This window comes from Triticum aestivum, chromosome 4D, assembly GCF_018294505.1.
Source record: "Triticum aestivum cultivar Chinese Spring chromosome 4D, IWGSC CS RefSeq v2.1, whole genome shotgun sequence".
Lineage (NCBI taxonomy): Eukaryota > Viridiplantae > Streptophyta > Magnoliopsida > Poales > Poaceae > Triticum > Triticum aestivum.
Genome location: NC_057805.1, coordinates 346,497,208 through 346,568,046, shown reverse-complemented (window position 1 = coordinate 346,568,046; position 70,839 = coordinate 346,497,208). Strand labels below are relative to the sequence as shown.

The 70,839-nt window shown below is 45.0% G+C and overlaps 4 protein-coding genes across 8 annotated transcripts; 2 read left to right on the top strand and 2 right to left on the bottom strand.

The window, feature by feature from the left end:
* Positions 1-19,821: 19,821 nt before the first annotated feature.
* Positions 19,822-33,945, top strand: LOC123097828 (rab GTPase-activating protein 1). 4 transcript variants are annotated; one of them, XM_044519661.1, is made up of 18 exons: positions 19,822-20,126; positions 20,821-20,890; positions 20,978-22,000; positions 22,087-22,266; positions 22,362-22,475; positions 23,060-23,118; positions 23,231-23,297; positions 23,380-23,431; positions 23,641-23,733; positions 23,991-24,074; positions 24,189-24,598; positions 26,121-26,182; positions 26,793-26,862; positions 32,206-32,286; positions 32,389-32,490; positions 32,611-32,741; positions 33,051-33,159; positions 33,385-33,945. In XM_044519661.1, exons 1-18 carry the CDS (start codon positions 20,086-20,088, stop codon positions 33,418-33,420), a joined length of 2,784 nt encoding a protein of 927 aa, XP_044375596.1. In that variant the 5' UTR covers positions 19,822-20,085; the 3' UTR covers positions 33,421-33,945. The 4 variants fall into 4 exon arrangements, 3 of the variants coding, with proteins under 3 accessions (XP_044375596.1, XP_044375597.1, XP_044375595.1); XM_044519662.1 differs by lacking the exon at positions 19,822-20,126 and adding an exon at positions 20,318-20,651; XM_044519660.1 differs by lacking the exon at positions 19,822-20,126 and having other exon boundaries at positions 20,744-20,890.
* Positions 33,946-34,216: 271 nt separating this feature from the next.
* Positions 34,217-38,624, bottom strand: LOC123097826 (serine/threonine-protein kinase PBL27). 2 transcript variants are annotated; one of them, XM_044519657.1, is made up of 6 exons: positions 38,257-38,624; positions 36,271-36,461; positions 35,789-35,975; positions 35,311-35,702; positions 35,198-35,272; positions 34,217-34,867 (listed from the first exon to the last, which is right to left on the bottom strand). In XM_044519657.1, exons 1-6 carry the CDS (start codon positions 38,381-38,383, stop codon positions 34,616-34,618), a joined length of 1,224 nt encoding a protein of 407 aa, XP_044375592.1. In that variant the 5' UTR covers positions 38,384-38,624; the 3' UTR covers positions 34,217-34,615. The 2 variants fall into 2 exon arrangements, with proteins under 2 accessions (XP_044375592.1, XP_044375591.1); XM_044519656.1 differs by lacking the exon at positions 35,198-35,272 and having other exon boundaries at positions 38,257-38,575.
* A 95-nt stretch (positions 38,625-38,719) lies between these two features.
* Positions 38,720-40,948, top strand: LOC123097827 (elongator complex protein 6). The gene is made up of 5 exons (XM_044519658.1): positions 38,720-39,020; positions 39,726-39,792; positions 39,883-40,091; positions 40,176-40,322; positions 40,498-40,948. The coding sequence occupies exons 1-5, from the start codon at positions 38,805-38,807 to the stop codon at positions 40,621-40,623; spliced, it is 765 nt and encodes a 254-aa protein (XP_044375593.1). The 5' UTR covers positions 38,720-38,804; the 3' UTR covers positions 40,624-40,948.
* Positions 40,949-41,161: 213 nt separating this feature from the next.
* Positions 41,162-46,858, bottom strand: LOC123097824 (two-component response regulator-like PRR73). The gene is made up of 9 exons (XM_044519655.1): positions 46,625-46,858; positions 45,716-46,133; positions 44,524-44,685; positions 44,271-44,404; positions 43,934-44,134; positions 43,369-43,549; positions 42,874-43,282; positions 42,012-42,792; positions 41,162-41,619 (listed from the first exon to the last, which is right to left on the bottom strand). The coding sequence occupies exons 2-9, from the start codon at positions 46,029-46,031 to the stop codon at positions 41,512-41,514; spliced, it is 2,292 nt and encodes a 763-aa protein (XP_044375590.1). The 5' UTR covers positions 46,032-46,133; positions 46,625-46,858; the 3' UTR covers positions 41,162-41,511.
* Between the last annotated feature and the right edge of the window lie 23,981 nt (positions 46,859-70,839).

Sequence of the window (70,839 nt, the reverse complement as noted above, 5' to 3'; positions counted from 1 at the left end):
TGGCATAATACCCTGATCCACAACAGAACATAATTCCAGCAGTGCAACCAAAGATGACACATGAAAAGACTAGCAGGAAAGTACAGCCACAGGCATACAAGGTTCAGAAAGCACCAAGACCCAAGTCTTACAGTTGGCAAAAGCAGCAACAAACTAAGAGGTGTGGGAGTACAGACACAATCCCACCACACAACACTCCAAGAGGGGTCCCTAAACATTAAGAAGAGGTGATAGCATGTCCTTCTCCTTTGGCCAAGGGCACCTTGTCCAAAACCTCCTCATCCATTCTCTTGGGCTTCTTGGCCAGCATGTCCTCCAGTTCCCCCTCAGAAACCTTACAGAAAGAGGCAGTGAGATTTTTAACAACTGATTTTTTGATGATGGGAGGGGCAGCATTGCAAGGTAAGCAATTATTATTAGGGCAAGAATTTCTCTTGTAACCAGCATTGTCTTTCTTAATTCTGTCACTTCTTCTTACCTCTGTTTCCACAAGTGGAGTTTTTCCACTTCTCCTCTTCCTTAAGTTTTCCTGGCCAAAAGGTTGCAGCAAGGCCTGTGACTCCACATCATGCAGATTTGCAGCTACCCCAATATTCTCTTTACCCTTGTCCTGTACACCTTCCTCCATGGCCTGACAGATTGGTGCATGAGAGGTAGGACATTTGTCAGGTATATGGAACAGAAAAGCTTGGTCCATATTTTCCACAGCAGTGAACAGATCCCACATTCCAGATTTTAACATATTGACAGTCCAGGAAAACTTATCAGGGGACAGGAGGAAGTGGACAATAAAATTAAACCAACTTACAGGAATGTTGTTAGAGAAAGAGCTCCTGTTGTCCAATGCTTGCTCTTTAAAGTGCTGCTTCCACAGTAACAGGCCTTCTTCGGAAACAGATAGTTCAGTGTTAGCAGTGGCAGCCATCTAAATACTTTTCAGACCAAGGAGGGAAGGTGCCATGTTAAAGTGATCATTGATTTGATTAACCCAGTTACCTTGGAGACCTGACTGGAGGTCCTCTAAATTCTCCACAGGCTGTAGACTTCCTCTAGCAGTAATAACCTGTTCAGCATTGTCTTTCAAGACTTGAGCTGAAGATCCAGCAGTTTTCATAGGAAGATCAGAAAACATGACAGGCTCCAAGGCTGCTTCCAGAAGTGCAGGTTGGTCAGAAGCGACCTCCAAAGGAGGAGAAACATCAGGAGCAGCCTGTGCTGCAAGAGGGGCAACATGTTGCAGTGGAGTTGCAGGAGGCTGATCATGCAAAGCATCCATTTCCTGGTTTTGCTCCTGCAATACAGGAGGCTCCTCATCATCTGACTGGTAAGCTTGAATTATGTTCTGCAGTCCAGTAGCCATCACAACAGCATCAGGTTGGGCAATTGCAGGAATATCAGCCCTAGCATGAATGGCTTCCACAGTAGCTGAAGGTAAAAACATATGAGAATTGTCTCCTTCAGAAAAAGACATGCCTGAAGAGAAACTGCTATTACTGGGAGCTGGAAGCAGCTCCTCACCATCTGCCCAGGCCATTTCCTCCTGCTGTACAACATCCAGTAGATCTTCCAACTCAGCATTAGGAACATGCTGATGGTTATCGTCCCAATTATCCCAGTTTGCAGCAACCTAAACATCCATCTCATTATTTATGGCGGCAACAACATGCAAACCCTTAGCAGGCACAGCATTCTCAGGTAAAGGGTGCGGGTCCTCATTAGCAGGAGGTAAAGGATCCTCATCGGCAGGTCCTCCACCAAGGAGCTCACTGGCCAGCACTTCGATGGAGGAAGACCAGCCGTCTCCCTCAAATTCATCCCCTTCAGACCAACGCAAACTTTTTGGGATGGTATCCAAGTTCAGCACTCTTGCCTTGACCACAATGCGACCCATGTGGTCGTCCTCCTTGTCCCAAGAAATCATGCGGCCAAACTTACTAACAGCACAAGCAAGATCTTCAGTGGTGCGGAAATCAAAAGGGACTCCCGTCAGAAGCAACCACACCACTCTGTTAAGATGAACCCTCCTGTGATTCCTTCCCTCATCATGCCTCGCAAAGCTAATGAACACATCTCCAAACTCGTGGGGGCTATCAAGGACCAACTTGTCCCTATCCCTAACCCGCGCGAGACGAACATATGCTTCACCGAACGGACACCACTGGATATCTCGCGGTCCCAGCTGTCTATGCTCTACAATAAAATCCTCAAGAACATCTCTTACATTGGGGAACGGAGCATCTGCAGGGAGAGGGTGGATGGTCGCAATCGCCCAGTCCTCATGACGACGAGGGCACTGCGGAAGCACCACCCGAGCCACACCATTGCACCCAGGAACCTGTTGAATGTTGAAGCCTTGTGGCACAAAGGGGCGTGGGTCGATCGGGATGTTGGCCATCGGCGTCGCCGAAGAATGCAAGATCACCGGCGAAGGGAGGCGCAAAGCACTAGAAGCAGAGCTTGTGCACAGAGGTGAGACAGAGGAACAGAGCGGAGAAGTTGAGGAGGCAAGGGGGCGACGAGGCTGGAAATTAGGAAAAGATCCCAAACAAAGCTCACTAAAAGAGGAAACGAGCGGAGGCTCGCGGGCTGGGCCAACTGATTGGAACCAGTCATGGACTGCATCTAGGTCCCAGGCCTCAGGCGATGGGCTGGGGAAAGTGTCAAACCTGAGGTAAGGAAAAAGCCCAGGTAGGCAAAAGGCATTGCACTCCTTAGCAAAATGGCCCAACTTGCCACATGCGTAGCACTGAAAAGAGGAATTTGAGCGAGCCAGATTCCCGCCCGACGAACCCGCAGCGGGATCCTCGCCCGAAGAGTGAGTAATGGGCAATGAGTGCACATTATTGCCCGAGGCCACATTACTGCTGACGGTCGGAAACTTCGCTAACCGAGCAAAAACCGACTGCCGTGGTTGATCGCCGGAAAAACTACCGGCGGCGGAGCGTGGGCGTGATCCAGACCTGACCAAAGTCCAAGAAGCTTCTTCCTCGCGATAAAAAAGTTGTTCTTCACGTAACCAGTTCGGACCTCCAAAACCCCAAAGATTGAACACTAACTCAAAATCCTTCTCAACCACCCGCCCTTGATTATAAATTTCAAAACCCACCGCTTTGGAGGCAACCGAAAACTTGAAGGATCTGTCCTTGAGATGTAGCACACGAAACCCCTGTGGATAACCACCAAAGCAAGATTGCAACGTGACACTGACTGTGTGACAATCCAACCGAAATTGAGCACGGCAAAAGGAAACCACCAAAGTGAATTCACGTTGACGAAAACCAGGTGAAAACACCACCGGATGACCAAACTTTTGTCTCATAGAGAACTGAAAATCTTTAGCTCGAGCAAAGTTGAGAGAGGGAGGGTCCATGGCCACGCAGGGCCAAAAAACTACCCACAAAGGGCCCAGAGACAGCCAGGTGGACGGATGGATGGTGGCCGCCGACGCCGGAGTGGCAGCCGGCGGGAGGAGGGGTGGCCGCCGGGGCCGGAGTGGCCACCGGCGGGGAGCGCCTAGGGAGCGCCTAGAGAGAGCCTAGGGGGACCTTACTTCGACCTTTAGGCATAGTGTTGGCTGACCAACCTTGTAATCCTCTTTTGATTCTCCCTCCCCGTCGATTTCCCTCTGTTCCCCCTTCGTATATGTCCTTTAGTTGCCCCTGCCGCCGCTCCCGTGGTCGCCCGTGGTCGCCATGGCCGGAGCTCCGCTCGCGGCACCCCCTAGCCATGCCCATGAGCACCTGGCCGCGCCCAGCACCTCCTGGTCGCGTCCCGCCGCGCCATGGCTGCGCCCACACCCCGCGCCCCACCCCAATAATCTTTTTATCCTTAATGGAACGATACAAGTATGTGTCATGTCCCTTTCTGTCACTGGGATTGAGCAACGTAAGATCGAACCCATCACAAAAGCACCTCTCTCATTGCAAGATAAATCAATCTAGTTGGCCAAACCAAATGGATAGATCAAAGAGAAATACAAACTTATAACAATCATGCATAAAAGAGTTCAGAGATGACTCAAATAATATTCCTGAATAATCTGATCCTAAACCCACAATTCATCGGATCCCAACAAACACACCGCAAAAAAGGATTACATCGAATAGATCTATAAGAACATCGAGGAGAACATTGTATTGAAGATCAAAGAGAGATAAAAGGCCATCTAGCTACTAGCTATGGACCCGTAGGTCTGTGGTAAACTACTCACACATCATCGGAAGGGCAACAAGGTTGATGTAGAGGCCCTCCATGATCGATTCCCCCTCTGACAGAGTACCGGAAAAGGTCTCCAGATGGGATCTCTGAAGAACAGAAACTTGCGGCGGCGAAAAATGTATTTTGGGTGGCTCTCTAATGTATTGGTAATATTTGAGAATTTATAGAAGTGGAATTAGGTCAAGAGGTGCCACGAGGGGCCCACAAGCCTGGGGGCGCCGCCCTAGGGCGCGCCTGGCAGGCTTGTTGCTCCCTCGTGACTCTTCAGGTCTTCTCTCAAAGTTTCTAGGGTCCCTTCTGGTCCAGAAAAAATTGTCAAAAAGTTTCATAGCATTTGGACCCCATTTGGTACTGATTTTCTGAAAAGCCAAAAAAAGGAAAAAAAACAACTGGCACTGGGCACTAGGTTAATAGGTTAGTCCCCAAAAATGATGTATAATTGCATAATAAACATCCAAGATTGATACTATAATAGCATGGAACAATCAAAAATTATAGGTATGTTGGAGACGTGCTACTTCTTGAGCTTGCATTGATTTTTCCCTCGAAGAGGAAAGGGTGATGCAGCAAAGCAGAGATAAGTATTTCCTAAGAGCCAAGGTATCAATCCAGTAGGAGGCACAAGCAAGTCCCCAATATATGCACCTGCACAAACTAACAAACACTTGCACACAACACGAAAAAGGGGTTGTCAATCCCTTCACGGTCATGAACAAGAGTGAGATCTGATAGAGATAGGTATAAAAGATAAATAGAAGAGCAAACTAAAGTAAATATAAATACATTGCAGCAATGTATTTTTGGGTTTTTTGTTTATAGATCTGAAAATATATAATGGAAAATAGACCCGGGGGCCATAGGTTTCACTAGAGGCTTCTCTCTTGAAAGGAAACATATGGTGGGTAAACAAATTATTGTCGAGCAATTGATAGAAAAGCGCATAGTTATGACGATATCTAAGGCAATGATCATGAATATAGGCATCACGTCCGTGACAAGTAGACCGAAACAATTCTGCATCTACTACTATTACTCCATACATCGACCGCTATCCAGCATGCATCTAGAGTATTAAGTTCATAAGAATAGAGTAACGCTTTAAGTAAGATGACATGATGTAGAAGGATAAACTCAAGCAATATGATATAAACCCCATCTTTTTATCCTTGATGGCAACAATACAATACGTGCCTCACTACCCCTTCTATCACTGGGTGATGACATTGCAAGATTGAACCCAAAACTAAGCACCTCTCCCATTGCAAGAAAAACCAATCTAGTTGGCCAAACCAAACTGATAGTTCAAGGAGAAATACAAAGATATCTTAATCATGCATAAAAGAGTTCAGAGAAGACTCAAATAATATCCATAGATAAACTGATCATAAATCCACAATTCATCGGATCTAGACAAACACACCATAAAAAGGTATTACATCGGATAGATCTCCAAGAACATTGTATTGAAGATCAAAGAGAGAGAAGAAGCCATCTAGCTACAAGTTGTGATAAACTACTCACGCTCCATTGGAAGGGCAGCAAGGTTGATGTAGAGGCCCTCCATGATCGAATCCCCCTCCGGCAGAGTGTCGGAAAAGGCCCCAAGATGGGATCTCACGGGAACAGAGGCTTGCGGTGGCGGAAAAGTATTTTTGTGGATGCCTCTGGCATAGGGGGAATATTTGAGAATTTATAGTGGAAAGATTAGGGTTGGGGGACTCCCGAGGGGCCCACAAGCCTAGGGGGCGCCCCCCTCGGGCGCGCCTCTAGGGCTTGTGGCAACCTCGTGTGTCTTCTAGCCTCCTCCCGAAGCTTTCTAGGTTTCTTCTGGTCCAAGAAAAATCATCGCGGAAGTTTTATTCCGTTTGGACTCCGTTTGATATTCCTTTTCTGTAAAACTCAAAAACAAGGAAAAAACAGAAACTGGCACTGGGCTCTGGGTTAATAAGTTAGTCCCAAAAATAATATAAAATAGCATATTAATGCATATAAAACATCCAAAACAGATAATATAATAGCATGGAACAATAAAAAATTATAGATACGTTGGATACGTATCAAGACGTATCGCACCTCTCCAGTCAATAAACAATATCGGGATCTAGATACCCATATTGATTCCTTCATATTCCACAAAGATCTTTCTCGGTTGAACCACAATGTCGGGGATTCAGTTAATCCCCTATAGAATTCCCTTTGTCCGGCGATATGTTACTTGCCCGTGATTTGATCGTCGGTATCTCCATACATAGTTCAATCTCATTATCGGCAAGTCTCTTTACCGGTATCTCCATACCTAGTTCAATCTCATTACCGGCAAGCATGTGACTAATGACTAAACTCATTAGTCACATGCTTGCAAGCTTCGTGTGATGTTGTATTACCGAGAGGGCCCAGAGATATCTCTCCATCACATGGAGTGACTGTTGGAAATATGCCCTAGAGGCAATAATAAAATGGTTATTATTATATTTCCTTGTTCATGATAATTGTCTATTGTTCATGCTATAATTGTGTTATCCGGAAATCGTAATACATGTGTGAATACATAGACCACAACATGTCCCTAGTGAGCCTCTAGTTGACTAGCTCGTTGATCAATAGATGGTTACGGTTTCCTGACCATGGACATTGGATGTCGTTGATAACGGGATCACATCATTAGGAGAATGATGTGATGGACAAGACCCAATCCTGAGCATAGCACAAGATCGTGTAGTTTGTCTGCTAAAGCTTTTCTAATGTCAAGTATCATTTCCTTAGACCATGAGATTGTGCAACTCCCGGATACCGTAGGAATGCTTTGGGTGTGCCAAACGTCACAACGTAACTGGCTGGCTATAAAGGTGCACTACAGGTATCTCCAAAAGTGTCTGTTGGGTTGGCACGAATCGAGACTGGGATTTGTCACTCCGTATGACGGAGAGGTATCTCTGGGCCCACTCCGTAATGCATCATCATAATGAGCTCAATGTGACTAAGTAGTTAGTCGCGGGATCATGCATTACAAAACGAGTAAGTGACTTGCCGGTAACGAGATTGAACGAGGTATTGGGATACCGACGATCGAATCTTGGGCAAGTAACGTACCGATTGACAAAGGGAATTGTATACAGGATTGATTGAATCCCCGACATCGTGGTTCATCCGATGAGATCATCGTGGAACATGTGGGAGCCAGCATGGGTATCCAGATCCCGCTATTGGTTATTGGCCAGAGAGCTGTCTCGGTCATGTCTGCATGATTCCCGAACCCGTAGGGTCTACACACTTAAGGTTCGGTGACGCTAGAGTTGTTATGGGAATTAGTGTGCAGTTACCGAATGTTGTTCGGAGTCCCGGATGAGATCCCGAACATCATGAGGAGTTCTGGAATGGTCCGGAGGTAAAGATTTATATCTGGGAAGTCCTATTTTGGCCACCGGAAAATGTTTGGGATTTTTCGGTATTGTACCAGGAAGGTTCTAGAAGGTTCCGGAGTGGGGCCCACCTGCACGGGGGACCCACATGAACGTGGGTAGTGAGGGCAAGGCCCCACACCCCTGGTAATGGCGCACCAAGATCCCCCCTTAGAAGGAATAAGATCATATCCCGAAGGGATAAGATCAAGATCCCTAAAAAAGGGGATAACAATCGGTGGGGAAGGGAAATGATGGGATTTCTTTCCCCCACCTTTGCCAACGCCCCAATGGACTTGGAGGGCAAGAAACCAGCCCCTCCACCCCTATATATAGTGGGGAGGCGCATGGGAGCCGCAGCCCTTCCGCTGGCGCAGCCCTCTCCCTCCCCAACACCTCCGTAGTAGTAGTAGTGCTTGGCGAAGCCCTGCCGGAGAACTGCAAGCTCCACCACCACGCCGTCATGCTGCCAGAGCTCTCCCTCAACTTCTCCTCTCCCCTTGTTGGATCAAGAAGGAGGAGACGTCCCCGGGCTATACGTGTGTTGAACGCGGAGGCGCCGTTGTTTGGCGCTTAGATCGGAATCAACCGTGATCTGAATCGCTGCGAGTACGACTCCTTCATCCGCGTTCTTGTAATGCTTCCGCATCGCGATCTTCAAGGGTATGAAGATGATCTCCCCTCTCTCTCGTTGCTAGTCTCTCCATAGATTGATCTTGGTGATGCGTAGATTTTTTTTAATTTCTGCAACGATCCCCAACAGTGGCATCATGAGCTAGGTCTATGCGTAGTTTCTATGCACGAGTAGAACACAAGTTGTTGTGGGCATCGATTTTGTCAATTTACTTGCCGTTACTAGTCTTATCTTGATTCGGCGGCATCGTGGGATGAAACGGCCTGGACCGACCTTACACGTACGCTTACGTGAGACAGGTTCCACCGACTAACATGCACTGGTTGCATAAGGTGGCTAGCGGGTGTCTGTCTCTCCCACTTTTGTCGGATCGGATTCGATGAAAAGGGTCCTTATGAAGGGTAAATATAAATTGGCATATCACATTGTGGCTTTTGCGTAGGTAAGAAACGTTCTTGCTAGCAGCCACGTAAAACATGCAACAACAATTAGAGGACATCTAACTTGTTTTTGCAGGGTATGCTATGTGATGTGATATGGCCAAAAGGATGTGATGAATTATATATATGTGATGCATGAGATTGATCATGTTCTTGTAATAGGAATCACGACTTGCATGTCGATGAGTATGACAACCGGCAGGAGCCATATGAGTTGTCTTAATTTGTTATATGACCTGCGTGTCAATGAAAACGCCATGTAATTACTTTACTTTATTGCTAACTGTTAGCCATAGTAGTAGAAGTAACACTTGGCGAGACAACTTCATGAAGACACGATGATGGAGATCATGGTGTCATGCCGGTGACGATGATGATCATGGCACCCCGAAGATGGAGATCAAAAGGAGCAAAATGATATTGGCCATATCATGTCACTATTTGATTGCATGTGATGTTTATCATGTTTTTACATCTTATTTGCTTAGAACGACGGTTGCATAAATAAGATGATCCCTCATAAAATTTCAAGAAAGTGTTCCCCCTAACTGTGCACCGTTGCGAAAGTTCGTTGTTTCGAAGCACCACGTGATGATCGGGTGTGATAGATTCTAACGTTCGCATACAACGGGTGTAAGCCAAATTTACACATGCAAAACACTTAGGTTGACTTGACGAGCCTAGCATGTACAGACATGGCCTTGGAACACAAGAGACCAAAAGGTCGAACATGAGTCGTATAGTGGATACGATCAACATGAAGATGGTCACCGATGATGACTAGTCCGTCTCACGTGATGATCGGACACGACCTAGTTGACTCGGATCATGTATCACTTAGATGACTCGAGGGATGTCTATCTGAGTGGGAGTTCAATAAATAATTTTATTAGATGAACTTAATTATCATGAACATAGTCAAAAGGTCTTTGCAAATTATGTCGTACCTCACGCTTTGGTTCTACTATTTTAGATATGTTCCTAGAGAAAATTTAGTTGAGAGTTGACAGTAGAAATTATGCGGACTAGGTCCGTAAACTGAGGATTGTCCTCATTGCTGCGCAGAAGGATTATGTCCTTAATGCACCGCCCAGTGTGCTGAACCTCGAGCGTCGGTTGTGGATGCTGCGAACATCTGACATACACGTTTTGATGACTACATGATAGTTCAGTGTGTAATGCTAAATGGTTTAGAATTGAGGCATCAAAGACGTTTTTGAAACATCGCAGAACATATGAGATGTTCCAAGGACTGAAATTGGGATTTCAGGCTAGTGCCCACGTCAAGAGGTATGAGACCTCTGAGAAGTTTCTCAAACTTGCAAACTAAGGAGAAAAACTCAATCGTTGAGCATGTGCTCAGATTGTATGAGTACTACAATCGCTTGAATCGAGTGGGAGTTAATCTTCCAGATGAGATAGTGATGGTTCTCCAAAGTCATTGCCACCAAGCTACTAGAGCTTCGTGATGAACTATAACATATCAGGGATAGATATGATGATCCTTGAGCTATTCGCGACACCGCGAAAGTAGAAATCAAATAGGAGCATCAATTGTTGATGGTTAGTAAAACCACTAGTTTCAAGAAGGGCAAGGGCAAGAAAGGGATACTTCATGAAATGACAAATCAGTTGCTACTCTAGTGAAGAAACCCAAGGTTGAACCCAAACCCGAGACTAAGTGCTTCTGAAATAAGGGGAACGGTCACTGAAGCAGAACTACCCTAGATACTTGGTAGATGAGAAGGCTGGCAAGGCCGACAGAAGTATATTGGATATACATTATAATGTGTACTTTACTAGTACTCCTAGTAGCACCAGGGTATTAAAATACCGGTTCAGTTGCTAAGTGTTAGTAACTCAAAATAAAAAGCTACGGAATAAACAGGAGACTAGCTGAAGGTGAGATGACGATATGTGTTGGAAGTGTTTCCAAGGTTGATGTGATCAAGCATCGCATGCTCCCTCTACCATCGAGATTGGTGTTAAACCTAAATAATTGTTATTTGATGTTTGCGTTGAGCATAGACATGATTGGATTATGTTTATCGCAATACAGTTATTCATTTAAGGAGAATAATGGTTACTCTGTTTATTTGAATAATACCTTCAATGGTCTTGCACCTAAAATGAATGGTTTATTGAATCTCGATTGTAGTGATACACATGTTCATGCCAAAAGATATAAGATAGTAATGATAGTACCACATACTTGTGGCACTGCCATTTGAGTCATATTGGTATAAAACGCATGAAGAAGCTCCATGTTGATGGATCTTTGGACTCACTCGTTTCTTTGAAAAATTTGAGACATGCGAACCATGTCTATTGGTTTATACGCATGAAGAAACTCCATGCAGATGGATCGTTTGGACTCACTTGATTTTGAATCACTTGAGACATGCAAATCAAACCACATGGGCAAGATGACTGAAAGGCCTCGTTTTCAGTGAGATGAAACAAGAGAGCAACTTGTTGGAAGTAATACATTTGATGTGTGCAATCCAATAAGTGATGAGGCACGCAGTGAATATCGTTATGCTCTTACTTCACAGATGATTTGAGTAGATTCTAAGTATATTTACTCGATGAAACACAAGTCTGAATTATTGAAAGGTTCAAGTAATTTCAGAGTGAAGTTGAAGATCGTCGTGACAAGAGGATGAAATATCTATGATATGATCATAGAGATGAATATCTGAGTTACGTGTTTGGTACACAATTAAGACATTGTGGAAATTGTTTCACAACTAATGCCGCCTGGAACACCATAGTGTGATGGTGTGTCCGAACATCATAGCTGCACCCTATTGGATGTGGTGCATACCATGATGTCTCTTATTGAATTACCACTATCGTTTATGGGTTAGGCATTAGAGACAACCGCATTCACTTTAAATAGGGCACCACGTAATTCCGTTGAGATGACACCTATGAACTATGGTTTAGAGAAACCTAAGCTGTCATTTCTTAAAAATTTGGGGCTGCGACGCTTATGTGAAAAGGTTTAGCCTGATAAGCTCGAACCCAAAGCGGATAAATGCATCTTCATAGGACACCAAAACAGTTGGGTATACCTCCTATTTCGGATCAGGAACCAAAAGTGATTATTTCTAGAAACGGGTCCTTTCTCGAGGAAAAGTTTCTCTCGAAAGAATTGGTGGGAGGATGGTAGAGACTTGATGAGGTTATTGAACCGTCACTGTAGCAGGGCACAGGAAGTTGTTCCTGTAGCGCCTACACCAGTTGAAGTGGAAGCTGATGATAGTGATCATGAAACTTCGGATCAAGTCACTACCAAACCTCGTAGGTCGACAAGGATGTGTACTATTTCAGAGTGGTACGTAATCCTGTCTTGGAGGTCATGTTGCTAGACGACAATGAACCTACGAGCTATGGAGAAGCGATGGTGGGCCCGGATTCTGACAAATGGCTCGAGGCCATAAAATCCGATAGGATCCATATGTAAAAACAAAGTATAGACTTTGGAAGAACTACTTGATGGTCGTAAGGCTATTGGGTACAGATGGACTTTAAAAGGAAGACGGACAATGATGGTAAGTATCACCATTAAGAAAGCTTGACTTGTCGTTAAGATGTTTTCCGACAAGTTCAAGGAGTTGACTACGGTGAGACTTTCTCACTCGTAGCGATGCGAAGAGTCTGTTGGAATTGTATTAGCAGTTACTGCATTATTTATGAAATCTTGCAGATAGGATGTCAAAACATTGTTTCCTCGACAATTTTCTTGAGGAAAAGTTGTATGTGATACAACCAGAAGGTTTTTGTCAGTCCTAAAAGATGCTAACAAGTATGCAAAGCTCCAGCAATCCTTCTAAGGACTGGAGTAAGCATCTCGGAGTTGGAATATACGCTACGATGAGATGATCAAAGATTTTGGGTTTATACAAAGTTTATGAGAAACTTGTATTTCCAAAGAAGTGAGTGGGAGCACTATATAATTTCTGATGAGTATATGTTGTTGACATATTGTTGATCAAAAATGATGTAGAATTTCTGGAAAGCATATAGGGTTATTTGAAAAGTGTTTTTCAATGGAAAACCTGGATTAAGCTACTTGAACATTGAGCATCAAGATCTATAAGGATAGATCAAAAACGCTTAATAGTACTTTCAAATGAATACATACCGTGACAAGATTTTGAAGGAGTTCAAATAGATCAGCAAAGAAGGAGTTCTTGGTTGTGTTATAAGGTGTGAGCATTGAGTAAGACTCAAGATCTGACAACGGCAGAAGAGAGAGAAAGGACGAAGGTTGTCCCCTATGCTTTAGACGTAGGCTCTACAGTATGCTATGCTGTGTACCGCACCCGAAGTGTGCCTTGCCATGAGTCAATCAAGGGGTACAAGAGTGATCCAGAATGGATCACATGACAGCGGTCAAACTTATCCTTAGTAACTAGTGGACTAAGGAATTTTCTCGATTATGGAGGTGGTAAAAGAGTTCGTCGTAAAGGGTTACGTCGATGCAAACTTTGACACTAATCCGGATGACTCTGAGTAGTAAACTGGATTCGTATAGTAGAGCAGTTATTTGGAATAGCTCCAAGTAGCGCATGGTAGCTGCATCTACAAGATGACATAGAGATTTGTAAAGCACACACGGATCTGAAAGGTTCAGACCCGTTGACTAATAACCTCTCTCACAAGCGAGATATGATCAAACCCCATGGGTGTTGGATTCATTACAATCACATAGTGATGTGAACTAGATTATTGACTCTAGTACAAGTGGGAGACTGTTGGAAATATGCCCTAGAGGCAATAATAAAATGGTTATTATTATATTTCCTTATTCATGATAATTGTGTATTGTTCATGCTATAATTGTGTTATCCAGAAATCGTAATACATGTGTGAATACATAGACCACAACATGTCCCTAGTGAGCCTCTAGTTGACTAGCTCGTTGATCAATAGATGGTTACGGTTTCCTGACCATGGACATTGGATGTCGTTGATAACGGGATCACATCATTAGGAGAATAATGTGATGGAAAAGACCCAATCCTGAGCATAGCACAAGATCGTGTAGTTCGTCTGCTAAAGCTTTTCTAATGTCAAGTATCATTTCCTTAGACCATGAGATTGTGCAACTCCCGGATACCGTAGGAATGCTTTGGGTGTGCCAAACGTCATAACGTAACTGGGTGGCTATAAAGGTGCACTACAGATATCTCCGAAAGTGTCTGTTGAGTTGGCACGAATCGAGACTGGGATTTGTCACTCCGTATGACGGAGAGGTATCTCTGGGCCCACTCGGTAATGCATCATCATAATGAGCTCAATGTGACTAAGTAGTTAGTCGCGGAATCATGCATTACGAAACGATTAAAGTGAATTGCCGGTAACGAGATTGAACGAGGTATTGGGATACCGACGATCGAATCTCGGGCAAGTAACATACCGATTGACAAAGGGAATTGTATACAGGATTGATTGAATCCTCGATATCGTGGTTCATCCGATGAGATCATCGTGGAACATGTGGGAGCCAACATGGGTATCCAGATCCCGCTATTGGTTATTGGCCAGAGAGCTGTCTCGGTCATGTCTGCATGATTCCCGAACCCGTAGGGTCTACACACTTAAGGTTCGGTGACGCTAGAGTTGTTATGGGAATTAGTGTGCAGTTACAGAATGTTGTTCGGAGTCCTGGATGAGATCCCGGACGTCACGAGGAGTTCCGGAATGGTCCGGAGGTAAAGATTTATATATGGCAAGTCCTATTTTGGCCACCGGAAAATGTTCGGGATTTTTCGGTATTGTACCAGGAAGGTTCTAGAAGGTTTCGGAGTGGGGCCCACCTGCATGGGGGGACCCACATGAACGTGGGTAGTGGGGGCAAGGCCCCACACCCCTGGTCAAGGCGCACCAAGATCCCCCCTTAGAAGGAATAAGATCATATCCCGAAGGGATAAGATCAAGATCCCTAAAAAAAGGGGATAACAATCGGTGGGGAAGGGAAATGATGGGATTTCCTTCCCCCACCTTTGCCAATGCCCCAATGGACTTGGAGGGCAAGAAACCAGCCCCCTCCACCCCTATATATAGTGGGGAGGTGCATGGGAGCCGCAGCCCTTCCGCTGGCGCAGCCCTCTCCCTCCCCAACACCTCCTCCGTAGTAGTAGTGCTTGGCGAAGCCCTGCCGGAGAACTGCAAGCTCCACCACCACGCCGTCGTGCTGCCGGAGCTCTCCCTCAACTTCTCCTCTCCCCTTGCTGGATCAAGAAGGAGGAGACGTCCCCGGGCTGTACGTGTGTTGAACGCAGAGGCGTCGTTGTTCGGCCCTTAGATCGGAATCAACTGCGATCTGAATCGCTACGAGTACGACTCCTTCATCCGCGTTCTTGTAATGCTTCCGCGTCGCGATCTTCAAGGGTATGAAGATGCTCTCCCCTCTCTCTCGTTGCTAGTCTCTCCATAGATTGATCTTGGTGATGCGTAGAATTTTTTTTAATTTCTGCAACGATCCCCAACAGTGACAAATTTCTGTCTCGATCCATGCAACACAACAAATACTTTCGTAGATACATGTAGAGTATCTTTATGATCACCCATTTACAAAGTGACATTTGATAGCACACATAGTATTCCTCCAATATCCGAGAGTGGCATGATCTCATGGTCTAAGGAACAGACACTTGCCGTGAAAAAAGTTGTAGCAAATAAACTAAGTGATACGATCTGATACTAAGCTTACGGTTGGGTCTGTCCATTACATCATTCTCCTAATGATGTGATCCCATTATCAAATGACAACTCATATCTATGGTTAGGAAACCTTAACCATCTTTGATCAACGAGCTAGTCTACTAGAGGCTCACTAGGGACACGGTGTTGTTTATATATCCACACATGTATTTAAGTTTCCTGTCAATAGAGTTCTAGCATCAATAATAAACATTTATCATGAATAAGGAAATATGATAATAAACAATTTATTATTGCCTCTAGGTCATATTTTCAACAAAGACATGAGTCGTATGACATACCTTCATGATTATAAATGTACACACTTCTCTTCCTTAAGATTGCATTCCTTGTTGTCTGACGTAGATCAGTTCCTCTGAACTATAAACAAGAATGCAAACGAAATCCAAAGGCAAAAGAAAAGAGCAAAGCAAAACTTATTCTATTTTTTTGGGTTTTTGAAAGCTAACTTTGTAAACAAAAATCACAAACAGTGAAAAATAAAAATGAAAAACGAAAGCAAACAAAAGCGAAGTGTTGTAACAAACCAACACGAGTGTTTGAAGCTTGGTGAGCTGGAGTACAACCTCATTACAGCTTATTAAAAATAATACTGCCACATCTTGATGTAGACGTGGTAGTGACCTCCCCAAGCTTAGGCTTTTGCAAGATATCATTTTGGCGGCGGCTGGTGAGGAGTCCATCCTTGGCTCTAGTTGGAGAAGTTGGTGTTCATGTACTTGGACGTGCTTCGAAGGGACTCGGCGAGGTTGACTATAAATGTCCATGTAGGAGGTGTAGGCTTCTTCTTGTGGCTACTCATCTTGGGGCTGCTCCTCTTCTTCGTCGATGGCGAGTTATGCTTCATCAACTTGTTCCAGTTCAGGGGCCTCTTACTCAAAAGCTACATCTCCTTCCTGTGACACGTAATGCAAAATTTCATCTTGTATGGAGAAACAGTTAGGCATAGGAGTAGGTAACAAGTACCTAACTCCAGGAATTCGAATACAATGACAACCATGGCGAACCAATACCACTACAGCACCAGAAAGAACTCTAATATTAACAAGGTTGTTACCGACAATGGGGCGGAGATGGTCAACATTCTTTCTGTACACATTTAACATTTTTCAAATATAAGTTTAACATGAGTGTGGTATGCATCGATGACATCAGGAAGACGGTGGACCGTGTGCTGGGTTCATGGTTCATGGATGAGAGGTATGGTTACGTCCTCCGACGTCTTAGTCGTGCGCGGGTGCCAGATCTGGAGCTCGATGGCGTGTTCGTGGTGTTGCCTCGGTCTGATTCGTTCATTGGTAATGATTTCACTTTTGGTGAACCACCTTGGAGGTCTGCAAAGCTGCATATCAATGATGGAGCCGCGTCAGGCTCGGGTGAGGAAGTGATCCGTCATTTTTTTTCTTTGGTGGTTGCTGTGGTGGCACCAGAGGCAAGTGACACGAGTTGGTGTCAAGTTCGGAGGATCCGTCGGTCTTGATTGTATTTTTTCCTCTTGGCTGATGTTCCTTTGTACAAAGGCTAGTGTTATGTTGTCTTTTCAGTTTTATCAGGTTGATGTGTACGTGACTTGTACTATGATCCTTATGATATAAATGAGACACGTATTACCATGCAAAAAAATACAAGTTCAATATTTTTTTTAATATATGGTCAACTTTTTTTATGCACATCCATCATTTTTCAAATACAAGTTTAACATTTTTTATACACATTTAACATTTTTCAAAAACAAGTTTAACATTTTTTTAATAAATGGTCAATATTTTCCTATGCACATTTAACATTTTTAAAATACAAGTTTAACATTCTTTGAATACAATGTCAACATTATTTATATACACATTTTAACATTTTTCAAATACAAGTTTAACATTTTTCAAACACTTGTTCAACATTTTTTAAATGCATGGATTAAGATATTTTAAATACATGGTCAATATTTTTATATGCACATTTCACGGTGTATATTCTTTTGTACATTTTTTGTATGCATGATAAACATTTTCTCTATATACATTTAACATTTTTCAAATGCTTGTCCAACATATTTAAAATGTTTATTGTAGAGTGTTATTTAATACTCCCTTTGCTCCTAAATATAAGTCCTTTTAGAGATTGTAATATGGACTAGATACAAAGCAAAATGAGTAAATCTATACTCTAAACTACGTCTATATACATCCATATGTAGTCCATATTAAAATCTCTAAAAATACTTATATTTAGGAACAGAGAGAGTATATAGAATATTTTATACAACAAAAGTTAATAAATAAATAAATAAATAAGAACACAGAAAACGTAAAAAAAAATGAGGCTGTGGCTTCTCGCGCACCTGGGCCGGCCAATGCGCCCTCCCCTTCAGCGAGGATTCCCTCGCTCTCACAGTGAAGTGATGAAGAGAAGAAGAAGGAGAAATTAAATGGGCCGAACCCATGGTCGGGTGGATTGGCAAAAACAACTAAAACTAGCGCCGAAAGCGTCAAATAGGGGCCGCGGGCTGTGCACTCGCTGGGCCGATTCGTAGAGTTAGAAGAAGAATTCAGCCGCTGCAGGCCGGCAACAGGATGGATCCCCCGCGTTCTACACGCCCCCTGTGTCCAGCTTAACGAACAGATCGACCAACCGGATCCTCCATGTGGCGCGCTCGGAGCTGCCGCTGCTGCTGCTACGTCCTCCTCGCCCAACCTTAAAGCTACGCATCATAATCTATCAGTTGCTGTTGCAGAGAGGTTTGTGTTAGCTGGTGCATCACGGGCTGGCAATCTTATCCTATTTCTACCTGCTAGGTTGCCGTGAATTCGAATTCGAGTACCTACTCATGGTGCCTAATTGCAACGTTCCTCTAATTTGAACCGGATGCCCATATCCGTTCTAAACATCCGGACGGTCTGCCCCAACTGGCCTCCTTAAACAAGCGCAGATCAAATGTTTGGGTTGTCCGGTGGCCACATACCCAACTCATATGAAGCGCATATGGGAGGTCTAGACGCGTCCGGACACCATCGCCAAGTCAGACCGACCCATTATTGCCCACGCTGCCCTCCCCCCCTTTGTGTCCCCACATATACCCCAGCTAGACGACCGAACCCTAGTCAAAGCTCACTCTCTCGACCTATCCGCTCCATTGTCGTCTCCTTCCCCTCCTCTTCCCGCCCTATCACATCCCCTACGCCATGGTCGGGAACGGATTCGACATCGATTCTGATGAGATCGACTAGGGGCGCTCGCCGTGGACAACTTGGCTTGTCCTGGCCGGACAACGAAGAGCTAGCATTCCACATTGCCCTACGCCGCTTGCGGGCGGACAAAGATGGGAGTTCCTCCTCGATGGTGTCGTCGGCAGCCCGGATGGGCAGGTGTAGCTCCACGCCACGGCCGCACGACACCTTTCGTGCCTTCCCCGGTCAGGCGACCAATGGCACCCGAAACCGCCAGCAGCAGCTCCTCTCGAGCGGCACTAGGTGCTAGTGCCCGCAAGGCAGTCGGAGTCCGAGGGCCGCGCGTATCGCCTCGTAAGGCAGAGGGCGACACAGACCGCTTCTGGTTGCGGGCCCTGCAAATTCGCGCCGGAGGCACTACCGCCCGCCAGCGACGATGTCGTGGCCCTCCGCGACGCCAACCGCCGCTCGTATACCTCGCCGGAGGCAGATGCCCGCTGGTGGTGGCGCTCCGCATCGGGCTTAAGGAGTCAGAGCGGGGTTTGCGAGGCAGAGGGTGGCGGCGGTGGAGAGAGCCCCACGGCCTGCGAGGGAGACGTCGCTCGTCGCATGCCGGGGATCATCTCCTCCTCCTCCTCCTCCTCAGACAGCAGCACGACCGACGACGATGCTCCACCCGCCCTCGAGGACAACCATCGCTCCCGAGACCCCAAGGGGAAGCGCCCCGACGAGAAAGCAGTGAACTCCGGCAGCTCTCTCTGTTAGTTAAATTTTAATCTAGCGTTAGTTAAGTGATGCACTCCGGCGTCCCTTTTGGATCGGATTGTACTAAACTTTTAATTCTCTATCTATGTCGAATTGATATCTTTATATGTTCTATATATAATAATTTACATAATTTGCATGTTTTTATATGAATTTGAGGACAGACAAACAAGAATATGATCATGAACTGAGACAAATAGGGTATGCTCTCCGTGGATGCGTCCGGACGTATAGGCAAATTAGGCAACACAGTTGTAAGATGATCTGATTCCCCTCGCTGCTTGCTGCCTGGGACCACGTCCGGTCCTCTCTTCACCAAACCGGCAAACCGACGAGGTCAAACTTGGCCTGCCATGGCACGAGGGGAGCACGCGACACCATCACATAATTAAGTGCGCACTACGCGATCCTCCGCTTTTAATTTAATTTCAATCAAAGATACATACACAGTCCAGTGTACTACACCAACCAATGAACCACGCACCCTGAACCTGAATGATGGCGCGATTGATCAGCGGAGAAGCTTGTGTTGGACTACAGAAAAAGCCTCTCCTTTCCTCATTCACGAAATCTTTCAAAATCCGGGTCAAACCCAGCCGGATTTAATCATCCTGATCCCCTCCTCGTCCTCCCTCGCGGCGCGGGAGCTGCCTACGAGTCAAACTGAGAGACCACGACGACGAACCGCTGCGCCCCGACGACCGGCCACGGCGCGCGCCGCCGCCGCCACCATGGGCGCCACGCCCTTCGACTTCGATTTCGACCACAAGAGGTGAGTCAGTGCCGCCAGCAGCAAATCAACCAAGCAACGGAGCCATGCACCGTCCACCAACCAGAGGGAACCGATGGCGCCCGCCCGCCCGCCCGCTCCGCCGACATCGTCGTGCCGCGCGCCACGTGCTCCGGAGCTCCCGCCTCCACGCAAAACGAGTTTTTTTCCCCTTCCATTCCCACGATCTGCGCTGAATCCATCTTCTTCTATTCCCCTCTCTCTCTCTGCCTCGCGTCCGGGCATCGGGGGGCGCGGAGGGGGTGCAATTAACGGGTGGGCTCGCGCGCGGCTCCCCTCCCATCTCACCGCGATCCCTTCGCCGTTCGTGATTCTTCGCCCCCCACCCCGCCCACGACCCCCTCACCTCAATTTGATTTTTTCCTCGCATTTCTTCCCATGTGCGCGGATCTCGGGGCGCGGCCGGCCTAGGGTTTATGGCTTTGGTCAATCCATGGCGTGCGCTGCCCAGGTCGTCCTGTCGCTTCTTCTTTAATGCGCACTGATCCCCATGGACGCCGAGTACCGGTAAAGCCCATAAATGCTAGCCCTCATTTCTATTTCTTCGCCTCCTTGGTTTCTCTCCTCGTCGTCTTTTCTAGATTTGGTCCGGGTCAGGATTGGTGTTGGGGGAAATGCGGTGGCCGGAGTTGTCGTCTCTGGGCATTGTGGCTGATGTTGTTGAGGTTTGGCGCAGGGACGTTTATGGATTCGCGGTGCGGCCGCAGCATCTGCAGCGTTTCCGCGAGTATGCCAAGATTTACAAGGTAATTTGTCAGACTGCAAATGTTCTCTTCCTTTCTCTGTTTATTTACTGATGAGAACTTCTCATCTTTCCGTGGGTTGGTCGCTAGGAAGAGGAAGATGAGAGAACACATCGATGGAAGGACTTCTTGGACAGATTGGCTGATTCTGCGGATTTGCCCAGCACACCCAGCATTCATGCCGCTGCTGCGGGGGATGCTGAAAGTGCAGAAAAGAGCGTCAAAGAAGAGCACCATGAAGCCGAAAACACAGATACCGACACAAATTTGGAATATTTGAAGGAAGCTGACGGCAATGAGGAACTCGGAGAAGTAAACGGCGAGCCAGACGATATTAAGGGTGTCACTAGCAACTTGGAAAAACCAAAAGAGGACAGCAGTAGCAGGGGAGCAGATTGCGATGAAGACGACGAAGAAGAAGGTGAAGCAGAAGAGAGGAACATCAAAATAGAATGCGTAGATCAAGTTGATGACAATGATGAATCCATAGAAGCAAAAGGCAAGCCAGAGGATTTTGACGATGTCGCTGGCAACTCAGAAAAACTGAAAGAGGAGACCAGTGCAGACTATGTAACACCGAACAAAGCCTCGGAAGAATTCAAGGAAATAAATGAGGGCTCTGAAGAAATAAAAGTTATAAATGGGGGCTCGGAAGGATTTAAAGATCAAAATGGTGGGTCGAAGGAACTGGGAGAAGTGAATAATGACAACTTCAAAAGGTTTGAGGAGACCCCCTTCGATAAGGGGTTGTTGGATGAATTGGAGCCCATAAAAGTCGAGTCCTGGCGGCGGGTGAGGGCATCACTCAGCATCATTGAGAAAATGATGAGCTCTCGGGTCGTGAAAAGAAATGATACTGCAAATGCCATATCTGGAGAGGTTGCGACACAGCTTGCGTCAATTGAAGAAGACAGGGCAGTAGAAGAAACTCATGAAGGGAATTCAGCAGAGGAGTCATATGATGCAGAGAAGGTGGATCGGTCACAGGACGGGGCACCTGGTGATTCAACGAGTGTTACATTGGAGGGAGACAATGGAGGGTCTTATTTTCCTTGGAGGGAGGAACTGGAGAGCTTGGTTCGTGGAGGTGTGCCAATCGCTCTTAGAGGAGAGGTGCAACTGCAACCAGAATTGCGCCTTGCTTATCTGTCGGCTATGAGATATACCTTTACAATTACATTTGGTTTATTTTCTTGCAGATGTGGCAAGCATTTGTGGGTGTTGGTGCTCGGAAAATCACTGGGTATTACAACAAATTGCTAGATGAAAGGACAGATGTATTGGATGAAAAGGACCTTAAGGACCAAGTGGTGAATGAACAGAAAAGTTCACCAAAAAAGGATCCCAAGCCTGAGAAGTGGAAAGGACAGATAGAGAAGGTTGTTCACTAACAGTTCAAACTAAGTGGAAGTGTGCCCTTTGTTAACAAGTTCTAGTGTTTCTAAACACTTGATTTTTTCTGTTATCATTACAGGATTTGCCTCGAACATTTCCAGGACACCCTGCATTAGATGAGGACGGGAGAAATGCCTTGAGGCGGTTATTAACAGCATACGCAAGGCATAATCCATCTGTCGGATACTGCCAGGTAATTTGCTCATTGAAGATTTTTGGATTTTGACCTTATTTTTTGTAACCATCCATGAGTTTGTACGCCTAGACATCTTAAAAAATCTAAAAAACAATCATGGTAGTGTAGAAAAATAATATCATGTGTGTAGTGCAAGGAAACAAAAGATATGAACATTGCTTTGTTATATAACTTCTTGTTATCTCTTGCTTTATTTGTACAGTATGCAAATCATTACTTTGTCATGATTTTTCTACATGTGCCTAAATTAGTGTTATGATTTTTTTTTTTGCATAGTGTGCTGACCTGTGAAGGGGTTTGTATGAGCCTATTTTCCTAAAATCAGTTTGTCTAATTCACATCTAGATGTTATTTAAGGATGTCACATCTAAGCTCCCACAAATATATAATGCAACAACAAGAAACAGAAAAAAACTAAAAAGAAAAAATAGACCACAGACAGAGTGTACATCAGCTTAGATGTGACATAACTATGTACATCTAGATATGTCCTAGACAGACCCTCCTAAAATCTGCTTTGTACTTTTAAGTTGACATAATGATGGTAGTATTTTATCTTACATCTTTGTTTTTTCTTGTAGGCCATGAACTTTTTTGCCGGGCTATTTTTATTGTTCATGCCTGAAGAGAATGCATTCTGGTAGGACTGTGCCTTTTCTCTTGAAAGCTACATCTGATGAATGATAATTTTATGGTTCAAGATCGTAAGCTATCTCCAGTTCTACAATTTCTTTGCCTTTTTTGTATTTTAGGGCTCTGGTGGGGGTCATTGACGAGTACTTTGAGGGTTACTACACTGAGGAAATGATTGAATCACAGGTACTTCTGATTTTTTGACAATTTATTCATCCATGTTTTTTATGCCACGAACAGTTGTATAATGTTGCCGCTTCATTCACAGGTTGACCAACTTGTTCTTGAGGACGTTGTACGAGAAAGGTTCCCAAAATTGGGTCTGTATTCCAGTGATATTACTGATACCTATGTATTTTTACATTCACAGTATTACTAAAAAATGACGCATGTGGATATGACTCACATTCAGTTGAAATCAGGAGCTGACATAGCTTAGATTTGTCTGAAGGCACAATGATTTATTTCCTTGAGAGCGTTTGATGGTGGTTATCACTTTGCACTGACATCGGTCGCAACTCTCTTTCAGCCAAACATACGGATATCTTGGGAGTTCAGGTGACATGGGTGACTGGACCATGGTTTCTTTCAATTTTCATCAACATGCTTCCATGGGAAAGTGGTCAGGTTTTATACAATATCTTTGTGCTTTCATGAAGATATGACAATATACAATTACAAACATTTTTCTCTAGATTGCTGCTGTAATATTTGATTATTTAGAGCCCCTTAAATACTTAGCATCTCAGGAAAATTTGTTAGGATATTGAAAAAACCCACACTAGTTTTTTATGTGTTACATAATCCTTATATTTGTATATATGTTCGGACAGATTAATGATTTAACTATACCTGATTGGAACTTTTCCTGTCTTTTAGTTCTTCGTGTTTGGGATGTGATCCTCTTTGAAGGAAATCGTACAATGTTGTTCCGGACAACCCTTGCTTTGCTGGACTTATATGGTACTAGTTATCTGTTTTTGGATTAATCTGAAAATGTTACTATGTCCTATTTTTTGTTCATTTGACTAAACTTTGATGTCTGCCCAACACTATATCTTTTATGTTAACTTTTAGGGCCTGCCTTGGTGACCACAAAGGATGCTGGAGATGCAATTACGTTACTGCAGTCTCTTGCTGGCTCTACCTTTGACAGCAGCCAACTTGTATTGACAGCTTGTATGGGTTTTCAGTCAGTCAAAGAAATGGGATTGCGAGAGCTAAGAGAAAAGCACAGGCCTGAGATTATAGCGGCTATGGAGGAAAGATCAAAAGACCGTAAATCCTGGAAAGATAAGAAGGGGTTAGCAACTAAATTATATAGCTTTAAACATGACCCCTCATCTGTGTGTCCACAAGTTGATTCCAAGGAAGGGGCAGATGGTTTGCAAGTGAATGGGGACTCTGGGTCAACAACCCTGGGGAGCTACCTTACTGGTTCAGCATTAGAAAATGAGTTGGATGAGGGCATTGATCTTCAAGATCAGGTAAAAAAGATCCTCTTCTACTGATTTCCATTTTTTCCTGTATGAGATGGTTGTTTCCCTAAAAGAATGTAACAAAGATGCGTGTATAATATGCATCCAAGTTTATTTGTTACTTTGATGGTTAAAACTTGGTTATTCGTAACAGTTCTCTGTGATGATCTTTTTGTATAGTTTAATGGTTCTTTTTACAACAACAACAACAACAACAACAAAGCCTTTAGTCCCAAACAAGTTGGGGTAGGTAGGTTAGAGCTGAAACCCATAAGATCTAGAAACCAACTTATGGTTCTGGCACGTGGATAGCTAACTTCCACGCACCCCTGTCCATGGCTAGTTCTTTGGTGATATTACAGTCCTTCAGATCTCTCTTTACGGACTCCTCCCATGTCAAGTTTGGTCTACCCCGACCTCTCTTGACATTATCAGCACGCTTTAGCCGTCCGCTATGCACTGGAGCTTCTGGAGTCTGCGCTGAATATGCCCAAACAATCTCAGACGATGTTGGACAAGTTGCTCTTCAATCGGTGCTACCCCAACTCTATCCCGTATATCATCATTCCAGACCTGATCCTTTCTTGTGTGGACACACATCCATCTCAACATGCGCATCTCCGTTACACCTAACTGTTGAACATATCGTCTTTTAGTTGGCTAACACTCAGTGTCATACAACATTGCGGGTCGAATCGCCGGCCTATAGAACCTGCCTTTTAGCTTTTGTAGCACTCTCTTGTCACATTGAACGCCAAAAGCTTCGCACCACTTCATCCATCCGGTTTTGATTCGATGGCTCACATCTTCATCGATATCACCATCCTTCTGCAGCATTGACCCCAAATATCGAAAGGTATCCTTCTGAGGTACCACCTGCCCATCAAGGCTAACCTCCTCCTCATGCTTAGTAGTACTGAAACCGCACCTCATGTACTCAGCTTTAGTTCTATTAAGCCTAAAACCCTTTGATTTCAAGGTTTGTCTCCATAGCTCTAGCTTCCTGTTAGCCCCCGTCCGACTATCATCGACTAGCACCACATCATCTGCAAAGAGCAATATCTCCTTATATCCCTTGTGACCTCATCCATCACCAAAGCAAAAAGATAAGGGCTCAAAGCTGACCCTTGGTGCGGTCATATTTTAATCGGGAAGTAATCAGTGTCGCCATCACTTGTTCGAACATTTGTCACAACATTATCATACATGTCCTTGCTGAGGGTAATGTACTTTGTTGGGACTTTGTGTTTGTCCAAGGCCCACCACATGACATTCTGTGGTATCTTATCGTAAACCTTCTCCAGGTCAATGGACACCATATGCAAGTCTATCTTTTGCTCCCTGTATCTCTCCATAAGTTGTCGTACCAAGAAAGTGGCTTCCATGGTCGACCTCCCAGGCATGAAACCAAACTGATTTTTGGTCACGCTTGATGGTTCTTTTTCTGTATAATTTAGTTTTCGCTGAGCTTAGTAATCTGATTTCTTTTGCCAATCTGGAATTTTGAACACGTTGCATTGCTTTCACACAGGTAAAATGGCTAAAGGTTGAGCTGTGCAAACTGCTTGAGGAGAAAAGATCAGCTGAACTCAGGTTCATGTTACTTCTGTTCTGGTTCTGATTTCATTTGTTCCCTTAAGACTTGTAATATGTGCTCACTTTAAGGCAGCATCGGTATAAATTTCATTTTCCTGTTATGCTACGATGCTGGTATAAGTTCTTCAGTTAAATATAAGGAAAAATGCATGTCCTTCAACGTTCTGAGTGATAGTTAAAACAAAAGTACCTTTTGGTATTCAACATATATTTAAAATAGCAAACAAAACAAAAACTTTTTGGTTTGAATAACAAAGTTGTCTACTGGCTCTGTTCATACATCTGAGTTTAGCTACAGTATTCAGGGGAAAAGGTATTATTCAAAGGGACACTGTGCTCCCTATCTCCTTCACGTCTTCATGATAAGTCGGAAGATATTTACTTTGTGTGACCAAATTTCTTGAAACCTGTTCATCGGTTTCACTATAAAAGTCTTATCTAAATCTGCATCTGGAATTGGTATTAATCTTTAAATTCATGTATATTCTCATCTTGTTTGTCATTGTAAGTTGGGCCATATGGCTTAATTTTGCACTGTAACATTTTGCTTACTTGGCCTGTCAACACATGTCCATAAAGCTTGGCTTATATTTCTTGATAATCACAGGGCCGAGGAGTTAGAAACTGCTTTAATGGAGATGGTCACGCAGGACAATAGACGTACGCTGAGTGCTATGGTAATGATGTTATCTAGACTAACTTCTTTCCATAGGACAGCACAAATTTATGGCAGTACAAACTCCCCGTCCTTTTTTGGGTTAAAAGGTGATAGAAAATATGCAACTTAGTATTATCAAAGGGCAAAAGCCATCATATATACATGTACAAGGGAGGCCAAAGGCCAGAATGCAAAAGGCCAAAGGCCACCATAAATATAACTCTAACACCCCCCCTCAAACTCATGGTGGATCCACAACACTGAGTTTGGAGAGATAAAATCCATGTTGCGCTCTAGTCTGGGCCTTCGTGAAGAAGTCCGCTAGCTGTAACTCGGAAGGCACATACTGAAGAGCAATAACATGGTCCTGCACACCAGCGCGCACAAAGAAAGCATCAACACCAATATGCTTGGTGAGCTCATGCTTCACTGGGTCCCGCGCAATACTGATAGCACCTGTACTATCTGACAAGAGTGTAGTTGGTGTAGTAAAAGTAACACCAAAATCCTCGAGTAACCAGCGTAACCAAGTCACCTCTGCCGTGAGAAGAGCCATAGCTCGCAATTCAGCCTCTGCACTCGAATGGGAAACTGCTGTCTGTTTCTTCGTCTTCCAGGCAATGAGAGAACCACCAAGAAAGACACAGTAAGCAGAAAGTGAACGACGATCCGAAGGATCACTAGCTCAGGTAGCATCCGAATAGGCCTGGAGCTGTAACGAGCTGGAACGAGGAAAGAAAAGACGGCGAGAGATCGTGCCACGAAGATATCGTAGAACACGAAGAAGGTGACTATAGTGAACCGAAGTGGGAGAAGAAACAAACTGACTCAAGATATGGACAGGATATGAGATATCCGGACGAGTGACAGCGAGATAGACAAGACTCCCAACAAGATGACGATAACGAGTCGGATCAGACAAGGGCTCACCATCAGAAGCACGAAGGTGAACATTAAGCTCCATAGGAGTCTCGACTGTGCGTTCATCACTAAGAGCCGCACGGGCAAGAAGATCCTGGATATACTTTTCTTGGGAAATAAAAAAGCCATCAGAGATGGAGGAAATCTCAATCCCAAGAAAGTAACGAAGTGGACCAAGATCGGACATAGAAAACTGCTCACTTAGACGGGCCTTGACAAAGGCAATGTACTCAAGATCATCGCCGGTGATGATCATGTCATCAACATATAGAAGAAGAAGAGTGCGACCACGAGCAGAAAGGTGGACAAACAGCGCTGGATCATGAGCACTAGGTGAAAAACCAGCAGCAGTGACCATCGAGGCAAAACGCTCAAACCAAGCGCGGGGGGCTTGCTTAAGGCCATAGAGAGAGCGACGAAGACGGCAAACCATTCCATCAGGAACTGAATACCCAGGTGGTGGCTGCATATAAACTTCCTCACGCAACTCACCATTAAGAAAGGCATTCTTAACATCAAGCTGAGAAACGGACCAGTGGCGAACAGAGGCCATAGCGAGAAGTGTGCGAACAGTGGTCATATGGGCCATAGGAGCAAAGGTCTCATCATAATCACGACCATGCTCCTGCTGAGAGCCACGAGCCACAAGACGAGCTTTATAACGCTCAAGAGAACCATCAGAGCGCGTCTTAATCTTATAGACCCACTACAAGTGATGGGACGAACACGGGGAGGAAGAGAAACCAGATCCCACGTGCCGGTGCGCTCAAGGGCAGCAATCTCCTCTGCCATGGCAAATTGCCATTCAGGATGAACAATAGCATCTCGATAAGAAGTCGGCTCAACAACGGTCGAAAGACCATAGTGAGAAGGAGAATATCGATCAGGGGGCGGACAAGGCCGAGAACGAAGACCATAAGTCGGCTGAGAGGAGGAAGACGACACATTAGAAGTAGAGGGCACATCAGTAGACTCATCCACAACACGTCGACGACGAGTATAATGGAAAGGAAAGGAGGGGAGAGGTGGAATCAATGGAGGTGGAGACGGGGAATGTATCGATGATGAAGGTATCGGTGATGAAGGTGGAGAAGAGGAAGGTATCGGTGATGAAGGTGGAGAGTCATGCGATGAGGGAGGAGAAGAAACCATAGGAGAGGACGGCGTCGGATCTGCAACATCGGGACGAGGAGTAGGAATACTGGGCACAAAGGGGGGTGTATCCGAAAATGTAAGAAAAGAGATTTCCTCCGTGGAAAAGACCGAGGAGGATGGTCGCGGGTAGTAGGGACGAGACTCATCAAAGGTGACATCCCGGGAAATACGCATCCGACGACGGGATCCCAACACCGATAGCCCTTATGCTCATCACTGTATCCGAGAAAAACACACTCAACAGACTGAGCGGTCAGTTTGGTGCGTTCGCGAGGGGCAAGCAAAACATAGCAAACACAACCAAATAAGCAAAGCGCCGAATAATCAGGAGAACGACCAGAAAGACGCTCAAGAGGAATACCACCCTGTAGAGCAGCAGATGGCTGAATATTGATGAGATAAGTGGAAGTGGTAACAGCCTCAGCCCAGAAGTGAGGCGGAAGAGAGACAGCGATCATCATCGCACGCGTCGTCTCAAGAAGGTGACTATGCTTGCGCGCAGCCCCACCATTTTGAGCATGAGCACCAGGACAAGAGAACTGGGCAAGAGTACCCTGCTCAGCAAGGAATCCTCGCAGCGCATGGGAGATATACTCACCAGCTGAATCTGCGCGAAAAGCACGAATAGGAGTGGAGAACTGGGTATGAACCATGGCAGCAAATTTTACCGAGAAAAATCGTCTATAAAGAAAATATAGTACCGATGACCCCCTTTCGAAGCGAAGGGAGCCGGACCCCAGACATCAGAGTGAATGAGATCAAAAGGGCGCTCGGACACCGACTCACTGTGAGGATAGGGTAGCTGAATTTGCTTGCCAAGCCTACAACCTAGACAATCCAATGAAACGTTACCGAAGACAGACCCCAGAACACCGCTATGAACCAAAGACGAGAGACGAGAACCACATAAATGGCCAAGACGATGATGCCATTGTTGAAAAGAGCTGGTAGATGCAGCAACAGGGGTTATGACACTGGCGACGGTGGCAGCGGAGGGAAGACGAAGGCAGTCAAGCTCCCAACGACCATCAGAGCGTCGAGGGCCAGCACCAAGCAGAGCGCCTGTGCGACGATCCTGAACAGAACACGGATCAAAGTCGAGAATGACCCTACAACTAGAGTCTACAATCTGTCCACCAGATATGAGCTGCATGGTAAGTCGAGGAACATGAGCTACAGAGGGAACATGAAATGAAGAAGTGCTAAGAGTGCCTCGACTAGCTACAAGAAGGGGAGTGCCATCAGCCGTAAGAACACGAACAGGAGACTCGACTGGTCGAATAGAGGTCAAAGTGGAAGAATCATAAGTCATATGAAAAGACGCTCCAGTATCAAGAATCCATGGGGATGTACTTGAATGGGTAGAAGGTGGTTTCTCATTGCCAGAAGAGTCGGTCACGGATCCTGCAGAAGATTCCCAAGCGGCAAGAAGGCATTGCAGCTGCGCAATCTCACGCGCAGACAAGGCCACGGCGGAAGAAGTTGAGGTAGAAACACCTGCCGACGATGAGCAGTCGCTACCACCCGTGAAAGCCGTGTATGGAGGCGACCGAGAGTGGCGAGTCGATGTAGAGCCACATGTGGCAGCCATCGAGGGAGACGACGTGAAGCGGTCATTGCCGCGCACGGAAGCCACGAGAGCAGTTGGTGTAGAGCAGGCACCATCACCACGGGCAGAAGCCGCGAGAAGAATCGATGAATAGTGACCAGCACAGCCTGCTGAAGATGCTATGCCGTAGGGGACAACGTCGCAGCGACGAACACCAAGCACTGAACGACGACGCCTGTGCAAGACAGGATCAATATAGGGAACACCGTCGAAAAACTGCGGGCAGTGACGGAGATGCAGGCCCGAAGGAGACATCATATCAGATTTTTTTTACTCTTTTTTTTCTTTTTTTTACACTGAAAAACGACCAGCGAAATCAGCCAAAAGCAGCCGAAAGGTAGCGCACAGGCACGAGGCAGGAAGCCAGCGGGCCGAACCAGCCCGATCGCAGCCGCCCAGCCGAGCGCCTCGATGGAGCAAGCGGGCGGAAAGCGCCCAATGGGCAGCAGGCGGCGGCCTGATGAGTGCCCGATCTGGAGGCGGCCGGCGGCGGGAATCAGGTCCGATTGGCAGCAGGCGACGGCCAGATGAGCGCCCGATCTGAAGGCGGCCGGCGACGGGAACCGGCGAACGGCGACGGGAATCAGGTCGGCGGCGGGCGTCCCGATCGAGTGTGGCCGAATCGGGAGCGCGTCCCAATCTGAGCTGCAACGGGCGGCAGAAAATCGACTAGGAACAGCGACTTGGGGTGGAACCCGCCGCCGGCAGCAGAGAAACGGCGAGCAACCGGCAGCAGAGATGGAATCCGGGCGGGGACGAAGATGGTGACCTCCGATAGCAGCTGCTCCGTTTTCCAGTTCGAGATCAATCTCGCACGGATGGGGAAGAGAGTAGAGCAGCGGCAGCAGAGAAAACTGCACGCGCAAGAGGCAATGGCCAAGCAGAAGCAGGAGAAGGTTTGGAGCAGCGCAGCCGGAAAAGGATGATCGCCACGGCGTGATTGGATCGAGCACGAGTTGCAGCGTGCGAAAAAAGAACCTAAAGCTCTAATACCATGATAGAAAATATGCAACTTAGTATTATCAAAGGGCAAAAGCCATCATATATACATGTACAAGGGAGGCCAAAGGCCAGAATGCAAAATGCCAAAGGCCACCATAAATATAACTCTAACAAAAGGATCCCTTGCATATTTATGTTTGGATTTTTTTCCTAAACATGCATCAAAATTCATGTCTTCCGTATTAGAAGAGGCACTGAGATGGCGTGGGTCTTACAGCCAAAACAGCGAAAAATGTGAAGAGCAATAAACTGAAAGGCTAAGGGCTAAAGCTACAACAAAACAAGGCAAAAACACACCAAAAAGGGAAAGAACTGTACAGCTGCCCTAAATGATTAGGATCAAACGTCAGGCCGCCGTGTGTGCAGTGGCAGCCGACGCAGCTCTTTCCCTCCAGTGAGCATCTATAGCTTGGCTTCGACGATGATTTCCTCAACCAGCATGGCAACATTAGGATTAGCAGAGTCAAAGACGCAGTCATTTTGCAATTTCCTGAGTCGCCACATGGTCAGCAAAATCAGAGAGCACGCGCCTTGTACTTTATGTCTGTATTTGTTTCTAAATAAAGAGTCACTTTAAGATTATCACAGTAATGATGTACTTTAAGTCCTTTGGTCCCTTTTCCCTTCTTTCTTAAATTTAGATCTATATGTTCTTGACTTAGAGAAGATTCTCAGGTTGAGAAATTGGAGGCAGAGGTATCTGAATTCCGAGAAACTTTCGAAGATAAGCAAGAACAAGAAAAGGCAATGCTTGAGGTGCTGTCTTAGTGCCTTGGCTTTAGATTGCATAACACTCTCAACTTTGAAGTATTTTGTTCTGTCTTCTTGCTTAAAAAGTACACTTACTTGCCCATGCAGATTTTGTTAAGAATGGAGCAGGAGCAGAAAGTGACAGAAGATGCACGCATAGCTGCTGAGCGAGATGCTGCTGAACAAAAATACGCTGCTCATTTGATCCAGGTTAATCTTGGAGCCGCTTTTAAAAGCTGTTTTCTGGAAGTGCTGTTTTTCCTTCTACTTGTACAACTTATACTGTTGGGGAAGGTGAGATGCATGAGGTTTCATACCTTGTATATGCAGGAGAAGTATGAAGCAGTCTTGATAGCGCTTTCACAAATGGAGAAGAGAGCTGTGATGGCAGAAACTATGTTGGAAGCTACAAAGCAGTACCAGGCTGGGCAGGTTAAAGCCATCCAAACGTTCGCCCCAAAGTATGTTTTGGTTACTTAGCTGAAATCTTCCACCCTCCTAGTATTACCTAGTACTATTGCTGTGCTCTTTTCAAAATACAGTTGTGAACTTTACACTGGGCAACGAGCAAGACTAATTTGCTTTTCAGCTCATTGTACGTATCTTAATAGCTTGTGCTTTAGTTGATTTCTTTTGTTTTCCCATTGTCGTGTTCTCTGTCAGCAGATACTGTGGTTACTGCTAGTTGTTATATATATTTCTCACTGATTTTTAATATTGCAAGTCTATGTTCAAATGGTAACATTTCATTTTACTGGATTCTTTTGTAGGTCACCGCATGCAGACCTTGGGAAGATAAATCAAGAACCAAATCAAGATACACCTAACAAGAAAGTGGGCTTACTTTCTAGGGGGCTTGGATGGCTAGAGAAGAGCAAGGTATGTCGTAAAATGTGCAGTGCCCTAGGATATAATAGTTTGTGTATCTATACAGAAGGACCAACCTCTCTATGCAATCCTTGGAGAAAAGGAGAAGAAAAAGTTAGAGCAATATATTCACATAGCATTTTGAAATCATGACAATCCCAATGGTTCTTCTAGCTAGAAAGATGATAAAAAACTAAGGTGCTGTTGGTTCATTAATTTTCGAATTACTTTTATCAGGGAAAGTCGAATCCCACTGAAACGAATGAAGGCTAAACTCCTGTGGAATCAGGTAGAAAATCGTCGGTGCCAGCAAGGATCTTGATATCCATGAGTGATTGGGTTGCCAAATCGCTAGAAGAATCCTTCGAAACCAGCTAATTTTTGTCGGCAGGAAGAATCAACTTATGTTTCTCATGAAGTTTTCCTGAAATTGTACTTTGTATCATATTGGGTTCAATGGTCAGATGGAGTTATGTTGGTAGGTCCAAATCTTTGCAAGGCATCCATGTAAATTTTCTTCTCCAATTAGTTTCATTAAGATTGTCAATATTTAGTGTTACGGTTAGGAGAAAGAAAAAATACACACGAAACCCCCTGTGTTGTTAGGTTAGTTTTTGAGGATGTCATAGGGTTATACTGGGGAAGAGCATGTTTTGTTCCTCTTGTGGAAAGAGTTTTGCAAAAGCACTGTAAAGGAAATGATGTTCCAGTGTCTTATTTGTTCTTTCGATACCGTTGGCTTGCAACATATTATTGGCATATGTTGCTTAGTGTAAAATACAAAGTATCTGTTGATTATTGCCAGGAATGATCATTCATTATTTAGTAAACTATATGGCATCTATATTTGTGTTCGTCTACATTTTGTGACCTGTCATGCCCATAGCATCCAGTCGCAGGACATGCAACTGCCTGGCACAAGAGTCAGGAACAGTTGGATAATAATCACCTGAAAAATGGCAGATAAAATAGGAGTAAACACTACATAGTGAAAAATATGCATGGAAATATGAAAACACAAGTGACAACCTAGATTTTTTGTGTTAGAAAGGGAAAAAAAAGGAAGAGATTGAACCAAAATTTGTGGGGCACAACCTCAACAAAACCAACACTTTTAGGTACAGGTTGAAGAGCACACGTACAGCAGCAACATGTCAACAAGAGAAGGAAGCGAAGATTAAGCGTCATGCAAGTATCCTCAACTACTATGAAGCTATGTCTCCAAGACCACATATGACAAGCCTCAGGCCCTCAGCAAGGGACACAGGGATATTTGCACCTACTCTACTCTATCTATCTAGTTTCTACAAACAAAACTTCCCCCCTCCAGCAATTCGGCCATATCGGAATGGGGAGTAGAGCATGTTCTTGATCACAGTATCATCATCATGATCATCATAACAAAGCCAGAAACACTACATTGCTTTGCACCGGTGTCCCCATGACTATGATATACTACTAGTTCCTCCTATATATCTTCCCCGGGTTGGTGAACTTGAGCTGCTGACTGCTGGTGGGCTAGTCGCCGCGTTCTTCTAGACTTTGAGATGTGAGCGAGAGCGGCAGCTACGTCTGTAATCTGAGGTCTCTGGCTGGCTGTTTTATTCAGGCACATTCGAGCAACGGAAAGGACCTGGTACAATGATGTCATGCTGTACTGATTGCCAAGCGCTGGATCTGCCAACAATGCAAAATCCCTCCTGTTGATCAAAGGGGTGGCCTGAAATTATACACCAACAAAAGTCACAACAATTAATCTTCATCGCAGAAAGAGAAACTCGTTTTACTTTTTAGACAAAGGGTTCTTAAGATGTACATTAAAGGGCCAAACAAAAACTATATATGTTTCTGTCTAGTGTAGGCCAAACCTATTGTGGCTTCCATATGAGGAATTATGGAGAAATGCCAAGAAGAATCTTATCTCAGCAATGGCAAGACCAAATGTAATAAAAGAAAATAACAAATCCATGCTAATCAGATGGTTAAAAACTACCGATAAACTTATGATGCTTCTGCCAGTTTTCAGAAGCAAATATAAATCAGAACTCACCAAAGATATCTCAGGTAAACACAATGTTGTCCTTGGTATAGACATTATAGCATTGGGGAGAAGCAAGGAGTAGTTCTATAAAAGAAAAAGAAAATGCAGAAAGTGATGCTTACCCATTCAGCAAGACTACGCTCAGCTTTGATTCGACTCTGATCTAAAGCCTTTCTTCCTGTGATTACCTCCAATATGACAACACCAAAGCTGTAAACATCCGACTTGATGGTCAACTGACCGCTCTCAAGATACTCCGGTGCACAATACCCAGGTGTACCCATCACTCTAGTTGAAACATGAGTATCGTCGCCAGTCGGACCTAGCTTTGCCAAGCCAAAGTCGGCCAGCTTTGGATGATATTCCTCACCAAGCAAAATATTCGCACACTTCACGTCACGGTTTATGATAGGAGGGTTACAGTTCACATGCAAATGCTTCAGGCCTTGAGCTGCGCCAACAAGTATCTTTATCCTTGTATTCCAGTCAATAGGCTTCTTATCAGGGGGGAGATCTAGGAGGATAAAAAACAAAACCGAATTCCGGTTAAACAAGGTTCTGATTATTCTTTAAACAATATATGGTAGTTTAGTAACATACCAAAAATATGAGTTTCCAATGAACCCAAAGGCATGTATTCATAGACTAAAAGCCTCTGATCATCATCAGCGCAGAAGCCAACAAGCTTGACAAGATTCGGGTGATGCATCCTGCTCAACACCATAACTTCTGTGCAGAACTCTCTGTTCCCTTGCAATCCATTGGGGTTGAGAATCTTTATAGCAACCTGTTGCAGCAACATACAAGCGGATCATATAGTACACCATATCCTCACAAGCCTCACTTTTCATAACAAAACAACCTCAGTAAACCATAGCATAGATCGTCGACCACATTAAAAAATACGAAACAAAATGCTACCATGATCCATTCTTGAACTCACATCGGTTTAACTTCCCATCACATTGTCGTTCATGTGACTAACAATTTAGCAAGAAAATATCTTCCGTGTTTAATACATCATCGAACATGACTGCAATTCCAATTATTGACTACCCATAAAACGTAACACATGAACTCACCTCGTTGCCGTCCAGCACACCTTTATAAACCTTTCCGAACCCACCCTCTCCCAGAAAGTGATCTCGTGGGAAGCCCAATGTCGCCGCATTCAGCTCCTCGTAGGTGAATGATAGGCGATTGGTATGCGGACCAGGGCTTGAGATAAACTTAGTGCGCACGGCCCCCTGACTGGCCTCTAATCTAGAAATCTCTGCAGAAACAAAATAGATGCACCACCAATGTAGTTGTCAGCTATCACATGAAAAAGCCTAAACACTTTCATTATCCAGAACAACACCCGTTTATGTGGAAAATTATGAATCAGCAAAAAGGAACCGAACAATTCCAATTAGTATGCAAGAACAAAAAGGTTTATTGTAAACAGAAAAGTCAAAATGACAGAAATAACACAATTCTTTACTCAACAATATCCATGTTGAAGCAATCATGTAATCTAATTATTTATTTTTGAGTAAAGTATAGATGCATGGGGTTACCCAGTAATTGGACATAGTAATTCTATAGGTAGACTCCCAATTTTTTTTTTAAAACCCAGTAATTGGACACAGTAAATCAATAAATTTAGACAGACATGTACACCTAGTAATACACCAGGAACACATAGATGTATACAGTTGTACCTCATTAATAAGCACAATAAACAGGGGCAGCTATAAACAACATGTAACCTGTTTCATTTGACATATCGTACTGCGCATATTCAAAATTTTATTTTGGTGTCTCACTTAAGTTTTCATCTATATCACTGAAATCCGGGCTTTGCCAACACACTAATCCAACCATAGCAAGAAAAAGGGACTCAAATTTGAGCGGGAACATGTATTAAGTATACATCACACATAGCATCGCGATCGGGTAATAACATTAATTTACTTCCTAAATAAAAATTTCCAGAATCAAAGAACATTTACTCACTAGCTGGTAAGATAATGTGCAGTTTCAAGGCCCAGAACAGCACTTTCTGTTCTAGAAGATTATTTGGACATTTGCACTGTTTTGGTCGGCGCCACGCCGCCACTGCCACGGTGGTTGTGTAGGTTTTGGGCCACTTTGGTTATCTTCTTCTAAATATAGAAGAAGACCTCAAGACTGTGCTCTGACGTGTGTTCTATAGAAAGAAGAAGAAGAAGAAGCCCTAGGACCACAAGTTCATGGCGAAATTAATTACTCAATGGTTGGAAATATAGTGTATAGCGCCAGTATATCTTGTCCTGCACACAGACCAATGAGATACTAAATGACTAGTAGAATGCCCCTAATTATTATCCTGATTTATTAAAATTAACTATATTCGATGTACATGTACTACTACAAGAATAAGAAAAATGTCATGGTACATTAGCGAACAAGACCTCTCCATTGCCCTGCAAACTTGAAAGTTGAAACAGAGGGAGTAGCCGATTGGTAAAAAAGTGAATTGAAGTATCCAAAGATGCGGCAATTTCTTGGTAGTATATCCAAAGATGTGCACATGCAAAGCAGAAAGAGAGGAACGCGTGAATCTTGTGCGGTTTCAGGGCCGAGAATCACACTTTCTTGGCGGAATCGATTACTTAATCGCGAAGAAATGGACTTGCAAGAAATCCTAATTCCCAAGAATGCAACGACTCGAACGATTGCGCAAAAATCACGAGAAAGCATTGCGGCATCGCAAATTGTGGGAGCGAAGACGGGCACGGCCGCCCATGCCATGGTACTATTCCGTACACATTTCACGAACCAAACATCAAGTGAAGTAGCGCCAAGAAACCACGGGATCAGCCGCGCAAGAACCCTCGCTCATAGACCACCGACGTCAGAAACGAACCGAGAATCCGATCAACCGCACGATACCAAGAGACTACCTCGAGCGGCGGGGCCAAACTAGCAGGCCGCCGCACACGGCCAAGAACCGGCGGCGCACCGGCGTTGGGGAAGAAGAAGAAGGAGAAGAATTCCCGCACCGCAAGGAAGAGGAGGAAGAAGGAGAAGCCGCGCGCACGTACCAGCTGAGGGCAAGGGCGTGGGCGATGGCGAGGCGGCCGGCGCGATCTGGGACGGCTTCTCGGCGGGCTCCTTCCTCCTGTCCCCCGCCGCGGCGCCCTTCTTCTGCGACGAGGTGCAGCACCCCATGGCGTCCCGAGGCGCGGAATGCAGTGGGGAGGGAGGGAGGGAAGTGCGCAGGGTTTGGGAGCCGGAGGTTGGAACGGACGACAAGCGCAGGAAGAATGTGGGGAGAAACGGACGAGTCGACACGAGACGACTCCGTCCACCCTTTTGTCCACGACTCCGAGGAAGGACGGAACTGCTCCACTGTCCTCAGGTGCCGTCTGCTGCCTCCGCCACGCCACGCCCGCCCCGCGTGACCGTTTTGCTTCCGTGGACACGCACGCGCACTCTCCGCTACGGTCGATGCGCCTTCGGACCTACGTTACGTACTTCCTCCAAGTGCGCCTTCCTCTGGACTTTGTTTTTTCTTTGCTCTCTGTGAAATTCGCTCAGGCACCTCCTTTTCCTTCCTTGGCTGCCGCCGCCGCCGCAGCTTGAGGCGGAGATGGAGGAGTACGGCGCGGGGGACCTCCTCAGCGAGGCCATGTGCGCCGGCGCGCGGGTGGTGGTGGTGGAGGACTGCGTGGAGGCGCCCGCCGCCTTCGTCCTCCACCTCCTCCTCAAGCGCGCGCTCGCTGCGGGCGGTGGCGGTGGCGGTGGCGCGGCGCTCCTCGCCCTCGCGCAGCCCTTTTCGCACTACGACCGCGTCCTCCGCAAGATGGTAAGCGTCCCGTGCTTGCTCCCAGCCTTACCATAACCTAACCACGCTCTCTGTCTCACACACACTTGTTACTTACTTAGTGAGTACTGCAGACTTGTAGTATGTTCTTAGTAGAGAAATTATGTAATCGTGCTCATGCTTGCTTCGATTCATCATCTGTAAATAAATGGGTGACAGTCCATCACAAAATTTGACAAGGTGATCTGGGTATAGAATCTACGGAATAGTATAAATAAGTTTGCTCTAATCTGAATATGGGACCGAATCCCATACCAAACACTCGCACTTTGAAAGTTTAAATAGGTTGGACTGGGGGGACTTCACGGTTATGACTGATGATGTTTCACTGCTGGAAGTCGCTGTCGTAAATCCGACTCCGTTGCCCAACATCATCCATCATAACAGTGAATCATTGGGTTTATGCATAATGCTTCATGTCAGAACTGTATACTTGTGTTGCCAGGAAGCCAGTACCGAATGAACTGGCAGCAATAGCTCAATGTATGTGAAATTTCAGTATTTCAACAACCAGCTCATCCAGAACCAGAAGGTCTAGCAAGTTTGCACAAGTTAAATCTAACTTTGATTGCTGCACTGGAGGCTGGACTGACCATTCAGAGAGCGTATATTTTTCGATTTCTACCAGTACTGTGGCCTACTCTAAATGTTGGACGGCTCATGATTTCTTCTTCTGAAATTTTCCAGGGCTGTAACTTATCCATGCATAGGAAGAGTGAGAGACTTCATTTCTTTGACTTGCAGGGGTTCCCAGGCAAGCAAGCAAACAATCTTTGAGTACCTTGTTTCTCCAAATGCTGCATCATTGTTAACAAGTCACTGATTTGCATGCTTGTTTACTCAGGTGGAACACGGGGAGGTGCCATTGCTGATAGCTTAGCTCAGCTGTATAGTGCTGTTCAGAGAGTGGTGGAGACATGCAGGGCTGGAGAAAATGCAGGTCGGTTCACGGTTATGATAGATGATGTTTCACTCTTGGAAGTTGCTGCCAATGGTTCTGCAGATGATGTCTTGGACTTCTTGCATTATTGTGTGACACTTACGTCTGAGATGGTAAAACTGAATCTGCCAATCACTGCCAGTACTCTTTCTTCACAGCATATTCACATTTTTTACACCTTGTTTGTGTCTTGGCAGAATTGCTCGCTTGTGGTTCTTATTCATGAGGATATTTATTCAAGCGAGGATGGTGTGGGACTTCTCGCACATCTGCGCTATATTGCGGATCTTGTGATTAAAGCAGCACCTCTGAGCACTGGTTTAGCCACTGATGTTCATGGACAGGTCAGGTTCCTTCTTGATCACCACTCTGCATACTTTAGGTTCTTGGCTTGATTTTTTGAGCCACTATAGATAGCTGTGAATTACTCCGGCAAACGTTGGTCTTATTGTGAATGGTGGCACTTGGCACCGTCCATTTTATTTAGAGTTGACAAGCGTTTCATTCTTTTGTCAACAGCTGTCAGTGGTAAACAAAGGAATGCTCATCGAGCAAAGGCCGGCGAAAGGGCGGAAAGTTTGGAGCTTCCATTTTAAGGTGAAGGAAAACGGCGCAGACTTCTTCTACCCAGGGAGCAGACATTAGAACTTTGGCCACAGTAAAGCTGCACAGCAGATATCGCTTCAGTGATGCCAGTTGATGCGTCTCTCGTTATGTTGAAGTTGCCCTGTTTTAAGGAATATCATGGAAAGGAAAGCAGCATTGCCCGGTTCAGGACCTGCATGGTTGCATCTCTTTTTGCCTTTTTTTGGGAAGTTTGTGTTGCCTTTATTCATTGGAAAAGGGGATGTACACAACATTGTAAGCCTGTGATATGGAGTATTCGAGCAGACGCTAGGGGAACTGCAATGCCAAAACATAATTACTCCCTCTGTAAAGTAGTGATCTAAAAGGTCTTATATTACCCCCTCTGTAAAGAAATAGTATATGATTGTTTAGATCATTATATTAGTGATCTAAACAAGCTTATATTTCTCTACAGAGGGAGTAGAAGTGAAGTGCAACCTTTTGACTTTAGAACACCACCTTGTCAGTTATATCAGCTTGGTCAAGGTGGAATGATTTAACATGCATTATGTATATAGATAGATATAGATAGATACGAGTGACAGCTTGGTCAAGGTTGAATAATTTAACATGCATTATGTATATAGATAGATATATACAGATATGAGTGACAACTTGGCTACTGGCTTGCTCCTTCTTAAGACTCTTCTTGAGTAAGACTAAGCATATCTATCTCTCCAAGAGAACTGAAGATCGCAAACCACAACGAGGGGTAACATGCATGGTACTTACTACGACGGATGGCCACATAGATTAGATATTACAAAAGTTCATCTGGAGTCGGCCGGCCAGGGACAATAATCATACGGGTGGGTCTTTATTTGTTGAGCACTCTAATGTGAGAGTCAATAACCTATGTACGTATGTAGTAACAGACGCTACAGTGGACCAGAAGGGAGGGTCGTGTCATCCGTCTTCTGCTTGGCCTGCCTCATCTTGTCCAGACTGTCGAACGAATTGCCCACGGACACGTGGCCGCTGCTCGGCCAGTCTCTTCCTGCTTTGGTACCGCACCTGAAAATAGCCAAGCCGACGAGGCCGTCAATACAGACCATCAGAGACGTCAAATGCTTCAGCAGATAAAATCACACTCCCCAAGGCACTATCAATTACATTTTCTACGCCTATGCTGCTATGCTATTCCGTTTAGTGGCCTGCCATTACATTTTTGGAAGCAACATAAAAGCTCATGTTTCTCTCTCGCTCTTTCTCTTTTTGTTTTGTTTTGACGAAATTAAGCGTTTCTCTCTTTCAGAAGTAAGAAGTTAATATTCATCATCATCATGACTTGCGTCCAACTACTAGGAAAACATTCCTGGTCATTCATACTATACTAAATCAAACTGAAAGGGGCCTAATTTTGGAAGTCCCTGCTTTAGAAAGCATGTAGCTGAAAATAGATTTACCTTTTTCCCGAAGTTCCTCTCTTTCCGCTTCTGCCTGAATTTGTTCACTGCAGCTTCTCGTTGGCTGAGCTGATTCTGACAAACCATGTCATTGCCACTACCGCTCGGCCTGCTCCCGCTGCCATTGCCACCGTCAGCCTCAATTTTGTCCATGGTACCACTCTCCATGTTTGGCCTTGCAATATTGGGAGCGGAGCTACTTCCATTCTGCGTATTGCTTCCATTATTGCTGCCTGAGACGCTCACATTCACACCATAGTTAGCAGCATGACCTTCCATGGGTGAATCGGAAGCATTGGATGAGCCACACCGAGCGTTTGATGCACCGTCAATTAATGTCTGTTGCTGTGCCATAACATGGCGGTAATAGTGTGCATGATGGTGATGCTGCACAGAGCTTTGCTGTGCCTCGCTTGAGTGGCCCACTTTCACTGCATTGGCAATTTCTTCAGCAGCTTTGTCCTTGCGTGCCACATGAGCTGGTGACACTTGGTGCTGCACCGGATGGAATGCTGAAGTCTGCTGGTTCGATTTAACAAGTGATGGTAACATAACTCTCTCCCTGTCTGTACAAGGCTTTGCGATGGCACTCTTTGTACTGGAGCCCATGTCATTGTTGTTGCTACTGCCATTTGAGCCCTGCTTTATTTGAGCAGCATCTGAATTTGACTCCATCTTGCAGGTGGAGTTCGTTTTCACAGCCTCTGAGCTGTTATCTTGAGGTGAACAGCTTCCCCGAAATGTTGCCCCACCTTGATCGGAAGCCATGGGAGTATGGTACCTTGCAAAATAAAGGACAGTTAGTACGCAACTTATTGCTGTGTTCATAACTTAGTAACTATAGTGATGTTATGCTTTGCACCTGGTGAATGCTGACAGATTTGATCTTTTCGGAATACTTCGTTCATCATGGATTTCAGTTTCACATCTAGTTGTTTCCGATATCTTCAGACCCAGCTCTTGGGATGGCATGTTGATGGGAGAATCGTTTTTCATTTCATTCCCGTTTGGCATCTTGGAGGAGCAGTCAGGTGCATCAGTGATTCTAGCAGCCTGTTTCGATTCTGTGTTTCTGGCTATTGAACTAATCAAATCAGCAGTTTGACAAGTTGGTTTGTCGATGACTATTTTGTTTACTGACTTGTTTTGGGATGTGAGATTCTCATGCTGTTTTTCTGTTGGATTAACAGACATCTCATTTGGAGAAGATTGATACCCAAGACTTGAATTTCTAGGAGCGCCTATTTCTAAGTATTTCCCCATGGAGTCATCTGCATAGAAGTGGCAGTTGGTTGACAGACAGTAAAAGAAAAAGGTGTATTTGCTTTGTACAAAGGATACTGTTAGCATAAGATACCATTATTTTCTTTTTGATTATTGATGTTCCTTTTATTTGCAGTCGGCAACCACCTATTGCTGCCTATCTCTGATCTGGGGTGAATTACTTGCGCACAAGTACTATCAGGTGATTCTGCTAGATGATCAGAAGACAAAAGTTGTGGGCTATCAATCTCCACAGCACGCTTCGTCCATGAACTCTGCATTTTAATATAGATCGGCGGCATGAGAATAGATTTTCAAAAGAGATTTCTTAAAAAACATTGGCACAAACGCTATCATTTTGTTACTCAGTTCTAAGGGTGGACTCAGGGTGAGACGTTAAAAGGTCTAAAATGCCCACGGTGAATCGCTCTAGGATCTGATCTGGGGTGAATTAGTGAATTACTAGGAAGTACAAAGTATGTGCACGAAAAAATTGTACTTAACACATAGCTTTTCAACAGCAGAGGTATTAATCCTATTAATTTTGGAAGAGTCAAACATTTGTTCCGAGTAGTATTCAACTAATACCCTTTATATTACATCTATCGCAATCTTCTGATGAGTAAGAAGTACCTTCCAATTTTAAGTAACCGACGTACCTGAGTGCCACTGCCATTATCACTGCCATCCCTAGCATTGGGCCCAACACTAAAGTCGTCATCGGCATCATCATCGTCATCGTCATCGTCATCATGACTGCCGCAATCGTCATCGTCATCATGACTGTTGTTCTCATATTCATCACCAGCCTTCGGTTTGGAACATTTTTGTGTATGGATGCCACTTTCACTTCCACTGGACTAGATTCAGAAAAAGGCAAATTCCAGAGTGATAATCAGAGAAGATAAATAGGTAGGTCAAAGAAACTATGCCCTCGTGACTTTTGGGCTTGGTTTTCCGACATGAAATAAGCTAGACCAACAACAAGCAACTTACACTGTGGCATCGCCTCCATATGTGCTGCCAAAGGGTCTTAAGTTCATTCTTCCGTATCGGCTTCACTAAGAAGTCAACTGCTCCCTTTGATAGACACCTAAAGACTGTACTCATCGAGTCATTCTTAGACATCACTGCACAGAAACAACATAAGCTTTAGAAGCTAAGAATATTTAAACTAACAAATTAGCAAGGACCAAAATAAGTGTATTAATCTGTTGGAGCAATATGGTTGAGCAGGAAAGCTGCTTACTGATCACAGGAATGCCCTTGCAAATACTGTGACTCGTGATCTTACTGAGCAGACCAATGCCAGATAGACAAGGCATGGCGACCTCGGTTAATACCAGGTCAATACGGTTTTGCACATCTTCAAGATATTGCCATGCATGCAATCCATTCTCAGCAGAGATAACTACAAAGGAAAGATATGCATTTTGCAGTCAATGGATTGACGTAATTGAAACAGTTTCAAAGAAAAGCAATATTGATTTAGCTTTCACCTTTGAATATAAAAGGAAAGGCATAATTCTAATAGGAAATAACATAATGTACCGACCGAATTAACAAAAACATCAAACGTGCAATTTACATCAGGAAGATCCATGACACTTGAATAGAGTTTGTATTTACCCAATTTAGTGCAAGAAACTACTCAAAGATAACTAGGCTCAAGTTTGCAAAGTTCCTAGGTTCAGTTAGCTTGTGAGAGTGGGGATAAGTTAAAGCCTTGTCAAATCACTTCAGTTGCACTGATTTCAATTAGCAGCAAGACCAAATGTCAGTTGGCTATTTGATTTTTCTTTCTCGGTGTTGGTGCTCACCTTGGCATCTTTCTAACAAAAGTTCCTGGCCATTTATGCATTCATTCATGTTAACAGTTAACAAAACTATGCTGATTGATCAAGATTGACCATGCCCATCAACTGATGCACCAAGACGGGAGCATTCACCATCAGGCACCTTCTTCCACTGAAGTAAAACTAATAGCCAGATCAACTAATTGCTGACTGGGGAATTGAATGAAGATTTCATGTTCTAAATACAGGTCGGCATCATGGTGTCTTTAGCTATGATCAATTAGGATGTGCCATCAAAATCATTGCTCTTATTTTAGCATGCTCGATGCACTCTTTTTCACAACAAGCAATTTCAGTTCCCCCTTTTCCACAATAAGCAAGTCCAGTATCCCCTTGTTCTTTTTTGTTTTGGAAAAGGAGGATAACCTCCAGCCTCAGTATCCCCCTGTATAAATGTTGTGATAGATGTATGGTCGCACTATCAGTTCAAAATCAACTCGAAGTGAAATCTAAAACTGAAAGAGAGAGAGAACAAAATACAATAACATGAACACTCTGGCCTCTAACAGACCTACAAACAACAAAAGATCAAAATCCAATTTAATAATTTACTTGAAACTAGAGTTTAAATTTGCAGGGCATTACCTTCATAGCCACACTTACGGAGCAGAGCACGGACAACATGTCGGGTACAGTCATCGTTCTCCACCAGCAAGACCCTTAGTGTCTTCACCGGCAGGAACTTCTCCCACCGGATAACCCGGTCTTGCTGCTGCTTCTGCTCGTCCAAGCCCGGCGGCGCACTGTGCGTGCTGGGCCAGTCCTCTTCCTTGATGCCGCCCCTCCATTCCTTGTCCTCGTTTGCCTCGAGGGCATGGCCATTCTCTACGGCGCCGTTTCCGGTTCCCCTAATATCACTGGTGGAAGGTCCGTCCGCGCCAGCTTGACCGGCGCTCACCATCAGCTGGATCCGTGGCGTTTGCAACTAGAGACGGTTCACAGACGACGGCGCATGCCCTGCCCTGGCTTCAGAAATGGGCATGCTGCATCCAACGACTGGAATCTGCAACGAGCACGCATGGATCAAGGTCGAATCTATCACGAGCATGAGAAATGCTTCGAATTATGGGCAGTTCGTCGTCAATTGACACGCACACCGTACGAAATTGTTAAGGCTCGGCGCGAGAACGGATTTACCGTACAAAATTGGTACTAGTTACTGGAGCAAAGATGAGCGTAATTTAGAGATTATAGGAGCTTAAAAGACTGAGGAAATAGTCTTGGTGATGAGATGAAATTAGACTGCATCAGCAGTACTCGAGCTTTCAACAGAATCAGACAGGTAAACCAAGCGTCAAACTCCCACCGCGACTCAACCCCGACGAGGCATCACTGACAGAGCGCCTCACGGCGGTCCACCCGTGCCGGATTCCGGCGGCGGGCGGCCGAGATCCACCGAATTTCGAGGCCCCCGGCCCCAAAATCAGCTAAAGCGAACCCCCAAAAAGGTGGACAGAGACGAGCGCTTGCGTTGCCAGAGGGAAGGGCGCGCACCGTGGTGGGTCGAGGGGCGGGCGGTGGCGGCATGGGCGTGGGCGCGCGAGCTTTGACCCGCGCGTGGAAGTAGCCGTGGATGTTTCCACAACGCGGCGGGGTGTCACGAGGACCAGGCGAGAGATAAAACTGAGCCTGGGCTCTGTGGGGAGAAGAGAGGAGAGAAGTGGTGGTGCCGAAGGAAGGAAGGAGGCGAGGGGACGAGAGGGAGGAAATAGATAACGGGGCGACCATGACGTGGAGCAAGTGGAGGCGAGGAGGGCCGGAGGGAGCAGGTGGGGCTTGCGACCCGCCGGGATCCGACGAAATCTAAAGCCGCGCGCTCCATCGGCCCGTCAGATCCGCCCGGGGAGCCCCGACACGTGGAGCGCCGCGTGGGGCTCCGCCGCGGCCGGGGCGCTGCCGGGTGGGGCCGAGCGACGCACTTCGGTAGGTGCGGGTTGGCGGCTACTGTAGTTGACAGTGGGCCCGGGAGGGGCGCCGCAGGAAAGATCGTCACGGCGTAGCCTCGTCACGTCTTCACGGCGTTTAGGCATGGCTGGGTTTTTCTTTTTGTGGTAATGAAAGGGATGGGGTTGGAGGCTGGAGAGTGATCTGTGGACTAGAGTAGTACAGTTTTACCTTTTCTGGCATCGTTTTTCTGGTTCAACAGGAACGCTTCGTCTCATCCACACGTTTTGAGACCTCATGCAATGGCCTTTTTTTCTACGAGAAAACAAGTTTGCCTTGTTTCTAAAATAAGCTACTAATTCTAAATCAATCTGAGCCGCACACTTGTAAGCTTGCTTTTCTATTACTCCCTCCATTTCAAAATAAGTATCGTGATTTTTGTTTTGATTTTCAAGTAAAACGAGGAGACTTGTTTTGGAAAGGAGGCTTAGTTTATGGTTCTTCAGCTGTGCTGTGCTGTGCTAAGTTTCATTCATAGTAAATTGTCAATCTATAAGTAGTGAAGTACGAGTAGAAATTTTAGCATTCTAGCCGGCCAACTATTTGTTTCTTTAGCTACAACAAGAATTAAAATAAAATGAGCATTAAAATAGTTTTATACCAAAAATAGCAACTATAATAAATAAAATAACGGACAATTTGGCAAATTTTGATATTATGCACCACTATAGCAAACAAGGCTTCTATCATTTATGGTTGTCGCATGTGTTTTCACAGATTTTTCGACCTTTCATTTTCGTTGCTACCACTCAGTGAGGTAGCAATAATTAATTATTGTTTTAGCTTATCTTAGTTCTATCTATGAACTTGAAGATGGCGATGACAAACATAGGATAGACATGATTTGAGCCTTAGGAGCATGTTGAGAAATTGATTTGATTACTAAGTAAGCCACTCCATGCTTGGGCACGTGTAACGCCCTGACCACAATCATCGATTTCCATTTGTTATGACTGACTATCCCCTGGAATATAGCTTGGTCAAATATGCTTAATCAGCCCACTTTGTGCTTACTCACATGAACCTGAGAACCATTTTTTCGGAGGTTCTTTGGAGATGAACTTCCGAAAAAGAAAGTCCTAATATGAGTAGTTTATCAATTCTATTAACCATGATGTCACGTACACCCAACTCAAAGAAACCAACATCTCCGTCGGTCTAACAAGAACGCTAACTCTGGGGAGAACGTCTAGTTGATCGTTGGTTGAGAATGATAGTTGTCGCTCGTGTTAGGCTCTCCTGCGCCGCCGGCCACTCCGGCCCCAGCGCCCACCTGCTCATGACGATCGCCACTCCGGGACCGTCGCCCCCCACTCCCCATGGCCACCCCGTTGCCCCCCGACCGTCGGCCGTAGCCGTGAGCTGCGATGGATGGAGTCGAGTCCCTCCTCCGCCGGATCTGATGCCCCGTCCTACCGCGACGCGCTCTGCTCGACGCCCTCTCGCCAGGCCTGTAGCGACCCGACCTCAGACGGTCAAGTCTCTGTGCTTAAGTGTCATCCCTGGATCGGTAATGCTGACACACACAGTACTCGAAGGATTTATAACAAAGTAGCAATCACACACTTATTACATCGATAGTCTCAAAAGAGAACTTATTACAATAAATATGGGTTAAGGCCATCTAAATAAATAACAGCGGAAGGTTTGGAAGATAAAGTGAGTCCATCAACTCCAACGACATAGCTGAGTGCACGACAACGACCTAGCGCACCTTACTCTTCGTCTGAAAAGTCTGCAACATGAGACGTTGTAGCCCGAAAACGGGTCAGCACATGGAATATGCTGGCAATATAACACAGTAGAGCAATGAACAAGATAGATGCTATCACTACATGCATATATGGCTAGTGGAGGTTCTATGGTTAATATGTTTTTGCGAAAAGCCAATTTTTCCCTACAACAAAGGAATATATTTTATTTAACTATCATGGTAGTTGAACAACATTGAGAAGGTTCCTCCAACTCAAACCCAATTAAAAGTAGTTATCAACCCAACAAATTAAATTAGAGTGATGAGATCCATAAGATAATCCAAGACCAGATACTCAAGATGTTCATAACCGGGGACACGGCTAACCATGATTAGTTTGTACACTCTGCAGAGGTTTGCGCACTTTTCCCCACAAGACTCGATCTCCTTCGTTGGATTTCTCGCACTACATGGTGTTTGAAAAACAGATGAACGAGACACAGTCTTTCAGAAACATTAACTCTTTACTCTGGGTGGACAGTTACACCTACTTTCCCCTACATCTGCTAGCCCGCCATTGAAAGAGGTCATGCAACATATATACTCAACTATGCTAGAGCCCATAATAGCTTGTGGCTGCACACGGAAGTTTCTAGCATGAATAATCTTATGATCCCTTTGAGCCTGGGTGACGGACCGTAGGATGATCACACGGGTACTCCGAGATATCCTAGGACAACACTGGATTCTCCAGGTGCCCACAAGAAATCCACCCAGATGTGTATTAAAGTTGCCACCTTAAGTTAGCCATTAATTAAACACTCACAACTGCCATGGATCTCTCAAACCAAACCACGTCTACGAGCATAGCATAGCAACATAAGCATAACGTAGAAGTAACTCCCAGGGTTTGATAATAAACAGGGCAATAGGTTCTACCTCATCATCTACTTCCCAATACCCACACGTTAATCACATCCTAATCATGCAGTGTTTGAGGATTGAAACTAATGCATAAAAACTGGGTATGAAAAGAGTATGATCAATGTTAGGGATGGCAATGGGTACCCATTATCCGCGTACCCTGTGGGTAAAAACCCTATTAGGGTAAGGGTATGGGACAAAAAATTACCCATGGGTAATTAAATGGGAAAATATCATACCCATCGGGTAGAGAGGGTACGGGTATGGGATCGTATAACCCATGCCCGCGTACCCATCTAAAATGTTGACAGGTGGGTTTCCGTTAATATTCCAATGTATTCATTTCCCCTCCTAATCATGCTAGGTAAAAACTCTAATGTGTATTCAAATTATCTCTATAATTTATCATGATTTCGTGAACTAAAAGTGTATGCATATGTGTTGTTATTTATGATTATGTGTTGTTGTTTAACATTTTTATATGTCACTTTATAGGCAAGTATTTTTCTTTATGAGAATATGTTGTTGTTACAATATGTTGTTGTACATTGCTGTTTAAAATGTGTTGCTATTAATAATTTATGATTATATGTTGCTTTTTACAACTATTTTCTACTCAATTGATGTGTTGTAAACGCGGTTATTTGTACCCGCGGGTACCCATATACCCTGGCGGGTGACGGATATGGGAAAAAATTGTACCCTTGACGGGTATGGGCATGGGTGATGGGTAAACTCAGGGCGGACGGGTAAGGGTATGGGGTAGCTCCACCCGTACCCATACCCTGCGGGTGCCATCCCTAATCAATGTGTTACTTGCCTTGCTGACGATCCGCAAAACCTAGTGACTCATAGTAGCACGCTTCGCACTCCGGGAATTCTATCGCAAACAAATAATACCATACATAAGCACTCAAGCAAAGATGCACAGGTAAAACTCAAATAAGAAGATCAAATATGAAAGCTCAACTGAAGAGATTCGATCTGCAAAAAGAATCAATCAAATCGGAGCTACGGAACTGAAACTACGGTCAAAAAAACTTCGAATACAAATCTGCTTGAAACCAAATTTTAAATTGTCAAAACCTTGTTCAAGTTGATTAAACAGAAAGAGGGACTCGAGACAAAGATTTTGGCGTTGGTTTCACTGGATTTGGACAAACGGTTAAGAAACGGCAAGTATTTGAAGATCAGGGGCTAATCTGCGATAAAAGTAATCGCGGATAGGTCCCTGGGTGAAAATAAAGTAAAAAGAAAAGACTAACGGACGAACGTTCACTGTCTGAACCTAACCGGCGAATATCGTTCGTAAAAACGAACGAACGGACGAGCGTCCGCTAAATAAGTAAACCGGCGAAAACCGAACCAAAAAACGCATCTAGGTTTTTTTTTAAAAAAACAAAAAAACCGGGACGATGAGATCCGACGGCGGCGGCTCGGATTCCGGCAAGGCGCAACCGGGGCGGCGGCTCCGGCGGCTAGGCGACGGCGGCGCGACAGCGGGACGCGGCGCGGGCGGCGGCGCAACACGGCAGCAGCGGCGGCGGGCGGCGCGGAGGCGTGCGGCGGTGCGAGGCGGCGGGGCTGCAGTGCGGCTTGGGAGGCGGGGTGCGGTGCGGCGGCGGTGTGGGGCAAGAGGGGGGGCGGCGGCGGTATTTATTAGGGGGGCAGAGGTAGCGTGGGGGAGGGGCGACGGCGTCGTGACCGACTCGGCCACGGCGGGGCTGGCATGCGCGGCGCGGATTCCGCGAGGGAGACGGCGGCGCGAGGTGGGCCGGCTCGGCTGGGCCGCTGGCCCAGTCGGGCGTTGACCTTTTTTTTTAAACAGATTCCGCCGGAAAAAATCCAAAAAAATAAAATAAAAATCTAAAAATGCCAAAACAAATTTTCACCGTCTAAATAGAATATTTAGAACAAAGTGAACATTTTCTTGGCCTAAGAGTGCAATTTTGAAAAATGCATATTTTCTAATTCAAATAAAATAGCAATAAAATCCAAATAAAATTATTTGTTTGATTTTAATATTTTTCCTCCAATATTTCATTTATTTTGGAGAAGTCATATTGTATCCTCTCATTTTTTAATATGAAATATTTTTGGAGGGAAAAGTAATTAAAACCAAAATGATCCTTGTTTCGATATTTGAGAAAATTCAAATATAAAAACGGTGAAATCCCCAACTCTCTCCATGGGTCCTTGAGTTGCTTAGAATTTCGAGGATCATGAAACGAAATGTAATAAAATATGATATGCATGAATGACCTATGTATAACATTCCAAATTGAAAATTTGGGATGTTACAAACCTACCCCCCTTAAGATGAATCTCGCCCTCGAGATTCGGGTTGGCTAGAAAATAGGTGTGGGTGGTCTTTGCGTAGATCATCCTCTCGTTCCCAGGTGGCTTCATCCTCGGTATGGTGGCTCCACTGAACTTTGCAAAACTTGATAACTTTGCTGCGAGTAACTCGGTTGGCAAACTCGAGAATCTTAACTGGTTTCTCCTCATAGGTCAGATCACTGTCCAACTGAATAGCTTCCAGGGGCACTGTATCTCTCAGAGGTATATCAGCCATCTTTGCATGGCACTTCTTCAACTGAGAAACGTGAAACACATCATGAACTCCTGACAATCCTTCGGGTAAATCCAACTTGTAGGCAACCTCTCCCATACATTCCAAAACTCGGTATGGTCCTACAAATCTCGGGGCTAACTTTCCCTTAACTCCAAATCGTTTAACTCCTCGCAGAGGTTATACTGGAAGATAGGCTCTGTCTCCGACTTCATAGACTACCTCCTTGCATTTCGGGTCTGCATAACTCTTCTGCCTGGACTGTGCTACCTTCAGTCTATCTCGAATCAGCTAAACCTTCTCTTCTGACTCTTTGATCAAATCGGGTCCAAACAACTGACGGTCTCCAACTTCATCCCACATCAACGGTGTCCTGCATCTTCGTCCATACAAGGCTTCGAAAGGGGCCATCTTCAAACTGGCTTGGTAGCTATTGTTGTATGAGAACTCCGCGTAAGGCAAATTGTCATCCCAACTAGATCCATAATCTAGCGCACAAGCTCTCAACATGTCCTCCAGAATCTGATTGACTCTCTCAGTCTGTCCATCTGTCTGCGGATGAAAGGCTGTAGTAAACTCTAGTCTGGTCCCCAAAGTCTGGTGCAGCTGATGCCAAAACTTTGAAGTGAATTGTGTTCCTCTATATGATACGATGGTCCTCGGAACTCCATGCAGACATACGATCCTGGTCATATATATCTTGGCCAACTTCGCACTTGTATAAGTGGTTTTCACTGGGATAAAGTGAACTACTTTGGTCAAGCGATCAACTACTACCCAGATAGAATCATATCCCGATCGGGTCTTGGGTAATCCGGTGATAAAATCCATGCCAAGCTTGTCCCACTTCCATTCGGGTATCGGCATAGGCTGCAGTAGTCCTGCTGACTTCTGATGTTCTGCCTTCACTCTCTGACATACATCACACACTGCTACATACTCGGCAATATCCTTCTTCATACCAGTCCACCAAAAACGCTCCTTCAACCAAAACTCACATTTGCTGAACTTGGCATACAACTGGTGTCCTCTGAGCTTCTCGAGAACTAAACGCAAGTGTTCCTTGTGCTCCTCTTCATTCTTCGAGTATACCAAAATATCATCAATGAACACCACAACAAACTTATCCAAGAACTCCATAAACACCTTATTCATCATACTCATGAAATAGGCAGGGGCATTAGTCAATCCAAATGACATAACCGTGTACTCATATAACCCGTATCTTGTGGTGAAAGTTGTCTTTGGTATATCCTTTTCTCGTATCTTCAGCTGGTGATATCCTGATTGCAGATCGATCTTCGAAAACACTTTAGCTCCTTGCAGCTGGTCAAACAAATCATTGATCATCGGCAGTGGGTACTTGTTCTTGATCGTCACTTCATTCAACGCACGATAATCAACAACCATTCTCAACGATCCATCCTTCTTCTCAACCAAGAGCACAGGGGCTCCCCATGGTGAGGAACTTCGTCGGATGTAACCTTTCTCCAGTAGCTCCTTAATCTGTTTCTTGATCTCTTCCAGATCATTCGCGGGCATCCGGTATGGTCTCTTTGATATCGGTCCGGTGCCTGGCAACAGCTCTATCAAAAACTCGATGTCTCGATCTGGCGGCATGCCTGGTAATTCCTCTGGAAACACATCCGGGTAATCCTTCACAAAAAGCACTTCCTCCTGAACAACTCCTGAGAGGGAATTTACTTGAGTCCTCCTAGGCGCATGCCTAGATACATACTTGATCCTTTTTCCCTCCGGGGTGGTGAGCAGAATTGACTTACTGGCGCAATCGATGTTTCCTCCATACATCGACAACCAATCCATGCCTAGAATCACATCCAATCCTTGGGATTCTAGAATTATAAAGTCTGAGGGGAAGGTATGGCTACCTATGGTTAATGGCATCTGAAACATCCACTACTTGCCATATACTCAGCTCCGGGTGAGGTTACTAACATAGGTGTTCTAAGAACTTTAGTGGGCAACTTATACTTATCCACAAATCCCCTTGAAATGTATGAATGCGATGCACCAGTATCAAAAGGAACGAGAGCGGTAAATGACTTAACCAAAAACTTACCGATAACTGCGTCTGGCTGCTCTTCAACCTCCTCCACGTTAACGTGGTTCACTTGTCCCCTGTTGAAAGGGTTGGGCTTCTTCCCAGAGCTTCCATTGCGTTGCCATTCTTTGCTTCAAAACACTTGGTGGCGTAGTGTCCAGTCTTCCCGCACTTGAAACAAGTAATGTGACTTAAGTCCTTCTTGGCGGGTGTGGCTGGGTTGGAGCAGTTCTGATTGTTGCTTGCTCCATTCCCATTCCCATTCTTGGGGCCATTGTGATTATGAGAACTTCCTCCATTGTGAGTGTGGCCTCCATGGTTATGGGTATATCCTCCCGAGTTCGGGGTAAAACGCGGCTTCTGCTGAGCCCCTGAATTGTACTTCCCTTGTCCATACTTCCTCTTGTGGCTCTCAATTTGTTGCTGCTTCCCTTCAATCATAAGGGCCTTGTCTACCAACTCCTGGTAGTTGTTAAATGTTGCCACCATTAACTGCATGCTCATCTCATCATTCAACCCTTCCATAAACTTCTCCTGCTTCGCGGCATCTGTGGCCACATCCTCAGGGGCATAGCGAGATAACTTGTTAAACCCATCTACGTACTGCCCCACAGTACGATTCCCCTGGCGTAAGTTGCGAAACTCATGCTTCTTCATGCTCATAGCTCCAGTTCAGACATGGGCTGTGCGGAAAGCTTGCTGAAACTGTTCCCAAGTGATATTGGCTATAGGGAAAGTGGCTGTGTAATTCTCCCACCATGAGGCTGCGGGTCCATCCAATTGATGTGCGGCAAAACGCACCTTCTCAGCATCTAGGCAACCTGCGGTGGTCAACTCCCTTCCAATCCTGCGTAGCCAATCATCAGCAACTATCGGCTCGGTGCTACTGGAAAACACCGGCGGCCGCAACCTCAGAAAACGGGCTAAATTGTCAACTGGAGGTGGTGGCGGTGGGTTGTTGTTGTTGTTGTTGTTGTTGCCTTGGTTCTAAACTAACAACTGCATCAAGGCATTCTGCTGCTGGATCAACTGAGTGAGCTCCGGTGGGAAAACAAATCCGGTGTCACGTCTCGGAGGCATCTGATGGGTTTAGAGAGAAGAGATTAGAATAGAGTGAGGTCTAAGGGGAAATCACTACCCATATACACATGAGACAAACACAATCATATCACACCAAATCAATTCAAACAAGGGCATACAATCGATCTAACTATCGTTACAGTGCTCGGACTACTACTATATACATGCGGGAAATACTACTGATCATATGGTGGTCTACTAGAAATTTTGATCGGTGGAAGACTCCATGATATCCGCTCCAGCTTCATCTTCGTAATCATCATCACTACTGTCAGGGTCGGAGTCGGTGTCGTCGATGATGATGTAGTCTTCATAACGGATGTCGTTGGATTGGTCATCACCTCCTACTGGCGCGGGGTCTCCTGTGACGCCCGGATAATTAAGCTACAGTGATCCCCTGCTAATGATGCCATGTCACCGCGGTTACTGTTGATAAACTCTCGATAGTTCAGAACTGAAACAAATTCAAAATTTAAATAAAAGAAAACAATAAAAGTTTTCAAATATTAAAACTAAAATGTTCGGAGTGAACCAAATATTGCATAGGTAATTATGGTGGAGAAACCACACTTTTATAAAATGTTTAAATACTCTAAAATGAATAAAACAGTAGCAAATACAATTATTTAAATGCTTTAAAAATAATAAACATCTTCAAAACTAAATTGTTATAAGTATTAAACTATTGTGGCAGTGGCATAATTTGTAAAATCTATTTAGGTGTCACTTTGGTAATTTACTAAAACAAAATAAAAGAGAAACTGGAAATAAAACAGAAAAGAAAAATAAATAAAAAGTAAAAAGAAAGCAAAAGAAAAGAAACCCCGGGCTCCCCAAGGGCCTTGGCCCACTGGCCCAGCTGGCCAGCTAGCCAGCCCAACTCCCCCTCCCCGGTCGTCTTCCCTGTTCCAGCGACCGCATCGCTACAGGGGCGAGACCCCGCCGGATCACCTCGCCGGCATCGCCGCGAGAGGATAAGGCCTCCACCTCCCGCGACGCCTCGGGCACCTCCACTCCCCCCCTCTCTCTCTCCTCTCGGCCTCTGCGCCTCTCTCTTCCCCCCCAGGTCCGCGCCGCTCCTCCCTTCCCCACGCCCGACGCGGTCGCCTCCGTTCACCGTCGTTCACACGGCCACCGTGCCCGCCTCGCCGCCCCAAGGTGTCTCCAAGGACCGCCGTCGCCCGCTGCTGCGTCTGGTGCAGCCCGTTGGAGACCGGAGCCCCTACAACGAGCACACCGAGCTCGTCTTCAGCTTCGGACGCCGGCGACCCCCTTCTTCCCCGACGCCGACCTGCTGGTCCTAAGCCTCTCACCGGCCTCCGTGTGCCGCGCGGTGAGCCTCTCCCCCCTCCTCCCCTGTCCTTTCTCTCTCGCGCGCCCCCTAGCGGCTTCCCCACGCGCGCCCGAACGCCGCGCCGCGGAGCTCGTCGCCGGCGGGTCTCCGGTGACCATTTGGTCATGGGCGTAGGCCCGTTACCTCGACCGCATCGTGCCGCACCCGCCTAGCTAGTTAGTTCGGCCGCTCGCGCGCTCTAACGCCGCACCCGCCCCAGCCCGAAGCACCTCGCCGCCGGCGAGCTCGAAGTGCTCGCCCCCGCCCGTTCCAGCCACTCCGGCCACCACCGTTGGACGCGCGGCGCCGAGCCGCGTCGAACGCGCCCAGCCACAACCCCGCAGACCCCCTGTGCGCGAAACCCGCGCCCCTCCCGAGCCGCGCCGCCGCGTTTGGCTCGTCGGAGTCGCTCCGGCGCCGGCCGCCGACGTGGCTGGCCTGGGGCCACCCCCAGTACCACTGCCAGTGGGCCCCGTGGACCCAGTTGACTGGGTTGACCCAGTCAACTGCTGACTGGGCAGGCCCAGCCACTGACATGCGGGCCCCGCCGCAAAAATTAAAAAAAAGGAAAAAGGAAAATGTTTTATAAATAAAATTAATTAGATTAACTAATCACTCACTGACATATGGGGCCCACCCCTCTAATTAGACTGTTAGTTTAGTTTAAATTAATATTAGACTAACAGAGGCTGACATGTGGGTCCCACTGGACCCACCTGTCTGGGTTGACTGGTCAGCCGACCTGTTGACCTGCTGACATCAGCATTACCTCATGCTGACGTCATAATTCATTTTTGCTAAATTCAAATAATTCCAGAAATTCAAATAAACTTTGAAAATTCATATCTTTTAAACCGTAACTCGGATGAAAATGTTTTCTATATGAAAGTTGCTCAGAACGACGAGACGAATCCGAATACGCAGTCCGTTCGTCCACCACACCTCCCTAACCTATCGAACTAGCAACTTTCCCCCTCCGGTCCGTCTGTCCGAAAACGCGAAACATCGGGAATACCTCCCGGATGTTCCCCCCTTCGCCGGTACCACCTACTGTCGCGTTAGGACACACCTAGCACCGCTCATTGTCATGTCACGCATCGTCATGCTTATGTTTGCATTGTATTTACTGTTTCTTCCCCCTCTTCTCTCCGGTAGACTACGAGACCGACACTGCTGCTGCCCAGTTCGACTACGGAGTCGACGACCCCTCCTACTTGCCAGAGCAACCAGGCAAGCCCCCCCCCCTTGATCACCAGATATCGCCTATTCTTCTCTATACTTCTTGCATTAGAGTAGTGTAGCATGTTACTGTTTTTCGATATCCTATCCTGATGCATAGCCCATCCTTGCTACTACTGTTGATACCTTTACCTGCTATCCTACTGCTTAGTATAGGATGCTAGTGTTCCATCAGTGGCCCTACACTCTTGTCCGTCTGCCATGCTATACTACTGGGCCGTGATCACTTTGGGAGGTGATCACGGGTATATACTATATACATTTATACATGACACATGTGGTGACTAAAGTCGGGTCGGCTCGAGGAGTACCCGCAAGTGATTCTGATGAGGGGGCTGAAAGGACAGGTGGCTCCACCCCGGTAGAGGTGGGCCTGGGTTCCTGACGGCCCCCGACTGTTACTTTATGGCGGAGCGACAGGGCAGGTTGAGACCACCTAGGAGAGAGGTGGGCCTGGCCCTGGTCGGCGTTCGCGGATGCTTAACACGCTTAACGAGTTCTTGGTATTTGATCTGAGTCTGGCCATTTGGTCTATACGCACTAACCATCTACGTGGGAGTAGTTATGGGTATCCCGACGTCGTGGTATCAGCCGAAGCTCTTTTGACGTCAGCGACTGAGTGGCGCGCGCCGCATTGGACCGTAAGCTCGCGCTTGTATTAAGGGGGCTAGGTCTGCTTCCGGCCGCGTACGCAACGTGCAGGTGTGCATAGGGCGATGGGCCCAGACCCCTGCGCGCATAGGTTTAGACCGGCGTGCTGACCTCTCTGATGAGCCTAGGTGGGGCTGCGACGTGTTGATCTTACGAGGCCGGGCATGACCCAGAAAAGTGTGTCCGGCCAAATGGGATCGAGCGTGTTGGGTTATGTGGTGCACCCCTGCAGGGAAGTTTATCTATTCGAATAGCCGTGTCCCTCGGTAAAAGGACGACCCGGAGTTGTACCTTGACGACAACTAGAACTGGATACTGAATAAAATACACCCTTCCAAGTGCCAGATACAACCCGGTGATCGCTCTCTAACAGGGCGACGAGGAGGGGATCGTCGGGTAGGATTATGCTATGCGATGCTACTTGGAGGACTTCAATCTACTCTCTTCTACCTGCTGCAAGATGGAGATGGCCAGAAGCGTAGTCTTCGACAGGACTAGCTATCCCCCTTTTATTCTGGCATTCTGCAGTTCAGTCCACTGATATGCCCCTTTACACATATACCCATGCATATGTAGTATAGCTCCTTGCTTGCGAGTACTTTGGATGAGTACTCACGGTTGCTTTTCTCCCTCTTTCCCCTTTTTCTATACCGGATTGTCGCAACCAGATGCTGGAGTCCAGGAGCTAGAGATCCCGAGGGTGATTCTACATGGAGTTCGGCTTCGAGGAGTAGTTAGGAGGTCCCGGGCAGGAGGCCTTGCCTTTTCGATCGTTGCTACTTTTGTGCTAGCCTTCTTAAGGCAAACTTGTTTAACTTATGTCTGTACTCAGATATTATTGCTTCCGCTGACTCGTCTATGATCGAGCACTTGTATTCGAGCCCTCGAGGCCCCTGGCTTGTATTATGATGCTTGTATGACTTATTTATGTTGTAGAGTTGTGTTGTGATATCTTCCCGTGAGTCCCTGACCTTGATCGTACACATTTGCGTGCATGATTAGTGTACGGTCAAATCGGGGGCGTCACATCTCCCATGAATACTCTGAGCTTCCTTGTCAGGTCGTCATTCTTCTCCACTAGTATTGCGATTTCTTCCTCGCATCCGTCGCATGTAGACTTGAGTTCCGCTTCTAGCTCCATGTTCCTGGTCATCGCCTTCTTCAGATCTATCATGCTTGCACACATCTGGTTCTCCTGTCGACGAATGTGCTGGTTTAGCTCCTGGATAAAAGCTGCAATGGACCTGTCCCTCCCGGTACTGATCATCTCCCATTGCTCATCCCGGCGCCCACATATCTGATAGATGGTGTCCTTAAGATCCTGTTTGTAGACTTCTCTGATGCATCCCATAGCAATGTGGGCTGCCATGCTCTTTCCTAGACTCCAGGTTGGTGCGTCAAAAGAAAACTCTATGGGCTCAGTGACTGGCGTGAACGTCCTTCCTGGAACTTGAACTCGAATCATCCATCGCTCCTCTTCTGGTAAAGTGGCGGTGTAGGTCCCGGTGAAGCTTGGTATTCCGATGTTCAGGTACCTAGTAACTTCCTTCAAGTGTGTCCCAAAAGGTGTGTCTTCATCCGGTTGTGTAAACTTGTTCCTTGAGTCCGCCATCCTAAAGGGTAGAAAATGGAGAGGAGTTAGAAATGAGTAGAGAAGAGTGACCTATGGCTCATCTTAGTGGTCGTGTCCTATATTCAGCGTGTGCTCTGATACCATCTTGTAGCGACCCGACCTCAGACGGTCAAGTCTCTGTGCTTAAGTGTTATCCCTGGATCGGTAATGCTGACACACGCAGTACTTGAAGGATTTATAACAGAGTAGCAATCACACACTTATTACATCGATAGTCACAAAAGAGAACTTATTACAATAAATATGGCTTAAGGCCATCTAAATAAATAACAGCGGAAGGCTTGGAAGATAAAGTGAGTCCATCAACTCCAACGGCATAGCTGAGTGCACGACAACGACCTAGCGCACCTTACTCTTCGTGTGAAAAGTCTGCAACATGATAAGTTGCAGCCCGAAAACGGAGCACATGGAATATCCTGGCAATATAACACAGTAGAGCAATGAACAAGATAGATGCTATCACTACATGCATATATGGCTGGTGGAGGCTCTATGGTTAATATGTTTTTGCGAAAAGCCAACTTTTCCCTACAACAAAGGAATATATTTTATTTAACTATCATGGTAGTTGAACAACATTGAGAAGGTTCCTCCAACTCAAACCCAATTAAAAGTCGTTATCAACCCAACAAATTAAATTAGAGTGATGAGATCCATATGATAATCCAAGAACCAGATACTCAAGATGTCCATAACCGGGGACACGGCTAACCATGATTAGTTTGTACACTCTGCAGAGGTTTGCGCACTTTTCCCCACAAGACTCGATCTCCTCCATTGAATTTCTCGCACTACATGGTGTTTGAGAAACGGATGAACAAGACACAGTCTTTCAGAAACATTAACTCTTTACTCTGGGTGGACAGTTACACCTACTTTCTCCTACATCTGCTAGCCCACCACTGAAAGAGGTCATGCAACATACTCAACTATGCTAGAGCCCATAATAGCTTGTGGCTGCACACGGAAGTTTCTAGCATGAATAATCTTATGATCCCTTTGAGCCTGGGTGGCGGACCGTAGGATGATCACACGGGTACTCCGGGATATCCTAGGACAACACTGGATTCTCCAGGTGCCCACAAGCAATCCACCCAGATGTGTATTAAAGTTGCCACCTTAAGTTAACCATTAATTAAACACTCACAACTGTCATGGATCTCTCAAACCAAACCACGTCTACGAGCATAGCATAGCAACATAAGCATAACGTAGAAGTAACTCCCAGGGTTTGATAATAAACAGGGCAATAGGTTCTACCTCATCATCTACTTCCCAATACCCACATGTTAATCACATCCTAATCATGCAATGTTTGAGGATTGAAACTAATGCATAAAAACTGGGTATGAAAAGAGTATGATCAATGTGTTACTTGCCTTGCCGACGATCCGCAAAACCTAGTGACTCGTAGTAGCACGCTTCGCACTCCGGGAATTCTATCGCAAACAAACAATAGCATACATAAGCACTCAATCAAAGATGCACGGGTAAAACTCAAATAAGAAGATCAAATCTGAAAACTCAACTGAAGAGATTCGATCTGCAAAAAGAATCAATCAAATCGGAGCTACGAAACTGAAACTACGGTCAAAAGAACTTCGAATACAAATCTGCTTGAAACCAATTTTCAAATTGTCAAAACCTTGTTCAAGTTTATTATACATAAAGAGGGACTCGAGACAAAGATTTTGGCGTTGGTTTCACTGGATTTGGACAAATGGTTAAGAAACGGCGAGCGTTTGAAGATCAGGGGCTAATCTGCGATAAAAGTAATCACGGATAGGTCCCTAGGTGAAAAAAAAAGAAAAGACGAACGAACGAACGTTCGCTGTCCGAACCTAACTGGCGAATATCATTCGTAAAAATGAACGAACGGACAAACGTCCGCTAAATAAGTAAACCGACGAAAACCGAACAAAAAAAACGCATCTAGGTTTTTTTTTAAACCGGGGTTTTTACCTCAAACCGAAAAAAAACCGCGACGACGAGATCCGACGGCGGCGGCTCGGATTCCGGCGAGGCACGGGCGGGGCGGCGGCTCCGGCGGCGCGGCAGTGGGACGCGGCGCGGGTGGCGGCGCAGCAGCAGCGGGCGGCGAGGAGGCGTGCAGCGGCGCGAGGCGGCGGGGCTGCGGTGCGGCTCGGGAGGTGATACGTCTCCAACGTATCTATAATTTTTGATTGCTCCATGCTATATTATCTTCTGTTTTGGACATTATTGGGCTTTATTATTCATATTTATATTATTTTTGGGACTAACCTATTAACCGGAGGCCCAACCCAGAATTGCTGTTTTTTTGCCTATTTCAGAGTTTCGCAGAAAAAGAATATCAAACGGAGTCCAAACGGAATGAAGCCTTCGGGAACATGATTTTCGGAACGAACATGATCCAGGAGACTTGGACCCTACGTCAAGGAAGCTTCCAGGAGGCCACGAGGTAGGGGGCGCGCCTACATCCCCAGGCGCGCCCTCCACCCTCGTGGGCCCCACGTTGCTCCACCGACGTACTCCTTCCTCCTATATATACCTACGTAACCCCAAACGATCAGATACGGAGCCAAAAACCTAATTCCACCGCCGCAACCTTCTGTACCCATGAGATCCCATCTTGGGGCCTGTTTCGGAGCTCCGCCGGAGGGGGCATCCATCACGGAGGGCTTCTACATCAACACCATAGCCTCTCCGATGAAGTGTGAGTAGTTTACCTCAGACCTTCGGGTCCGTAGTTATTAGCTAGATGGCTTATTCTCTCTTTTTGGATCTCAATACAATGTTCTCCCCCTCTCTCGTGGAGATCTATTCGATGTAATCTTCTTTTGCGGTGTGTTTGTTGAGACCGATGAATTGTGGGTTTATGATCAAGTTTATCTATGAACAATATTTGAATCTTCTGAATTCTTTTATGTATGATTGGTTATCTTTGCAAGTCTCTTTGAATTATCAGTTTGGTTTGGCCTACTAGATTGATCTTTCTTGCAATGGGAGAAGTGCTTAGCTTTGGGTTCAATCTTGCGGTGTCCTTTCCCAGTGACAGTAGGGGCAGCAAGGCACGTATTGTATTGTTGCCACCGAGGATAACAAGATGGTTTTTTTATCATATTGCATGAATTTATCCCTCTACATCATGTCATCTTGCTTAAGGCGTTACTCTGTTCTTATGAACTTAATACTCTAGATGCATACTGGATAGCGGTCGATGTGTGGAGTAATAGTAGTAGATGCAGGCATGAGTCGGTCTACTTGTCTCGGACGTGATGCCTATATACATGATCATACCTAGATATTCTCATAACTATGCTCAATTCTGTCAATTGCTCAACAGTAATTTGTTCACCCACCGTAAAATACTTATGCTCATGAGAGAAGCCACTAGTGAAACCTATGGCCCCGGGTCTATCTTCATCATATTAATCTTCCATCACTTAGTTATTTCCTTTGCTTTTTACTTTGCTTTTATTTTACTTTGCATCTTTATCATAAAAATACTAAAAATATTATCATATCATATCTATCAGATCTCACTCTCGTAAGTGACCGTGTAGGGATTGACAACCCCTTATCGCGTTGGTTGCGAGGATTTATTTGTTTTGTGTAGGTGCGAGGGACTCGCGCGTAGCCTCCTACTGGATTGATACCTTGGTTCTCAAAAACTGAGGGAAATACTTACGCTACTTTGTTGTATCACCCTTTCCTCTTCAAGGGAAAACCAACGCAGTGCTCAAGAGGTAGCAAGAAGGATTTCTGGCGCCGTTGCCGGGGAGGTCTACGCAAAAGTCAACATACCAAGTACCCATCACAAACCCTTATCTCCCGCATTACATTATTTGCCATTTGCCTCTCGTTTTCCTCTCCCCCACTTCACCCTTGCCGTTTTATTCGCCCTCTCTTTTCCGTTTGCTTCTTTTTGCCCGTCTCTTGCTTGCTCGTGTGTTGGATTGCTTGTTTGTCACGATGGCTCAAGATAATACCAAATTATGTGACTTTACCAATACCAACAATAATGATTTCCTTAGCACTCCGATTGCTCCTCTTACCAATACTGAATCTTGTGAAATCAATGCTGCTTTGTTGAATCTTGTCATGAAAGACCAATTCGCCGGCCTTCCTAGTGAAGATGCCGCTACTTATCTAAACAGCTTCGTTGATTTGTGTGATATGCAAAAGAAGAAAGATGTTGACAATGATATTGTTAAATTGAAGCTATTTCCTTTTTCGCTTAGAGATCGTGGTAAAGCTTGGTTTTCGTCTTTGCCTAAAAATAGTATTGATTCTAGGAATGAGTGCAAAGATGCTTTTATCTCTAAGTATTTTCCTCCCGCTAAGATCATCTCTCTTAGAAACGATATTGTGAATTTTAAGCAACTTGATCATGAACATGTTGCACAAGCTTGGGAGAGGATGAAATTAATGATACGTAATTGCCCTACGCATGGTTTGAATTTTGCTTCTAGAAATCTTTTAGATTCGGCCGCGGGAGGCACTTTTATGGAAATCACTTTAGGAGAAGCTACTAAACTCCTAGATAATATTATGGTTAATTATTCTCAATGGCACACTGAAAGATCTACTAATAAAAAAGTGCATGCGATAGAAGAAATTAATGTTTTGAGTGGAAAGATGGATGAACTTATGAAATTATTTGCTAGTAAAAGTGTTTCTTCTGATCCTAATGATATGCCCTTGTCTACTTTGATTGAGAATAATAATGAATCTATGGATGTGAATTTCGTTGGTAGGAATAATTTTGGTAACAACGGTATAGAGGAAACTTTAATCCTAGGCCTTATCCTAGCAATTCCTCTAATAATTATGGTAATTCCTACAACAATTCTTATGGAAATTTTAATAAGATGCCCTCTGAATTTAAGACTAGTGTTAAGGAATTTATGAATTCGCAAAAGAATTTCAATGCCTTGCTTGAAGAAAAATTGCTTAAAGTTGATGAATTGGCTAGGAACGTTGATAGAATTTCTCTTGATGTTGATTCTTTGAAACTGAGATCTATTCCTCCTAATCATGATATCAATGAGTCTCTCAAAGCCATGAGAATTTCCATTGATGAGTGCAAAGAAAGAACCGCTAGGATGCGTGCTAAGAAAGATTGCTTTATGAAAGCGTGTTCTTCAAATTTCTATAAAAACAAAGATGAAGATCTAAAAGTTATTGATGTGTCCCCTATTAAATCTTTGTTTTGCGATATGAATCTTGATAATGATGGGACTGAATATGATCCACCTTTACCTAGAAGGCGTTCCAAAAATTCTGAGTTTTTAGATCTTGATGCTAAAATTGATAAAAGTGGGATTGAAGAGATCAATACTCTAGATGTTAATAAACCCACTATTTTGGATTTCAAGGAATTTAATTATGACAACTGCTCTTTGATAGATTGTATTTCCTTGTTGCAATCCGTGCTAAATTCTCCTCATGCTTATAGTCAAAATAAAGCTTTTACCAAACATATCGTTGATGCTTTGATGCAATCTTATGAAGAAAAACTTGAGTTGGAAGTTTCTATGCCTAGAAAACTTTATGATGAGTGGTAACCTACTATTAAAATTAAGATTAAAGATCATGAATGCTATGCTTTGTGTGATTTGGGTGCTAGTGTTTCCACGATTTCAAAAACTTTGTGCGATTTGCTAGGTTTCCGTGATTTTGATGATTGCTCTTTAAACTTGCACCTTGCGGATTCCACTATTAAGAAACCTACGGGAAGAATTAATGATGTTCTTATTGTTGCAAATAGGAACTATGTTCCCGTAGATTTTATCGCTCTTGACATTGATTTCAATCCTTCATGTCCTATTATTCTTGGTAGACCTTTCCTTAGAACGATTGGTGCAATTATTGATATGAAGGAAGGGAATATTAGATTCCAATTTCCATTAAAGAAAGGCATGGAACACTTCCCTAGGAAGAAAATAAAATTACCATATGAATCTATTATGAGAGCAACTTATGGATTGCCCACCAAAGATGGCAATACCTAGATCTATCCTTGCTTTTATGCCTAGCTAGGGGCGTTAAACGATAGCGCTTGTTGGGAGGCAACCCAATTTTATTTTTATTTTTTGCTTTTTGCTTCTGTTTAGGAATAAATATTTGTTCTAGCCTCTGGTTAGATGTGTTTTTATGTTTTAATTAGTGTTTGTGCCAAGTTAAACCTATAGGATCTTCTTGGATGATAGTTATTTGATCTTGCAGAAATTCCAGAAACTTTCTGTTCACGAAAATAATTGTTAAAAATCACCAGAACGTGATAAATTACTGATTCAAATTTATTCTGATCAATAAACAAATTGTCTAGGTCTTCCTATTTTGGCTGATTTTTTGGAGTTCCAGAAGTTTGCATTAGTTAGAGATTACTACAGACTGTTCTGTTTTTGACAGATTCTGTTTTTCGTGTGTTGTTTGCTTATTTTGATGAATCTATGGCTAGTAAAATAGTTTATAAACCATAGAGAAGTTGGAATACATTATGTTTAACACCAATATAAATAAAGAATGAGTTCATTACTGTACCTTGAAGTGGTCTTTTGTTTTCTTTCGCTAACGGAGCTCACGAGATTTTCTGCTGAGTTTTGTGTTGTGAAGTTTTCAAGTTTTGGGTGAAAGATTTGATGGATTATGAAACAAGGAGTGGCAAGAGCCTAAGCTTGGGGATGCCCAAGGCACCCCCAAGATAATCTAAGGACACCAAAAATCCAAAGCTTGGGGATGCCCCGGAAGGCATCCCCTCTTTCGTCTACTTCCATCGGTAACTTTACTTGGAGCTATATTTTTATTCACCACATGATATGTGTTTTGCTTGGAGCGCCTTGTGTGATTTGATTCTTTGCTTTTTAGTTTACCACAATCATCCTTGCTGTACACACCTTTTAAGAGAGACACACATGATTTGGAAATTATTAGAATACTCTATGTGCTTCACTTATATCTTTTGAGTTATATAGTTTTTGCTCTAGTGCTTCACTTATATCTTTTAGAGCACGGTGGTGGATTTGTTTTATAGAAACTATTGATCTCTCATGCTTCACTTAGATTATTTTGAGAGTCTTAAATAGCATGGTAATTTGCTTAAAAAATCCTAATATGCTAGGTATTCAAGATAGTAAAAACTTTCTTATGAGTGTGTTGAATACTAAGAGAAGTTTGATGCTTGATGATTGTTTTGAGACATGGAGGTAGTGATATCAAAGTCGTGCTAGTTGAGTAGTTGTGAATTCGAGAAATACTTGTGTTGAAGTTTGCAAGTCCCGTAGCATGCACGTATGGTAAACGTTATGTAACAAATTTGAAACATGAGGTGTTCTTTGATTGTCCTCCTTATGAGTGGCGGTCGGGGACGAGCAATGGTCTTTTCCTACCAATCTATCCCCCTAGGAGCATGCACGTAGTGCTTGGTTTTTGATGACTTGTAGATTTTTGCAATAAGTATGTAGTTCTTTATGACTAATGTTGAGTCCATGGATTATATGCACTCTCACCTTTCCATCACTGCTAGCCTCTTCGGTACCGTGCATTGCCCTTTCTCACATTGAGAGTTGGTGCAAACTTCGCCGGTGCATCCAAACCCCGTGATATGATACGCTCTTTCACACATAAACCTCCTTATATGTTCCTCAAAACAGCCACCATACCTACCTATTATGGCATTTCCTTAGCCATTCCGAGATATATTGCCATGCAACTTTCCACCATTCCGTTTATCATGACACGTTCATCATTGTCATATTGCTTAGCATGATCATGTAGTTGACATAGTATTTGTGGCAAAGCCACCGTTCATAATTCTTTCATACATGTCACTCTTGGTTCATTGCATATCCCGGTACACCACCGGAGGCATTCATATAGAGTCATACTTTGTTTAGTATCGAGTTGTAATCATTGAGTTGTAAATAAATAGAAGTGTGATGGTCATCATTTAATAGAGCATTGTCCCCCAAAAAAGAGAAAGACCAAATAAAAAAAAAGAAGGCCCAAAAAAATAAATAAAAAGGGACAATGCTACTATCCTTTTACCACACTTGTGCTTCAAAGTAGTACCATAATCTTCATGATAGAGAGTCTCTTGTTTTGTCACTTTCATATACTAGTGGGAATTTTTCATTATAGAACTTGGCTTGTATATTCCAACAATGGGCCTCCTCAAGTGCCCTAGGTCTTCGTGAGCAAGCAAGTTGGATGCAGACCCACTTAGTTTCTTTTTTTGAGCTTTCATACATTTATAGCTCTAGTGCATCCGTTGCATGGCAATCCCTACTCCTTGCATCAACATCAATCGATGGGCATCTCCATAACTCATTGATTAGCCTCGTTGATGTGAGACTTTCTCCTTTTTTGTCTTCTCCACATAACCCCCATCATTATATTCTATTCCATCCATAGTGCTATGTCCATGGCTCACGCTCATGTATTGCGTGAAGGTTTATAAAGTTTGAGATTACTAAAGTATGAAACAATTGCTTGGCTTGTCATTGGGGTTGTGCATGATGAGAGCATTCTTGTGTGATGAAAATGAAGCATGACTAAACTATATGATTTTGTAGGGATGAACTTTCTTTGGCCATGTTATTTTGAGAGGACATAATTGCTTAGTTAGTATGCTTGAAGTAATATTATTTTTATGTCAATATGAACTTTTATCTTGAATCTTTCGGATCTGAATATTCATACCACAATTAAGAAGAATTACATTGAAATTATGCCAAGTAGCATTCCGCATCAAAAATTCTGTTTTTATCATTTACCTACTCGAGGACGAGCAGGAATTAAGCTTGGGGATGCTTGATACGTCTCCAACGTATCTATAATTTTTGATTGCTCCATGCTATATTATCTTCTGTTTTGGACATTATTGGGCTTTATTATTCACTTTTATATTATTTTTGGGACTAACCTATTAACCGGAGGCCCAGCCCAGAATTGCTGTTTTTTGCCTATTTCAGAGTTTCGCAGAAAAAGAATATCAAACGGAGTCCAAACGGAATGAAACCTTCGGGAACATGATTTCCGGAACGAACATGATCCAGGAGACTTGGACCCTATGTCAAGGAAGCTTCCAGGAGGCCACGAGGTAGGGGGGCGCGCCTACCCCCCAGGTGCGCCCTCCACCCTCGCGGGCCCCACGTTGCTCCACCGACGTACTCCTTCCTCCTATATATACCTACGTACCCCCAAACGATCAGATACGGAGCCAAAAACCTAATTCCACCGCCGCAACCTTCTGTACCCATGAGATCCCATCTTGGGGCCTGTTCCGGAGCTCCGCCGGAGGGGGCATCCATCACGGAGGGCTTCTACATCAACACCATAGCCTCTCCGATGAAGTGTGAGTAGTTTACCTCAGACCTTCGGGTCCATAGTTATTAGCTAGATGGCTTCTTCTCTCTTTTTGGATCTCAATACAATGTTCTCCCCCTCTCTCGTGGAGATCTATTCGATGTAATCTTCTTTTGCGGTGTGTTTGTTGAGACCGATGAATTGTGGGTTTATGATCAAGTTTATCTGAACAATATTTGAATCTTCTAAATTCTTTTATGTATGATTGGTTATCTTTGCAAGTCTCTTCGAATTATCAGTTTGGTTTGGCCTACTAGATTGATCTTTCTTGCAATGGGAGAAGTGCTTAGCTTTGGGTTCGATCTTGCGGTGTCCTTTCCCAGTGACAGTAGGGGCAGCAAGGCACGTATTGTATTGTTGCCATCGAGGATAACAAGATGGTTTTTTTATCATATTGCATGAATTTATCCCTCTACATCATGTCATCTTGCTTAAGGCGTTACTCTGTTCTTATGAACTTAATACTCTAGATGCATGCTGGATAGCGATCGATGTGTGGAGTAATAGTAGTAGATGCAGGCAGGAGTCGGTCTACTTGTCTCAAACGTGATGCCTATATACATGATCATACCTAGATATTCTCATAACTATGCTCAATTCTGTCAATTGCTCAACAGTAATTTGTTCACCCACCGTAAAATACTTATGCTCTTGAGAGAAGCCACTAGTGAAACCTATGGCCCCCGGGGCTATCTTCATCATATTAATCTTCCATCACTTAGTTATTTCCTTTGCTTTTTTACTTTGCTTTTATTTTACTTTGCATCTTTATCATAAAAATACCAAAAATATTATCCTATCATATCTATCAGATCTCACTCTCGTAAGTGACCGTGTAGGGATTGACAACCCCTTATCGCGTTGGTTGCGAGGATTTATTTGTTTTGTGTAGGTGCGAGGGACTCGCGCGTAGCCTCCTACTGGATTGATACCTTGGTTCTCAAAAACTGAGGGAAATACTTACGCTACTTTGCTGTATCACCCTTTCCTCTTCAAGGGAAAACCAACGCATTGCTCAAGAGGTAGCAGGAGGTGCGCTGCGGTGCGGCGGCGGTGTGGGGCAAGGGGGGGGCGACGACGGTATTTATTAGGGGAAGGGGCAGAGGTGGCGTGGGGGAGGGGCGACGGTGGCGTGGGGGAGGGGCGACGGCGGCGTGGCCGACTCGGCCACGGCGGGGCTGGCGTGCACGCCGCGGACTCCGCGAGGGAGACGGCGACGCGAGGTGG

What these genes read in the sequence shown, in the direction of transcription:
- LOC123097827 (XM_044519658.1), top strand. Translation starts at nt 38,805, where the DNA reads ATGGAGGAGTACGGCGCGGGGGACCTCCTCAGCGAGGCCATGTGCGCC. An exon ending in ACCGCGTCCTCCGCAAGATG is followed by an intron (nt 39,021 to 39,725) that starts GTAAGCGTCCCG and finishes GAAATTTTCCAG; the next exon opens with GGCTGTAACTTATCCATGCA. An exon ending in TGACACTTACGTCTGAGATG is followed by an intron (nt 40,092 to 40,175) that starts GTAAAACTGAAT and finishes GTGTCTTGGCAG; the next exon opens with AATTGCTCGCTTGTGGTTCT.
- LOC123097824 (XM_044519655.1), bottom strand. Translation starts at nt 46,031, where the DNA reads ATGGTGAGCGCCGGTCAAGCTGGCGCGGACGGACCTTCCACCAGTGAT. An exon ending in TATGGAGGCGATGCCACAGT is followed by an intron (nt 44,135 to 44,270) that starts GTAAGTTGCTTG and finishes TTCTGAATCTAG; the next exon opens with TCCAGTGGAAGTGAAAGTGG. An exon ending in AATCTGTCAGCATTCACCAG is followed by an intron (nt 42,793 to 42,873) that starts GTGCAAAGCATA and finishes TTATTTTGCAAG; the next exon opens with GTACCATACTCCCATGGCTT.
- LOC123097828 (XM_044519660.1), top strand. Translation starts at nt 20,759, where the DNA reads ATGCGGTGGCCGGAGTTGTCGTCTCTGGGCATTGTGGCTGATGTTGTT. An exon ending in AGAAAGGTTCCCAAAATTGG is followed by an intron (nt 23,432 to 23,640) that starts GTCTGTATTCCA and finishes ACTCTCTTTCAG; the next exon opens with CCAAACATACGGATATCTTG. An exon ending in ACGCTGCTCATTTGATCCAG is followed by an intron (nt 32,491 to 32,610) that starts GTTAATCTTGGA and finishes TTGTATATGCAG; the next exon opens with GAGAAGTATGAAGCAGTCTT.
- LOC123097826 (XM_044519657.1), bottom strand. Translation starts at nt 38,383, where the DNA reads ATGGGGTGCTGCACCTCGTCGCAGAAGAAGGGCGCCGCGGCGGGGGAC. An exon ending in ATTGGAAACTCATATTTTTG is followed by an intron (nt 35,703 to 35,788) that starts GTATGTTACTAA and finishes TTATCCTCCTAG; the next exon opens with ATCTCCCCCCTGATAAGAAG. An exon ending in AGCGTAGTCTTGCTGAATGG is followed by an intron (nt 35,273 to 35,310) that starts GTAAGCATCACT and finishes TTTCTTTTATAG; the next exon opens with AACTACTCCTTGCTTCTCCC.